The sequence below is a fragment of the Pistacia vera genome, unplaced genomic scaffold (genome assembly GCF_008641045.1).
Source record: "Pistacia vera cultivar Batoury unplaced genomic scaffold, PisVer_v2 Contig351, whole genome shotgun sequence".
Classification (NCBI taxonomy): Eukaryota; Viridiplantae; Streptophyta; class Magnoliopsida; order Sapindales; family Anacardiaceae; genus Pistacia; species Pistacia vera.
In genome coordinates, this window is record NW_022196170.1 from 1,267,013 (window position 1) to 1,339,101 (window position 72,089).

Consider the following 72,089-nt stretch of genomic DNA (forward strand, 5'->3'; position numbering starts at 1 on the left):
TAAGAGAAAAGACAAAATAAGGGTATATTAGATATTTTACTAAGATTATGTGGATGAATAACTTTTCACAAGGTGTCTATCAATTATAAGAATGTAAATATTGTATTCCAAAACTTATGGGGTGTCCAAATGAGACCTCTCTTTTTCTTTAGGTGAGCACATTAAGTTCTATAGTATTTCAACAAAAACCGCATAAGTCATGTTGGCACATCTTTGTGTTTCGTTCAATTCATGACACACATCACAAGAAGCAATTTACATGATTATCTCTCGATCTCAACATGTACAACAAATCATTCAAAGGACGATCAACCATTTAAAAGCATTAACTATAATGATGCATATTCAACGAGATTGATAAAAACCTCAATAATATAAATTAAGGATTCAAATACTCATGGAGAAGCTACATCGAAATCGTAGCGAAAAGGAAATTAGCTCATAATTGAACAAAACAAAAGCATAATTTCAAATTGTCAAAACACTGAATAGATAAATGGGAAGAAGGGACGAAAAGACTAGGAAGATGGCTGCTCCACGAATTCCTTCACCAACCTCTCATTTTTCTGGATATTGATTCTGTTAGACCGTCAACTTGTGTCATGATTTTCTCCTCGATTCCGGCTGATTTGGACAAATTATCGAAACCCTGATGAAATTATGGTCTCTGCATATATAGCCCATACGTAGACCAAGACTTTGAAGCTCAAACTTCACCTTACTCATCATTCAACCCTGCAGTCTCCTTGCGTCCCCGAGTATGTCAATAATCCTTGGATAAAGTTGGAAAATTAGAAAACAAACTATCAAATTCACATTTAAAAAAGAATAAATAATATGCTAATTTCTCTTAATGTTCTTTGAAAGAAGAAACTTTGAAGAAATATAGGAATATGAAACTATAAAGGCAGACAACCAAAAACTATTCAAACTCACCCATGTTGGATCGATGGTCCAGTTATTTTCAGTTACGACTCTCTTCTCGGCCAATCTCTCTCGGACTTCATCTACAAAATCTTTTCCCATATTCGTCAAAATGATTTCCTTCAAGGTTCTCACATTCTTCAACCCATCAATCTTCTTTAGCTTTTGGCAATATCTGATCTCTAACTGTTTCAGGACAGGCATGGCATTGTCATCGATAGTCCAATGTTTCAGCTCCTTTAGCACCCATAACTTCAAGACATGGAGTTTACGAAATGCATTTTTAGGACAAGTCAATCGTTCCCCTATGTAGGAATGAGCAAAAAGCCTGAGGGTGTTGAGGTCCTCCAGCTTCCCTAGAATTGGCATTGGATCATTCGATAGCTGAGACAATGACAAAGTAAGAATCTGGAGCTTTGGGGGGAATGGGCTTATGTCATATCTTCTTGGTAACATTCCGAGCAAATACAATTCTGTTAGGTTCTTGAACTCATCAATGGGAACCCGATTAAAGCCTGAAGGTTCACCAAAATTATTTATCAGTTGCAACTTCAAAGATTGAAGGCTGGTATGTTTACGGATCTGTTCGCTTATCCCCTCAAATGATGTTGTATGGCATGTCAGTCCCAGATTCTTAATAGAACTCAGGCTCTTCAACCAATCATTTTTACAGCAATTAATATTGCAGATAAATAGACCCCGCAAAGTCTGAAGGTTGGTTAAAGAATCCAGCATCCCTGTGGACGTCTTAAAATGAAGGTGGTTCATGTACAGATGCCTAAGTGTCTTTGACCTCCAGATGGACATTGGCAATTTGGTTATATTTGTGTGCTTCAAATCTAACGTCTCTAGGCAAGGAAGATCACCTATTGACTTGGGAATTGAGTCTAGAAAAGTCCATCTCAGACCTACATATCTTAAAAGCTTAAGTTTTCCTAGTGTTTCAGGTAGTACTGGTTTGTATACCTTTTCTAGATCAAGCACTCTGAGCAATCCAATGCCTTCTTTAGTGATTGTCTTGTTCAGAAAATTACCTAATTCCTCTGAAGGTTTATCACCCTTCCGGGTGTTGAAAGATATAAAGGAATGTAGATGTTTAACGCCTTCATCTGAAGAAGAGGGGTTGTTCTGAATATCTATATGTTCTGCAAACCTGCGGATGCATACCTTCCGTGAATTGGATGTAGAATTTGAATNTCCTTAACACAAAGGAAATTGGTTCACAATTGAACAAAGCAAAACCATAATTCCAAATTGACAAAACATTGAATAAACAAACGGGAAGAAGAGAAGTAAAGACTATGAAGATGGCTTCTCCACGAATTCCTTCACCTATCTTGTTTTTCTGGATCTTGATTCTGCTAGACCATCAACTTGTGTCATGATTTCCTCCCTTTGAATTAGCTTTCCAACGCCGCAACACTTAATGATTCTGATATCTGTAGCCCAAGTTGTCCCCAAAACACCGTGAGATGCTTTGATAATTCGAGGAAAAAAAAAAGGGAAAAAAAAACTTGCTTGGCCTTCAAGATTTTATGAATTTACATCACTCTCCTCCTTTTGCTTCAAAAATTTCCCTTTTTATCCTTGTTTGTTTCAAAACAAAAATAAATACAAAATAAACATAAAACATGAAAAATTACAATAAAATAACGCTAAACAAACCTAAATGAAGTTAGAAATATACATATACTTGAAGCTCATCAATATGCATTTTAGTTTTAACCCCAAAGAAAAAATTTCTAATTCTGTGTGATTTCGAAAAAAAAAAAAAAAAAGAAGTTAAAGTTTAAGAAAAAAAATTAATTTATATTTTCGCATACCATGTGCTTGATAAAATGACACAGTTTATAGTTTTGCAACATTATAAAATTATCGAAACCCTGATGAAATTAATGTCTCTGCATATATAGCCCATACATAGACCAAGATTTTGAAGCTCAAACTTCACCTTACTCATCCATCTTCACCCCTGCAGTCTCCTTGCGTCTCCAAGTATTTCAATAATCCTTGGATAAAAATAAGAAAATTAGAAAACAAACTATCAAAAAGAATAAATAATATGCTAATTTCTCTTAATGTTCTTTGAAAGAAATATAGGAATATGAAACTGTAACAGGCAGAAAGCCAAAAACTATACAAACTCACCCATGTTTGATCGATAGTTTCAGTTGCGACTTTCTTCTCGCCCAATCTCTTTCGGACTTCATCTACAAAATCTTTTTCCATATTCGTCAAAATGATTTCCTTCAAGGTCCTCACATTCTCCAATCCATCAATCTTTTTTAGCTTTTGGCAATATCTGATCTCTAACTGTTTCAGGACAGGCATGGCATTGTCGTTGATAGTCCAATGTTTCAGCTCCTTTAGCACCCATAATTTCAAGAAAAGGAGTTCAGGAAATGTATCTTTGGGACAAGTCAATCGTTCCCCTATGTAGGAATGAGCAAAAAGCCTGAGGGTTTTGAGGTGCTTCAGCTTCCCCAGCATTGGCATTGGATCATTCGATAGCTGAGACAATGACAAAGTAAGGATCTGGAGCTTTGGGGGGAATCGGCTTATGTCAAATCCTCTTGGTAACATTCCGAACAAATACAATTCTTTTAGGTTCTCGAACTCATCAATGGGAACCAAATTAAAGCCTGAAGGTTCACCAAAATTATTTATTAGTCGCAACTTCAAAGATTGAAGACTGGTATGCTTACAGATCTGTTTGGTTATCTTCTGAAATGATGTTGTATGGCATGTCAGTCCCAGATTCCTAATGCAACTCAGGTTCTCCAACCAATCATTTTTACAGCAATTAATATTGCAGATAAATAGACCCCGCAAAGTCTGAAGGTTGGTTAAAGAAACCAGCATTCTTGTGGACATCTTAAAATGAAGCTGGTTCAAGTACAGATGCCTAAGTGTCCTTGACCTCCAGATGGACATTGGCAATTTGGTTATATTAGTGTGCTTCAAATCTAAAGTCTCTAGGCAAGGAAGATCACCTATTGACTTGGGAATCGAATCTAGAAAAGTCCATCTCAGACCTACATATCTTAAAAGCTGAAGTTTTCCTAGTGTTTCAGGTAGGACTGGTTTGTATACCTTTTCTAGATCAAGCACTCTGAGCAATCCAATGCCTTCTTTAGTGATTGTATTGTTCAGAAAATTACCTAATTCCTCTGAAGGTCTATCATCCTTCCGGGTGTTGAAAGATATAAAGGAATGTAGATGTTTAACGCCTTCATCTGAAGAAGGGGGGTTGTTCTGAATATCTATGTGTTCTGCAAACCTGCGAATGCATACCTTCCGTGAATTGGATGTAGAATTTGATTTGTTGCTATTGACGTGGAAGGATCCCATGTCGTGAGAATTCTGACAGAAGGTATCATATAGACTACTAGTCACATTGCAAGTTTTAGGCTTCCCGTTTGATCTCCGCCTTACCACTTGAATAATTCTCATATTCTCCAGAACTTCAATATCTTTATTTACCAGCTCTTCAAGTTCTTCCTCTCCACTTGGTGTTACCAATCGCTCAGCAAGCCATAAATGAAACAATCTTCGCACGGGTACCTCATCTGATTTGGGAAAGAGACATAAATAATGAATGTATGCCCTGAAACGGGGAGATAGGATCTTATAGGCCAACTCCCAGATATATGAAGCTAATAGGTCTGGAGAAATAGATTGAGCTTCACCAAATCTTTCCTTCTTAAACACCCCTGACCATTCAGAGTTGCTGGGGTAGTTTCTAGTGGAAAACAGACCACACAGCACACATATTCCAAGCGGCAGACCACGACATATTTCCCCGACCTCGTCCTGCATATTTATTAAGTCTGAACTTTTGTATTTCCTCGCCATCTTTAAGAACAATTCCCGAATTTCATGTTTATCTAGTGAACGTAGCCGGAGAACAGTCGGACTGACACTCTTAGCTACAGTATCCTTACGTGTGATAAGGATTACCCTGCTACCACTCGATGATTTTGGTAAAAGAATCCTCCGAAAATCATACCAGGCACCAGGTAGATGGACATCATCCAAGACTATTAGGAATTTCTTCCCGGATAAGGTATCACTAAGCTTAGTTTCCAATTGGTAGGGGAGCAATTCTTCTTCATCCTTAGCCAGTTTTGTCACTTGTTTCAATATGCTAATCAACACATTTTTCATATCATAATAATGATCAGAAAGATAAACATTGACCCAAGCACGGAAACCAAAACTCTGCCGCATAAGTGAACTGTCATAAATGGTTTTCACTAGGGTTGTCTTGCCAGAGCCTGCAGCACCAACTACTACTACTACAACGACAGAATGCTTGTCACTAACAGTTAGTTTAGCCAACTCTAATATTTTATCCTTGAAAACAACAATATCTGTTTCCTCATCAAAAACTCCTTGCAACAACTGGTCGGGATCCTCATTGGAAAGTGGTTGCTCAGAGGTAACAATATCATCACCAACAACATTGATTTCGGCAGATGATACTTGGATATTACAGGAGCCGGATACAAACTCAGCTCCATTGCGCCTTGTATTTGTCTTCTCATCAAAAAATTTTTCCAAAGGGTGGTCGCGATCCTGACCTGAAACTTGTTGTTCAGTGGTAGCATTATCATCAAAAACAACATTGGTTGTGGCATATGATACTCGCATATCACCAGAGTTCAACGCAGGATTTCTTCCATAGAATATTATATTTGGATACCGTACTACATCGGCCGCTCGAAAACTGGAAATCACCCGGCTACCATGAGATGAGTTTGGAAAAGCATACTTGACAATCTCCCAAAGATCTGGTGTCCGGACATCAATCAATATTACAAGGTATCTCTTCCCAATTAACAAATTGCGGAGCTGTCGTTCATCAAACCTCTCCTGCATTTCCTCCCTGGGACCTGGAGTACCACGAACTTGTTTTATTATATCAATGAGCAGTTGACTTTTGTCAAACTCATGAGCAACAGCAACCCATGCACGGCGGTCAAAATGACCCTCGACCTCTACATGGTTGTAAATCTTCTGCAATTCAGTTGTCGTAGCAGAGCCTTCAACATCTATCACTGGAATAGGAAAAGGAGATGAGTAATCACTGAGAATAAGTTCAGCCAACATCTTTGCTCTACCCTCCAAGCCTGAATACCAGATCTGTTGTCACGAGCACTGTGGATTGCTTTACTCTGTTTAGCAGTCTTCGATGGTGGATGTCGAAGGATAGTCCACTCTTTTTCTAGATCACTCACTAATTTTTTCATTATCTGATTCATCGAAAGGGTTTGGATATGCACATACTTCAAACGGAAGTCAGCGAACACCAACCCGAGCTTCTGAAATTTTGTTCTAACGAGGAAGATGTCAATATTATCCTCTAAGCGGTAAATAGTCTGCAGTCGCTCTGGATTCAAACCACCTGGACTTCCATCTGGATCTACCAAATATTTCTCTACCTTTGTTAGTATATCGACTGACTATTTGACTTGATTAACCAATCTTGGGTCGGTGATTTGGTTCTTATCTATCAGATTTTCTAGTTTGGCTATCAGAAGCGTAATAATGACAGGTTCAGCAGCAATTAATTTCTCAACCTCGTCCATTGCTCCTTTGATCTGATGATTAAGAAGCCAAATTCACCAGTATAAAAGAGACATTAACAACATAAAGGAAGAAAACGAGGAAGATCGAGCAACAATAGAAGAAGAAAGCATGAAAACAAGGATGATGAAGAAGCAGGTGACTTTGAAGACTGACTGATAGTTGAAATCAGGGAAATGGACCTGATGAAGACGGGATTAACAAAATTTATTTCAATTTTCGTAAAAATTTAAAAAAAAAAAAAAAAGATAAAGGGTATTACAGTCTTTTCATAATTAAAGTTGAGATTGTCTGTATAATGTTGGGGGTATTTATTATTTTTTGAAACCTTTGGGTGTGCCTGATTATAAACAAAACCATGAGGGAGCAATAAGATCTCATTAATTTTGCTCTGCCCAAAAACTTTTATGACAATGACAAAATAATCACATCCACTATAATTCCATCCAAGCAAATTTGCTTAATTGCTTTGATACTATTTAAAGTATATTATTTGTTTCGTCTCCAAGCAATTCCAACCTTTTTTTTGTTTTTTTTAATTTTTGTAATTTCAAGGATTTGAAGTTATGCCTATTGTTCTTCATGTCTCAATGTTTATTTTTATGGAATATAGAAATTTTTTCATACTAATAATTATCTTTTGTTATATACATGGAAGGTAAAACTATTTGTACAAACTCTCATACTATTTATACAACAATAACACTACTCTTACAATACAAAGTAGATTTTACAAAGTGATGTGGCACTGCCATGTCATCTGACACGTCATCACTTGCCACATCATCCATTTCAATATATTGAATCTTCTCCTCCACGCTTCCTCTTTCGCGCTCTTCTCCATCACCGTTTTTGGCTGCTCTGCTAACTGCTCTTCACCATCTCCATCTCCATCTCCATCTCCATCACTCTTCTCCATCTTCATCGCTCTTCTCCATCTCCATCGATGTCTTCATCTTCACGCTCTTCTCCATCTCCTCTCTTCATCTTCATTGCTTTTCTCCATCTCCATTGCTGACTTCATCTTCGTGCTCTTCTCCATCTCTATTGCTCTCTTCATCTTCGCGCTCTTCTCCATCGCCGTGTTCTCTAGAAGCTGCTGAGAGGTAATCTTCATTTTCCTTCAATAAAATCTTTTAGACATTTTCTAGTTTGGAGCTAACTTATTTCTTAACTCAGAGGTTGGAACTTGGACGTTGATATGGAGAAAGATTCTTTGTTGCATTAAGGACGGTAAGTGGTCTTTTGCCCTTGGTTGAACTCGAATGTGGTCTATTAATTGGTATTGAAATAAGATTTTTCCAACATTTTCCACCAAGTCGTTGGTCCATTTTTCTGGGTTATTGCTTGTTTTGGTTGTTGTTGCGGCTGTTTATACTTGGTGTAGTGTTTTGGTTGTTTCCCTTCAATAGATACACCAGCGTGTTCCACTCTACATTGGAAGTCAGGAGGAAGTGGAGAAATTGGAGAAGTATTTAGCTTAACTGAAATGTAAAACAAAGGAGTAATTTTGTTCATGAAGATAATTCTTTCATGGAAGTTTCTCAAGAAATACACTAAATTGAAATAAAAAGAGAAGCAATTACTTTCCTTTACCTGTATGAATTACTTTTGTTTCGGGCAAAATATTGTCAGGTCTGCATGGGACTTCAGTTGTGTGTAAGATTCAATCTAGAAATTGGATCAAATTTTCAGAGGAAACAGATTATCAGAAATGGAAACGCATAATGATAAAGTAAAACATCTTTAGAGAGGTTAATTGTCTTCTTTTCATGTGGGAGAGAAGTGAAATTTCTTAGCCATTCTTCACGGTGACCAATCACACAATTTATGAAACTTGTATCAAACCAATGCCATAATCAGAACCTGTGCCTCAAATAGTCGTGAGATATTTACTTTTTTGGTAGATTCACCATAAAACAATTTTAATTGGAAGCCTGGATAAATAAATAACAAAGATTTTGTGCAAGAAGTTTCTACTTCATTATCAAATGTCATCAGTAACCTTCATAAAAAATTTACAATCACCACTGAATCAATATAGGCCATAATACAAGTGGACAAAGATAAGTATTTGATTAGCAAGCTGAAGGGTACTTTGCTTTGCCCAATCTTTCAACTAAAATTCTGTGGGAATGCTAAAGAGATGTTAAGTAACATGTAATAAAGAAATAGTAAATAGGCGGATGCTTAAGAATTAAGATCACAATCAAGCATCTTTGCTGTAAGTACTGTACTGGTACCGTGTCAGCATTCAGTCATCTTAATCTTAAAAAAGAATTAGTTTCTTGCTGAAAAAACTTTCTAATCCAAAGAACTCCTGCGACCTTTTGCTGCATTTCATAAGAAAAACATCAATTTTAGAACTCCGAACTAAATTTTGGTATACAGAACAATGAAGATACAAGTTTATCCCCAGTATAGAAAAGATAGGAAAGCAAAACTAAAAAGTAAGGAGCAATAAATTACCAGGACTTAAAATTCTTATGCATTTTGTTACTAATTTTACTGCTGTTAGGGTTTCAGAGCCTGCAAAATGCAAATTTACAAGATAAATACGACCACATGCAGCATCTTAGTCTCATGTTTCAGACACTACTCGAACATCAGTTAGTGGCCAACCGAAAGAAGTGTTTCTTTGGAAAACTCCAATTAGAATATTTGGGTCATTTCATCTCGGCACACGGTTTGGCTGTGGATCCCTCAAAAATTGAAAGTATTGTCAACTGGCCCCGTCCGAAGGATGTGAAAACACTTAGAGGGTTTCTTGGCCTGACAGGGTATTACAAACGCTTTGTAAAAGGGTATGGTAAGATAACACTACCCTTAACTAATTTTTTATGCAAGGATTCATTCATGTGGGGTGAGAAACCTCAGGAAGCATTTGAGGCATTGAAATCTGCCCTGACCAGTGTACCAGTGTTAGTAATGCCTGATTTTTCTAAACCATTTCTCATTGAAACTGATGCGTCAAGTTATGGTTTGGGAGCTGTATTAATGCAGGAAGGAAGGCCTCTTGCTTTTCTCAGTAAAGGTCTATCAGCAACATCGAAACTCAAGTCGGTTTATGAAAGAGAAATGATGGCTATCGTGATGGCGGTACAAAAATGGAGACATTATTTGCTTGGCCGACGTTTTGTCATCAGAACTGACCAGAAAAGCCTTCATTTTCTAACTGACCAAAAGTTGTTGAATGAGGAGCAGCAGAAATGGGTGTCAAAATTACTCGGGTTGCAATTTGAAAAACAGTACCGCCTGGGGCCAGAGAATAAGGCTGCGGATGCATTGTCCCAGCGCCCCGAGAATGTGGAGAATAACGCAATTTCAATGGGCTGTTTCGGCGGATTCGAAGAACTAGAAGAGGCAATCCAACAAGATGATAAGTTGTGGCAACTCACTCAGCAGCTCATGGTTAACCCTCATGGCCATCCTCATTTCAAACTCATGGGTAGACACCTTATGTACCAAAACAGGTTGGTTGTCCCGAAACAAGGCCCCCATATTCAAAAACTTTTGCATGAATTTCACTCATCCCCGATTGGAGGCCACTCTGGATTTTACAGAACATACAAGCGCCTGATGAATGTGTTTTATTGGGATGGAATGAAACGAGATATCCAAAATTATGTGAACTCTTGCAGTGTGTGTCAACAAAACAAATATGAAGCATTGCGACCAACAGGTCTATTGCAGCCACTTCCAATTCCAATCCAGGTTTGGGAAGATATTTCCATGGATTTTATAGTGGGGCTTCCGAAAGCACACAATGTGGATACTATCTTGGTAGTCGTTGACAGACTCACTAAATATAGCCATTTCCTCACACTCAAACACCCTTATACAGCCAAAGAGGTAGCAGCCGCATTCATCAAAGATGTAGTACGACTCCACGGCTTTCCAAGGACGATTGTTTCAGATCGTGATCGAGTATTCATGAGCCATTTTTGGGGAGAAATGTTTAAGCAGGCTGGCACTAAGCTTCACATGAGCTCGGCCTATCACCCGCAGACAGATGGTCAAACGGAAGTTGTTAACAGATGTTTGGAAACTTAACTTCGTTGTTTTGTAGGAAATCAGCCTCGGCAGTGGCCTCACTGGATTCCGTGGGCTGAATTCTGGTTTAATACTACTTACAGCAGTTCCACGGGTATGAGTCCTTTCAAGGCCTTGTACGGACGAGAACCTCCAACATTGTTGAAGTACGCAGACCACAGCTCACCAGTAGATGAAGTTAATTAGCAGCTTCAAAATCGCAACAGTATTCTCCTGGAACTTAAGGAGAATCTGCTTAAGGCTCAAAACCGCATGAAAAGTTCAGCAGATGCGAAGAGACGGGATGTTCAGTTTGAAGTGGATGAACTTGTATACCTTAAGCTTCAGCCCTACCGTCTGAAATCACTCGCTACCCGCTGCAACGAAAAGCTAAGTCCCCGGTTTTATGGACCGTTTCGAATCTTGGAAAAAATTGGATCAGCCGCCTACAGGTTAGAACTCCCCGCTGGTGCTTGTATCCATAATGTATTTCATGTGTCCCAACTCAAGAAAGCCAATTTTCCTCCATCGAACATTCAGCCTCTTCCGGACTCCTTAAATGAGGATCTGGTTTTAGTTGTCGAACCAGAAGAAGTGCTGAATACTCGCAAGCTAATCAATGGTCAAAGGGAAGTTCTAATTAAGTGGCAAGGGTTGCCCCACCATGAGAATACTTGGGAAGAGTATGACGGCCTGAATTCCCATTTTCCTTCCTTCCACCTTGAGGACAAGGTGGCTATTCTTCAGGAAGGTATTGATACAACACGTGAAGTGAGGGTTTATAATAAGAAGCGTGGGAAGAGGCACCAGGGAATCAATTGTGATAAAGGGAACAACTAAAGTGTGAGAGAAGCAAACAGATGGAATCAACAGGTGGCAACAGATAAGTGGCTGAAACTGAAATTCCGTTAGGGAAGGAGGTGAATAAAAGGGAGCAGCAGAGGTTGAAAAGGCATCAGAGAAGAATTGAGAAAAAGGGGAGGTAGCTGGCCCTCGAAGTCCAGCGTATTAGTTTCATTTATTTTCCTTGTTGTTTGTTAATTAAATTCTGGTATTGGGATGTATCCATACATGAATGCAACTCAAATTTTACCAGGAATTACATATTTGAGATTTTGAATGTTAGATTATTTACAATCCATGGTTGAGTAATTTGATGTTGGCCTGAGTGTGCTGGTCTATTGTAGGAAACATAAGGTTGGGAAGTAGGGGATTTTGGTGATGTCGCAGGAAACTTCCAGGGGTTTAGGCTGGGACAGGTGGTGATTAAGGGTTGGGACAGCAAAGGAATTCAGTTAGGGAGAGAGAGAGAGATGGAGGATAAAAGGAAAGGGAGACAGCAGATTACAGGGGGGAGAATTTAGGGAAAATTGGGAGGAGCTAACCCTCGAAGTTAGCAATTAGGGAGGAGCTGGCCCTCGAAGTCCAGCATATATGTTTTTCCATTAGTTTCCATTGTTTGTTAATTGAATTCTTGTAAATCTGACGTTGAGATATAGTCCATAGCTGAGTGTAATTCTGAACTTCTAAATGCAATATATACTCTGTTATTTTGGATGTTTACATGATATTTACAATGAACCGTTGATTACTTCTGGTGTTAGTATTTGTGTATGAGTGAGCAAGAGATCTGGGTAGGTTCGCATCAGAGTCACAATGAACTCGCTTAAGGTTCGAAGACTAGCTAATCTCCTGACTCCTTTTGGCATGCAACTTATTGAAGTTTCATCATTCACCAAATGTCTAAGGTTGATTAACTTTCCTATCCCTTGAGGTAAATTTTTGAGATTGGTACATAATTGGAGCTCTAAGGTTTGTAAATTATATAACTCGCACAATGTTTCAGGCAAATCTTTTATCTTTCTATTCTTGGACAAGTTAAGATACCTCAAATGTATAAACATTTTTATCCCTTTGGGAACTTCTTTAATTAAATCATACCAAGCATTATCATGGTTACTCAAATCTAATGTCCTTAGACATGTTAACCGATCAAATAACTTTCCCAGATCTACATCACTCATAAAACCACCTCTAGGCTCAACCACAAGGCTACGCAATTCTCTATCATTATAAACAGGGACTGGAAAAGAGCCCTCTCTTTCAAATATTATCATTAAATGTGGAACTTTTTCATAAGAAGACTCTGATTTAGACTTTGCAGAATCATTTACCTCCATGATAAAACATTCATTCTTTGCAATAAATTGAGCAAAATCATACACTATATCATGCATCTTGCAACTTATTATGCTCCCATTATAAGTGTTTCTTTGAAAATCTTGAAAAAATGAGAGCATCACTAAGTTTTCAAAGTATTCTTCTCCAATTAACTCCATATCTTCTCTTCCTTCTGCCTTAAGATAATTTTGGGACATCCATAACTTGATTAACCGACTTTTCTCTATCTCATAATTTTTTGGGAAAATGGCACAATATGAGAAGCATTTTCTTAGGATGATGGGCAAATCATAATAGCTTAACAATAGAGGTGGGAAAAGCCCTTTTTCTTCTGCAAGTTCCGATATCTCACCATGCAAAACGTTTTTCCAATCTTCAACATTTCTTTTAAGGCTCAAAAGGCTTCCTAAAATCTTTACAGCTATTGGCAAGCCGTTGCACTTGTCCACAATGTTTCTACCAATCTCTTCCAAATTTTCACATTGTTCTCTATTATGAAATGCAAGTTGACAGAATAATGACCAATAATCCTCCTTAGTTAGTGTTCTTAATGTGATTGTGAAGGTGGTTTCTATCTCCATTACAGCATTCTCCTCATGTGTCTTCCCTTTCTCCGCTACAGCATTCTCCTCACGTGTCTTCTCTTTCTTCTTTACAGCATTCTCCTCTAGTGCAGTCACTAAAATTCTACTTCCTTGGCAACCACACTTAAGATAATAATTCAACTGTTCCCATGATTTGAGATCTCCGATTTTTATGTTATCCAGGACAAGAAGAAATTTCTTCCCCCTAATAAATCGGCCAATATGCCGTAACACAGTTTCCAATTCGACCAGATCTGATGCATCAAATTCCCTTAGAGATTTAAGAATCGCTTTGGCAATCCAAATCTCTTCACAAGGATAAGAAGCAGACACCCATATTCTTTTGTTGAAATGAGTTTTCACCTCTGTATCATTGAATACTAGTCGAGCTAGACTCGTCTTTCCGATCCCTCCCGACCCAACTATGGAGATGACAGGGAGGCTCGGTCCTTGACTACTCTCACTCAACAATAATTCTAATAATTTATTATTTTCTGCAGCTCTTCCATAAACCTCTAACTGGTCAAGAAAAGAGGGACTCCTTTCTCGTTCCAGTTTCCCCTCAATTCCCTTCAACATGCTAAAATTAAACTTATGTTTCTCCTCAGTGATATATTCCAGCGTTTTATTCAGGCTTTTGATCTTGAAAGCTATATCACGACGCAAAACCAGATGTTTATAATGACACTGCAGATACGAAGGAATGAAGGAGCATACCTTTCTAATAATAGGCCTCAAATCATCCTCAGCTCCCTTCTTGACCGCCGTGTTCCACTCATCCAATGCGTCGTCAATGTCAGACAACGTATCTTTCACAGTAGTTATCGGAACTCGAGCAGCGCCATCATTCAGTTGCATGTTCAACGCATCATCAAGCACTAGTTGAAAGGGCAGGAACTTCTTGATGAACTTATCGACTTCTTTTTCAACAGCCGTGCCTCGACCTACCAGTACTCCCACTTCACGAAGGATTGAAGATAATTGATTCAAGTCCATCAAGCCACTCATTTCAGCCATAGTCAAAGAGGAAGATGGTAACAGTAACTGATTGCAGAAATATGAGAAACTGAGGTATTATTTGGTGTGAATAAATTTGTTGCAGGAATTGATCTTACATAGAGCTATTGGCAGTTTTCCTTTGGTTTCTTCCCTTCCTGAGGTTTAAGCCACTATCAATAATGTCCTAGAAGTATTTGAAATCATCAGCTACGTCCCCCCACATTTGGTAAACAATAATGATAGATATCCCAAAAGTTATTCCAAAATTCTTATCCTGTAGTGTTGAAGTGGTCATTTTTCAGTTAATCATATCACTTATATGTGAATTCCGCAATATATTTTAGGATTTGTAGCATAACTTATTCATAAAATCATGTTAATTCTGACCATTGTCAAAAGAAGGTAAGTGATTGTTTGTCCGAAGCTAAAGAGAGGCTACTAATGATTTCTCCTACCTTAAAAGTTCTAGTCAAATATATTTCTATGAAAAATTTAAGTTTGCAACTTTTAATTTACATTTAAAAAATTTAATACATAATTTAGTTTTATAACAAATATAAATTTATATGAAAAAATATTAAACTAGAAATAGGCGGTGGTTTTTTAGTCAATCATATATGAACACTAAATAAGATGACACATCACTTCAAATATGAAGTCGGGAATATATTTTTGGATTTGCAGCATTACTTATTCATAAAATCATCTATAACCTCCCCTCATCATGCTAATTTTGGCTATCGTCCAAAGAAGGTTTACTGATCATATTTCTTTAAACCTTAATGGGAGTTGGAAGATAATAACACTTTCTTTTTATCTCATAATCGCCATCATTATTTGTCCAACACAACCGTATCATAGAGTGTACAGTGTACTCTCAAACTTCTCAATGAATAAAATAGCAAAAAATGGAAATTTAAGTTCTTTTCCTTCATGTTTCCAAATTCTCTCTTATGAAATTAGTTCCAACAATGGAAATTTTCCATATATCTAATACATCAAACGTGCACTTAAAATTGGTTTCACTTCAAGTGCAGCCAAACAATTTGAATAAGTGCAAAATTACTAAGGTGATTGACAAAACTTCAAGGTGACGACCGAGTTTCCCATACATCATTCTACCAGTAAACAATCTGAATTCTAACTTCCTTCAGGTTGTGTTGCCAATATTGTTCATTGAAATTTCGCCAAGGAACTGTTTTTTCGATCTTGGCTGAGAGGGCCGGCAACAATCCGCATGAAAGCCTTAAGGATTTTTTTGACGATAAGCGGACGGAGCTGGACACCCATGTAGACTGGACCTCATTGCAAAAAGATCAGCAGGAACTCCTCTTGGTAATAGAAATAAGAAACGATCTGCAAGCTCAGGGTCCCAATTTGATCTATATTAAGCGAATACTTGGGCTCGAGTAACCTTTCGCCTTCTATTCCCACGTGTCAAGTTGAATAAATGAATGCATCCTCAACCAGAGAGATCAACCTGCGCTTTTTATTTTCCTTTTACGCTGCCGACGGTGCAGAACGCACTAATCCGCAACCAGCAATTTTTCCAAAACTGAACTAATTCAAGAAAATAAAAATTGGTTAGCATTGAAATTGCAACATTTAACTAATTTTTTCAAGGTATAAACAACAGATGTATATGTCAATAACATTTCAAAGTACCTTTATGAAGTCTTTGTTGGGCAGATTCTGGTCACAGATAATGTTTACGTTGTGAGTAACAGATTTAAATGTTTGCAGTAAATGAGGACCCAAACTTCTGTGCTTTCTTCAATCTGAACCTGACAGACTGTATTGGAAACACTTATCATTTACTTGGTATTGATGACAATGGTGGCTACCTTCAAATTTAATCTGATATTTGAAGAATCAGGAAGTCGTTTACCATACCAGTCCATCCTCCATATATGCCCTGACAGAGTAATAATTGCATAGCTTGAGAAAAAATTCAGGAAGGGGAGTATTGCTCCTGGAAAATTAGGAAGCCATGTTAATGATCCATAATTTTTGTAACCATTTGTAACAATATTGATCCATAATCTTTCAGGCTAATGAATTTGATCAAAATTCTTTCATATACCTTGGGATTTCATACTGTGGGTACTACCCCATTTTCCACTTACAAAGTCAATCCTCAACTGTGAATTTGAACAGTCACCATAAAGCAAAATGATATATAATAGAGAGAATCACTTCTCAGTTTCTAAGATTACAAATATATAGTTCATGCTCAGGAAAACAAACTTGGATGACTTGAAAAGCAGAGACATAATAAAAAGTGAAAAATGCAAACCTGTTAGCAGATGAGTTCTTTGCCAATAAACTGAAAAACCACTCACAATATATGATTGTTGCCTGCACGCTCCCTAATGTGTCAGCTTTTATGTTGGACCTGGGCATAAGAAAAAATGCATCCTGAATGATACCATCTTGCTTGATATTTGCATTCCCTTTATACAGCATATTGCTGAGTCAAAATTTGCAAATTTTTAAAATAAGTGAAGGCACATTGTGATCAACCATTTAACTGAAAATTCAATTATCTAGTTGTACCTTGAAGGAAGAAAACCAAACCGAGAAACTCACCAAAGGCAAAATGGTAATGTAAAATCTTCCTCTCTTTTCCAGCTAGTAACAGTTGTCCCTCTTGACTGCCAGAAACCACTACAGCCACTGCAACAAGCAATTCATGCGCCTCTGGAATCAAATATCTAACCCTGTAACAATAATTATAATCATTAACAAAAATAATAAAATGAAAAAATCGACAAAGAGAAGATTGCAGTTAACAGGAGAAGAACTTACTTGTGCAGTTACAACTGTAGCTGTCTGAAACTTTAACGGACATCTCCTTGGAAATCTCCTTGTACACTTTCAAAATTAATCATGATGTTAGGGATATGACTGATCTTGGGCCAGTCCACTCCCGTGCCCAGAGTGCAGCGTTTTTTTAGAATGGAACACCAATTGATGTTCAATTCTTCCAGTGTTACCATTCGAAAAATCTGATCTGACAGCGCGTTTAATTTGGGACAGTAGACAAAGGATAAGGAACGAAGGCACGGCATGATTGTTCCACAATCCCACACTTCAAATTCTTCCATGTTGACAAATTCGAGAGATTTCAATTTGGGGAAGGGAATAAATGAAGATGATGATGCGTTGTCACTTCCTATTCCCAAAAATTCGTTGCCCACTCTTTTCACACTCTCCATACTCCTTAGAGAGAGTGATTCAAGGGATGGAAGTTTCCCCAAAGGAGGCAAATGTGTAATGTTCATGCAATCATGGAGACTTAACATCCGCAACTTGGTTAATGACATAATCCAATTAGGGAACACATTACCTCTGTAGTATGTAATCTCTAACCTGTCTAAACTAAGAGGTGGTTGTAAGACATCAAGAACTAGTTCATCTTTATCCATCCTTTCCCCTTCTCTATCCACATTCACCCTCTCTTCTTCTGCATGCTTTTCAAAATTTAGATTCAAAAAGAGGAGGTTCTTATTCCGAAGTTCTGCTTCTTTGGCCACATCGACCTCAGACCCTCGAAGATGTGTCAAGTTTGCCAGAGATTTCAGGGCACATGCTTTGTCGCCATTGTCATCACCACTCACAACAAATTCACTTAATGTTCGAAGACAAATTAATCTCTCGATTCCTATTGGCATGCAAGTTAGTGAAGTCCCTTCATTTACTAAATGTCTCAAGTTGGTTAACTTTCCCAGCCCTTGAGGTAAGCTCTTGAGATCAGCACACCCACGAAGCTCTAAAGTCTGCAAATTATACAATTCACACAATACCTCTGGCAATTCTTTTATCTTTAGGGAGGACAAATTGAGGTATCTCAAATGTATCAATCTCCCAATCTCTTTTGGAATGTCTAAGACCATATTCTCATACCATATATTTCCACTCACATCTAATGCCCGTAAACGTGTCAATTCACCAAATAACCTTGGCATGATTTCATTCATCGACTGATAATTTGTAACTCCATATAGAATTAAGAGGCTACGCAAACTTTTCATACTACTACATATGGACAGAGGAAATGGAGCCTCTACCCCAAGAATTAATGTTGAATGATAAAACTTCCGGTCAGATAAATCTCTGTCTGGGCCTTCCAGAGCGTTGACTTCTAAGATTAAGAGCTCATTCTTTCGGATAAAACAAGCGAATTCATGCACTAAGTCATGCATCTTACAAAATAAAATATTACCATCACTATCTGTTTCAAAATCTTGGAACAACGATCGTGTTACTAAGTCATTGAAATATTCTTCACCAACTCTCTCCATGTCCATATTATTTTCTAACCCAAGAAAACCTTGAGCCATCCATAATTTGATCAATTGTTCTTTGTCTATACGGTAGCCTTCTGGGAATATGGCACAATATGAGAAACATTGTTGTACCGTTGAAGGCAGAAGCTGGTAACTCAAAAATAGAAGAGATAAAATATCATGTTCAGACCTGTTCAATTCCTCTAAGGCTCTTAGCCACTCCTCTCTATGTTTTTTTAAGCGCAAAAGACCTCCCATGCACCTTGCAGCAAGAGGTAGTCCACTACACTTGCCTACAATTTTTCTACCAATTTCTTCCAAATTTTCACACTCCTCGCGAGCTCTACCAGAAAAGGCAATTTTGCTAAATAATTCCCAACATTTCTCCTCCGATAATGGATTAATGGTGATAATGTCAATTGAATGCATCATACGTGCCACTGTCTCCTTACGTGTGGTAATCAATATTTTACTTCCATAGAGACCATTCTTCAGACAATGATAGAGTGGCTCCCATTTACGATAATCCTCTGTCCATACATTATCTAAGACAAGAAGAAATTTTTTTCCTACTATAGATTCACGAATGATATTTAAAAGAGAATCTAATTCCACAACTTTGGAGGGTGAACCCTTTAGACTTTCAACGATTGCTTTAGCAATCCTAAGCTCATCAAAAGGGTCGGATACAAACACCCATATTCTTTCATCAAAATTTTCTACAATCTGATTATCATTGTAGGCAATTCGAGCAAGAGTGGTTTTTCCAATTCCCCCCATACCTACGATTGAGATAATATGGAGGTTTCGTACCTGTTCACCCCCCTCAAGTAACTTACGTACTAGAGCATTCTTCTCGGCATCTCGACCATATATATCAGACACATCCATTGAGGAGACATTCTGTACTCCTTCAAAATTTTCACTAGTCAGGGTCGGACGAAAAAGAAAATTTTCTCTCTCTAGGGCGATAATATCTAGATTTTTAGTTATATCCTTGATCTTGATAGCAATTTGATGACGTAAATGGACTCGTTTGTAATTGAAGCAAGAGAAGGGAAAGAAAGGTACCTTCTTAGGAACAAGAACATTTTCATGAACTCCCTCGATTTTCAATTTCAACAAAGCAGTTTTCCACTCATCCAACACGTCTTCTAAGTCATAGCACGTGTCTTTGAGCTGGCCAAGCCAATCATTCACAGCTTCTTCCTTCAACCGTCTTTCCTCTGCTTCCAAGAGCACGGCTTGAACGGCTTCAAGATTGGTGCGCAGCATTTTAACTTCTTTGTCGACGCCCACTACTAGCTTCACATAATCTTGTTTCTCTTGCGTAATGATTGAAGCCAGTTGCTCCAATATACTGGAAACAGTTGCATACGCCATAAGAAGCAATCAGAAATAGTAATTGATCAACTGAGGTGCAGAAAGAGAAATGAATGGAGTTGTAAATCTTGCTTTCATGTTAGTCAACCCACGCCTGTATTGGAGGAAATTTAACCCCCCGGACCTCCCAAGTTTGTATTAAAAAAAATTACCTTCAAAATATTTTTTAATTTAGAAAAACTAACGTGGCATACTTAGGATTCATTACATATATTAAACAGGTTAAAGTGAAAGGATTTAAACATATGTGGGTAATATTATAATTAACAAAAGTTTGTTTAAATTTTAAAAATAAAAAATGGCCCCCACCCTTCAAAATCGCTTAATCAAGCCAAATACCCAAAAAACGACCGACGAACACCTTTGATTTCTCTGCCATTTTCGGCAACGAAAGTGCTATATTCTGGCAAATATTCGATCCTAAAGTTTCCTTATACAAAATCATGGTTGATATTCAGAAAGAGGAGGAAAACCCAACCTCGCTCCAAATCTTAGACTCCGGTGGCGGTGGTAGTTCAAACGCTGTCGAAGAAGACGCTTTGGTGGATCATCCGATGAGTGAAGGTGGTCCAGAGGCAGAGGAGATGACGGTGGCACAAGAACAAAGAGAAGAATCGAAAAACGGTTCTAAAAAGGAGGACATCGACGAGAATTTAGGCGAGGAGGAGGACGTCGGTGAAGAATTGGTACGTTTTTTATTTGTTTTTTTTGAATTGGATGAGAAATTTGATTGATTTGTGCGAATTAGGGGGAGATGTAGTCGGTTTTATTGTTATGGTGGTTATGGCGTTTTGTCGAGCAGTTGGCGGACATTAGGGGAGTGGCTTTGTTTGAGTTCCAAAGGATGTGAGAAGGCAAGGGAAGCCGTAGGGAGGTTGTTTGTGGGAGGTTGGTCGGCTGGGGATGGCAGGAGGTGGCGGAATAGGGGGACTGGAGGGCTACCCTGCATATCCTGCCATCCTTAGCCCTCCAACCTCATGGAACCTACCACAACAGCCTCTGTAGGGCTTGCATTTGCTTCCCCAGTCCTCTCGAGGCCAAAAACACCCGCTTCTCGATGCCCTCGAAGTCCATATCCCCCAAATTGGCAGCCATTGGTTGTTTTGGTTTCCTTTTTTTGCTGATATTTAGTTTATATCAATTGTACAGATTTTCTGCAGTATAAATTATAAAGATTATGGGTTGGAGGTTGTAAGCGATAAGATACTGTACTTCCCCATAAGGGTGACAGTTAGGTCGAGTTGGCAAGTTTTTATGAGAATAATGAAGATTTTACAGGAACAGAAGAAAGGTATATACCGATTCAAAGAGAGTTGTTTCAGTTATTTTGTGAACATCGGAGAAAATTGGAAAAAGGCGTTCTGGGGGCAAAGAGTGCATTATATGTTGCTGCACTCAGTTAAAAGCTAAAAAAAAAAAAAAAAAAAAATGTGGTTCGTGGTGGATGGAAAGCTACTACGTTTTGGGATGATGGAATATGCCCTGATGATAGGCTTAAGATGTGGGGCATTTCCAGATGCGACAGAGCAAGAGAGAATAAAGAAGAGTAGGGCAACTGATAACTTGGCTAAAAAGGTTTTGGGGGGGGGGGGGGGGGGGGGGGGGGGGGGGGGGGGGGGGGGGGGGGGGGGGGGGGGGGGGGGGGGGGGAAGGCGTCTATTACAGGATGCGATTTAGAGGAGAAGTTAGAAGAAGGTGGGTATACCTCTTCGGAGAGGTTCAAGATGTGCCTGATATGGTTCATGCATTCGATCCTAATGGCTTCTGACTTAACAAAAGCCGTTAATATGGATTGGGTGAAGTTTGCAAGCAACATAGACTTCTTTAATGCTTATCCGTGAGGACGGGTAATATTTCAACTAACCATGGACTCCCTGTAAGGAGAAGACATGGCATTAAAGCAGTGCCAATCTGTCGAGAAGAATAGACCGAGCACGTACAATTTGTTTGGCTCCCATGGGTAATGCAGGTAAATATTAATAGCTTTTTTTTTTTATATATATTTTGAATTATATGTGTTTTAATTATGATATGGACTGCTTTTTACAATGTAGGATTGGATGTATGAGACCGCCCCTGTCTTGGCTAAGGAAGGGGGGGGAGGGGGGGAGGATGAAAACTTCGGATGAGCGACTGCAATTTCCTAGGATGTTGCGGTGGCATATCGAGAAGTGTACCTATTGGGATTACGACAAAATAGAAATCGAAATTCAAGTGGCTCAGGTAAGATTAAAGGATTAATCTTTTGAATATGCACTTGCTTTTAAATGTGGCTTAAATTTGATTGATTTTCTTTCTTATTGTAGGGAGTCGCCCATCTTTTCCTCACTGCTACTAGGGGTGAAGAGGGAGAGGAGTATGTTACATCGTTCAAAGCACTGGAGGATGAAGCAGATGAAGGGATAGACCACCTAATGCTGGACCTAGAACGGGTCACGTATGTAAGTGCAGTTGCTGTGCCACTGCTAGAGAATGTTGTTGACACCGAGGATGATGAAGCTCCAATCAGTGGGAGGGAGGATGAAGAGGTTCGTACGCCTCCACCCAATTGGCAAACCGGTACAACAAGTACTGCTTTGCCAAGGCTTCAAGGTCGGGAGAATGAGGTGGTTGACCTCATAAACGGTTTGTTTGAAAGTTTTATAACAGCTGTTTATGAGAGGTTTGAGAAGATGGAAGAGCGGATGAGGGTGGAGGAGAAAGTCGATAGAGTGGTGGAGAAAGTTGGTAGGGTATTGAAAGTGGTTGAAGTGTAACCTGAGCATAAAAGAGAGAGCCGAAAGAGTAAGCACATAATTTCTCCTTACACGGCAGTAATGTATGGAAAGAAGAGGAAAACGAAGAAAAAAAATGAGGAAGTCTGTGAAAGTGGAGAAGCAAAAATAGAGGAGGTAAGGAGGAAGGCGGAGGAAGTGGGAAAGTGAAAATGGAGAAGGGTGAGGCAGGGTGCGAAGGAAGTGGGGAAATGAATACGAAGGAGTTAAAGATTAATTTGTATAGGCCAATAGATGAGGAAAAGAAAAAACTCTTCTATGACTATTGCAATGATTCTGGAAGTGATGGGCATGTGAAGTGCAGATCGGGGATTATCCCTGGGAGTGGTTTGAAAAGATGCTGACAATGGGCAGGTGGCTCGACGACTCGGTGAGTTATTTTCCCTTATTTTGGCTTATGTTTTCCATGAGGTATTGTATACTTATCATGTTGTTTTTTATTTGATGCAGCACATCGATGAGGTATTGGCACTTATGAGGCTATGATAAAGCAGTAATGGTGATATTTTGTATCTGCACTATGCCATCACTGATGTGGCCTTTGTCCAAACGCTAGTGACTACATATGACACTTTAATGACAAAGGCCAATGGTAGAGATGCAACAAGGGGAGGCAAGCGGAAAAGATTGGCCACAAATGACTTCGACGGTGTCCCTAATGATTTTCACTTTGATGACAGGATGATGCAGTATGTACGGGGGAAAGGCCTAAACATGGCAACAGTTGGGCAAACGTTAAAAGAGTATATTGCATCATGAACATCAAGGATATGCCTTGGATAACCGTCGCTGCACTACTAGAAGAGGGCTTGCTACAAATTCTTGACTACAATCCAAGTATTTGTCGAGAAAGGCAGTTGGAGATGCAGTTGCAGCCTCTGTGTATATTGTTCCTATGGCTGTTGCACAACAGCGGGATGTTTCAGCACTTGGGTGGTGAACTACTGACGGGAAAGTGGCCACTAAAGCGCCTTCCCGTCCCAACAACTGACTCAAGGTAAATTTAGTATAAAACTTACATAATACAATTGTTCTATAAACTGATTCTAATACTAATATCTTCCTCCTATTGTAGTGTTGATTGCAGGGCATATGCACTAAAATTTATTGCGTTCAACATGACCAACACCCCGATTGACAGCTTGAATGACTAAACATTAAGCAACTGTCGGGAGCACTAGGCTATTGAGTGTTTTCATGGGCATATGGATCCCTTTTGACTGACCAAACCCAATCCAAGTCATTGTTGATGCTGTCATCAAAAGGTATGGAAGTTGGACTTAGAATTTTGTACTTTATGTGATGCTGTCTTATTCGGTTGTCTTGACTAATTGGATTGTCTTGAATTGGATCAGCTAATGTTGTTAGGCGTCAGGCTGATACTTGGGTTGTGATGTTATGTATGCTTTGTGGCCAAGGCCAAGGCTGGATAATGTTAGAAGGGGTGCTGTAGAAGAAGACGAAGAAGCTGTTGCTGCTGAAGGTGTGCTGAATAATTTTTGAGGATGGGGAAGTGGCTGAAGAGATTTATGAAGATGGGGGATGAAGGCTACCGGCCCTGCTTCTGTTTTGGGTGTATATAAGACATTTATTTGTTGTATATAATGTTGTAATTTAATGTAATTGACACATTTCAAATTTGTACAAAAGCAATTTAGTATTTCTTTCCCTCTTTTGAGTTTGAATTTATTTAGTGTTCTTGTTACATAGCATTGATGTGTTGATGCAATTAGGTTGTCAAATTCAGGAGAAAAGCTGAAAAAAAAATATGTATTGCACATGATCGTTTAGCGATATATAAGCAACTACATATATCGCTTAAGCGACCAAGGGTTTTCTATACAGGATCACTTAAGCGAGAAAAAAAATCGCTTAAGTAATCGTGCATCTGGGAACATCTAGATTCTACCATGGACATGATCGCTTAAGCGACCAAGGGATTGTCTCGCTTAAGCGATTGTGCATCTGGGCAGATCTTGATTCTGCCTTGGACTTGATCACTTAAGTGATCTCAAATCACTTAAGCGACCAAAGATAAAAGTGAATAATCACTTAAGCGAGACAATAAATCGCTTAAGCGATCATGCGTCTAGGCAGATCTTGATTCTGCCGCTCGATCGCTTAAGCGATCCCAAATCACTTAAGTGACTAAGGGTAAAAGTAAAGAATCGCTTAAGCGAGACCATAAATCGCTTAAGCGATCGTGCATCTAGGCAGATATTGATTCTGCCTTGCGCATGATCGTTTAAGCGATCCATGATTGCTTAAACGACCAAGGGTAAACATGAAGTATTGGTTAAGTGATTTTGATTCTGCCTTGGACATGATTGCTTAAGCGACCAAGGGTAAAAGTGAAGCATCGCTTAAGTGACTTGATTCTGGCTTGTATGTGATCACTTAAGCGACTATACTAGATCGCTTAAGTGACTAAGGCTAAATATACAAGATCACTTAAGCGAGACATGGAATCTCTTAAGTGATCCAGTGTATTCAGATTATTTTTATTATGCCTTTCTCAAGATTGCTTAAGCGATTCACATCATCGCTTAAGCGATGAAAGCTTATAAACACTGGATCGCTTAAGCGATGATTAAATCGCCTAACCAATTCCTTTTTTTTTTTTTTTTTTGGAATAGGTTGTCAACCCCATATTAGGTGACGTTAATGTGAACTTCAGACATTCATAACATCACATAATCATTAACGTTAATGTTAAGTGACATCGGTTATTAACACTTATTAAGAAGGATTATTTGCAACCTAATTCCATCAACACATATTAAGGTTACAACCGTATGATATATGAATGAATCTTATAGCGCACTAGCATGACACGTTAGTAGTAACATTCCTCAATTTCATAAATATGGATGATATATTTGAGAATGATTTGATTGGAATAAACTTCAATTTTGACTGTACGATTAGTTTAGTGGACCATGATCTGTCTTGTGTCAATTGATTTGATTATTTATATCACTTATTGATTTTTTTTCAAAACTATATTTTAATTAAACTAATTTTTTTACGTCTGTACATAAACATGGAAAAGAAATATTAAAGTATAGAATGATTCTATATAATAGAAATTTTAATTTTTTTTTAAAGTACCAAGTAAATTACCCTTAATCGCTTAAGCGATATATGGTTTCGCTTAAGCGATCATGTCTATTTAGCCTTGGTCACTTAAGCGATAATAAATCGCTTATGTGATCTTGTCAAAGGTAGAATAAAGGTCATCCAACTATACTAGATCGCTTAAGCGATTTTAGGTCTCTCTTAAGCGATCCAGTATATTTAGCCTTAATCGCTTAAGCGATCACGTACAAGTCAGGATCAAGATCACTTAAGCGATGCTTCACTTTTAACCTTAGTCACTTAAGCGATCATGTCCAAGGAAGAATCAAGTCACCCCAGGTGCACGATCGTTTAAGCGATTTAAGGTCTCACTTAAGCGATTTTTCACTTTTACCCTTGGTCGCTTAAGCGATTCTTCACTTTTGGCCTTGGTTGCCTAAGCGATTCATGATCGCTTAAGCGACCAAGGCCATTTTACTTCTTATCTCGCCGATCTTTTGATATTGTGCACATTTGAGTGAGAAATTATATTCCGTATTGTGGGTGAGCTTTATATTCAATCATAATCATCCACGTTTGTGAAATGAGGTACATTTCTACTAAGTGCCACACTTGTGACTAATTCAGTAAATTGATTGATTGATTGACTTGATATGACAATTATGTTGATAATATTTATTTTGCCTGTCTTAATTCTTTGGGCAGCAATCAGTGCCGTACAGAGGTAATATGCGAAATTTTACTTTCTTAAAATGGATGAAAATGAAAAATAATTAATTTAATACATAATAAAGGATGATTTATTCAGGGTAACAATTAAATTTAAAACATAAAAAAATTGAAAACAACTCTTCAATGGTTGGCCTTGGCAACTCTCTCGATTTAATCCTTCTTCTTGATGACATAACTGGAAATACAGGGATATAAAATTAGTTTAATGCACCACAAAAGAGAAACATAATAACTTCATCAGATCGCTTAAGCAATCTGCAATAAGTGCCGTACAGAGGTAATATGCAAAATTTTACTTACTTAAACCGTTTTTAAAATGGATGAAAATGAAAAATAATTAATTTAATACATTATAAATGATGATTTATTCAAGGTAACAATTAAATTTAAAACATAAAAAAATTGAAAACAACAACTCTTCAATGGTTGGCCTTGGCAACTCTCTCGATTTAATCATTCTCCTTGATGACATAACTGGAAATACATGGATATAAAATTAGTTTAATGCACCACAAAAGAGAAACATAATAACTTCATCAGATCGCTTAAACGATCTGCTTGTCAAATCTGCATATAAGAAAAGATCGTTTAAGTAACTTGGTGGTCACCAGATCTGATCTGAGTAGCAGATCGCTTAAGTGACAAGTGTTCAGATCTAATCTGAGCAGCAGATCGTTTAAGCAATCTTAGGTTGCTTAAGCGATTTGATGTTCAGATCTACAAATAATAGCTGATCGCTTAACCGACCTAAGATCGCTTAAATGATCTACTACTTAGATCTGCAGATAACGGCCCGATTGCTTAGGCAATCTTATGTCGCTTAAGCGATCCAATCTTATCTGCAGATTGCTAGCTTTCTTGCTACTGATCAATTTGAACCTAATTTTCTGGATCTGCATGTGATTGATTCTAGCAACTGCTTCTCTTGTGGTCAGGTTCCATGTAAATTGAACACTTATTCATCCTCCGAGGAACCTCATAGGCTTCCCATTTTCTGTCTTCTTGAATGGCAGATGGATGATAATTGTTAGGAAACGACCAAACTCATGGCAGTAGAAAACAAAAATTTTAGAGCACAGATCGTTTCCCATTTAACCAAGATCAGGGTACAAATTATACAGTTTATATGTTAAATCAAAATTTGTAGTAATATGAATAATAAAAGTAAAGTTTAGAGTTCATACGCATGTTTGGAGGCTCCTTCAAACTTGTCTCTGGCTGGGTTCGCAATTGATTCAAAATAGAATCGAACCAGCGATAATCCACACAAAGATAACCTAAAGAGCTAAAGAGGGATTTGCTAGATCCTCTTTAGCTTCAAGAATCCAATCAAGAATCAAAGAAACTTTGATTTAATAAAGTAAGGGTGGTGTGAGATTTGGGAGAGGGCTGTGTGGGTTTTTCTTTTCTTTCAAAGAAAATGATTGAATGAATGAATCACTCATTTAATTCACAAAACATTCACTTATATAGTGCACATAAAACCCTATTCCATTAAGGAATAGGCTTGGGCTTCAACCCAAACAGCCCCTATATCTAAACAATCCCAATCATAATATTTTAATTATAATTATTATTATTTCCAATTAAACTCAATTAATGTATTTAGAGAAATACATTAACATTTAATAATAATACTAATCCATTTAAATATATGTGTACATATATTTAAATATAATCTCTCTTATTTAATTTAATATCAAATTAAATATAGGCAACAATAATTGTACTGTGAGATTACCAAAATACCCTTTCACCCTAAAAGATGAAAACGCCCCTTGCACAAACTGATTCCTAAGTTATCTTCGATGTGTATGACCTGTAGGCTCCTCATCATACCGGCAGTGTGTAGTATCGCGATTAATATTAATTAATCATCTCACAACATGCAGACCTAGATTGGCCCCTAGCAAGGCATTATGACCACCCGATAGATTCGAATTTAGCGAAACAGCTACCTATCAACGATATGATTACCGTGTAATCAAATCCTTTCATCATCTGTTATCTCATCGAGACTGAGGTACATAAATAGTGTCAACCTCAGTTACTCTTGATATATATGTATTCAGTTACTAGACCAATGATCAGAATAATGAATTAGATTGAGCAGCAACTCAATCCCACTATGATCACAGATTTACTGTCATTGTTATTAACTGAATTACTCCGTGAGATAACTTCTCCCATACCCAAGAGTGATGAATCCTCTGTCGATCCACCATAGTCTTGATACACTTCTCAATGCAGCCAATCACTATCGTATTGACAGCTCTAAATAGAACTACGTTGGGCTAGTGTCAAACTACACCAATCGGTGTACAAGGCGCTCCGATGATCTCAAGTCTAAGGATCACATGCACCATCATTCGTTAGATGATTTGTTCCATAGACACAGGGTTGCCATCTATATAGAATCCTCTGGTAGGCCAGTCTAGTGAACTTGCCTACAACGAGCACCCATGTGTTGCACCAGGTTGTCACCCAACAACCTTGACAAGTGAGATCTATCACTGCCTTTCGATAGTGTCGTTCAACACTATGATAGCCTTACTGTATTATCTTTGCCCTTAGTTAGAACAATATTGGGGCTACGGACGTTTCTAGAATGACCACTATATGTGCTCACAGGGTCTCACTATCAAGATTTGAAACACTTGATACCCTCGTCACGATTCTACCATTCTAAGGACATATATCAATACATACAACTATGGTTTACATGATATAGTAAATAATGCCTTTTTTTTTAATTATTATTAATAAACATTATTACAAAGAGTCAATTCCATAATAATTGATTGGCTTTAGGGAACCTCCTCCAACAATAATGTCAGCCAACTCTGGCGACACCACCTACTGCTCTTCTAGAGGAACTAGATATATCGTTTTCAAATAAGTTAGCATGTAGTGATTTGCCATATAGAGAGGGAAGCAAAGTTCCATGTAAATTCTTGAACCAAAATTCAGCTTTCATTGGTGTTTCAATGCTGCTAGTGCATGAGGATAAGGTAAATGTTGAATGTGAAGCACTTTACAGCTGCAAGTTTTACTAAGAAGGTTAACTAGGGCATTCGCACCATAGCCACACATGGTGAACTCTTAAGCATTAAGAGGATAGGCAAATAGTACATTTGACAGTTCCATACGTTCTTGCAATAATTTTTCAACTGACGGAACAAGGGTTGTGGTAAAATTATTTAACTCCGTTTGATGCTTATGGAACCACCATGACAATGTCCTCTGAATTGCATCAAAAGGGGCAACTATTAGAAACTCTCTTTCTATTAACAACTTCGAATTTATGGACTCGGCTATGTTCATGGTCATGACATCAAACCTTCTTCCAAGAAAGTAAGCTCTACTCCCATCACTCGAAACCAACATCATGCTCAAGATACATAGTAATTCTATCATCTTTGATTTGGTTTTGTCAGAAGTGCTCCTCGAACTCATCAACTCGATAAGCTTTTGCTACCATGTAGTATTTCTGAAGGAGGCCCGCACACTTAAACTTTTCTTTTATGGTCTCACCAAAGTGCCTCATACAGAATCTGTGATGTGCTTGAGGGTAAATAGTGGCAATCCCCTTCTTTATAGAGTTGTGCCTATCGGATATTATTCACAACTCGTCACTGTCAGGCACTATCGTACATAATTGCTGAAAAAACCAAGTCCACGACTTGTTGTTCTCAGAGTCACCCATACACCATGCAACGTAATATGTGTGATTCTTGTTGTTTTGTGCAGTGGCCACCAACAATGTACCTCTATACTTTCCTATCAAAAAGCAACCATCAATAGCCAACACCTTTCTCATGTTTACAAAACCCCTTATAGCAGCACCCGATGAGTGCGTGGAAGTGCACTCATACTTAGTGTTTTTAAGGGAATTTTGTGAGGGAATTAGAATTAATTGGTTAATTTTACTTAATTTCTATATCTCTTTTGTTTTCTAGAATCACGGGTATGTTTTGTGAATTTTTAGGTGTTTAGGTGTTGAAAAATGAGGATTTCAAGCATGGACATTGAAGATGAAAAAATCATAAGTGTGTAGGAACAAACAGTTTGAGAATCGGAGCTCAAACAAAGAAGTTATGAATTTTTGAAGATTGTTCACATGCCGCAGCATAAAATTGCAAAATGGACAGAAACTTCATGCTGCAATGCCAATAAATCATGTTGTGACACAAATGCGGGAAATTTATGTTCAAAAATTTTTCTGCCAGAACATGCTACACGAAAATGATCATAACTTGAGCTACACAACTCCGATGACCTAGTTTTGGTGGCATTTTAAAGCTAAGAGATAGAGCTACAACTTTTATGTTTAGATCATGGCTTTGTTCAACCTAGAATATGGTTAAAAATGGAGACAAAAGTTACATTAGTGCTTGGAGATGTGCAGATTTGTTATTATGCATTTTTAATTGAAATATAACTTTTTACCATAATACCCTCACAACTTTAATATTATAAATAGATGTCCTTAGCAATATTTTATGGGGAAAGGGTTTATAATATCAAATATTATTAGGAAGAGGCAAGGAGAGGAGATCTTACCTAGGGTTTCATCTTATTCTTCTTGTACTTCATGGTTTTCAAGATTTTGAGGTTTGATTTCCTTATGCTCATGTGTAACTATATACTTTTCTAAGGATCCAATGTAGCCTAATAAGAATGTTTTATGCCTTTATTAATTCTATTTGTCTTTCCAATCCGTTGCAATTCTAGTTTTATTCATTATCCTTTCTTCAATCTTTAATTGATGTTATTGTTTGATCACCTTTAATGTTAATTAGTTGATTGTGTGAGACAAGGTTAGACTACACACCCTAGCTAATCTTGAATAGCTTGTGTGAATGAATGATTAGTATTTTGTGCATACGCCCTGATAGAATGCTAATTGGTTCATGATTTCTTGAATGATTAGTATTTGTGCATACGCCCTGACATATGCACCTTTATTCATGATTTCGAGTGCTCTTGTGTTTAATGGGTTTTTAATCATTAGGCTAGACTATACGCCTTGGCTAGTCTCGTGTTAAAGATACTAGGTTAATCCCGAACGCCTTACGGTAATACCTTAATTATGTGAGTGCAAACCCTAGTTTGATAGTTGGCATGAAACTGGATTATTATGGTGAAATTGGATACCAAGGTTGTAGTTCATTGGTTATTAAATTAGTTTTTATTGGTGTTATTTTGGATCAGTCTGTAGTAGTTAATTTTTATTTTCTTTTTACATTTAGTTTTAATCACTAATTCTTTAATTTGCTTGAATTTATTTGTTTAATTAAGGCATAGTTATTAGGATTACTTGATAACTTACAAATCATTGTGGGATCAAACCTTGCTTTTGCACACTATACTGCAATAGCAATTCATGCACTTGCGAGGAAGTAAAATTGTTCATCAAGTTTTTGGCACCATTGCTGGCGATTTGATTTAAGTTACTCAGTTTTCTCTGATAATGTGTGCTTTAGTTTTTGTTATTTAATTTTTGTTTTATTTTTGTCTAGGTTTCCTTTTTGTTTTTGCTATCTTTTGTGTTTTTAGTTAGTGAATGCAAGGTCGCCAATCGTTGGACGAAGGATTATTTCCATACATCGATAAAGTAGACTTGATTGGTAGGACAAGGAAGGAACCAAAAATTCTGAAGAATCCCTAGAATCAAGTTTTGAATCTGAAGAGAAAATGGCTAACATATCTCGTGATAAGAGCTTGAAAGTATACATTTTATTAGTGATTCAATTGGATTATTTGTGGAAAAAGGTGTTTAATTGTTGGAATTTGAATTTATTATTTCATAAATACGTTTTACGGGATCACGGGTGTATTTTGAGTATTTTCAGGTTCAAACCGATATTTGAAGGAAAAAGAATGATGTCGATAGAATTCGTGACAAGTAGGAACAAACGGTGCAAGAATCGGAGTTGAAACGAGAAAGTTGTGACTCGTCGAAACTACAACGTAAAATCTGGAAATCCTTTAAGATGAGCATGCTTCGATGTTTTGATCATAACTTGAGCTGTGGTAATCGGAAATTGATGATTCCAGTGGCGTTGGAAAGCTTATTCAAAGAGCTACAAAGTTCATGTTGATGAATTTACCAAATTCTGAAGTTCACAGACTCTGGGGATAGAAAGAACGATCGCCACAGCGATCATTTCTCATCGCCGCAGCGATGGGTCTCGGGCCTATTTGGGTTATTGCATTCTCCTAATCCGAATTTGAGTGGGTTAAGGATTTTAATTCTTTTCCTAAGTAACTTGAAAACCCTAGACTATAAATAAGGATTTTTAATTAGTTTTAAGGGGGATTTTTGAAGAAGGAAAAAGGACGGCCACTACTTTGGAGATCGGAATTCTTGCGATTCTCGTTCACAAATTAGAGAAGTGTTTCTATTTTCCATTCTTTAACTCATGTTATTCAATATAATGGTTGTTTTCATTACTGTATTTATGAACTAATTCTCTTTCTAGGGCTAAAGATGTAGCCCAACTTATGAATATGTGTTGACTTTATTGTTGTTAATTCTTATTGAGCATTAATTCTAAGTTTTATTATTGTGTGTAATGCTTTCAATTCTTAAGGATCCGAGAGTTGAATGATATCATGGGTTGGGTTGAGATCGAGAGATGAAACCTAATTTGTCTAAGGTAATAAAACCATAGATTGAGCGAACGCTAGAGATAGGTTACCGCGATTTGTGAGGCTCCGGGAAATTCTATAGATCTTAATGATTTCTTAGCTCCTAAATCCATTTTAGAGATAACTTGGGTTGTTGCTTAAGGGTTAATTTGCTAATTGCTCGAGAGAGAGTTAGTGGAATATTAGGGGATTTGGCTTTTAGAATAGGCTTAATTAGGTTAACAACAAATATCAATACATAGGATTAAATTGGTGCGAAATCTATGCCCTAGGTTTAGTCATATTGATTTTTACTTCAAAGTGTTTACAAGTTCTACTTTTATTCAGTACTTAATTTTTAGTTGTTAGTTTATTTACTTTTTCATTAACTTCATTCATAAACTTCAGTTTAATCAAATAGCAATAGAATATAATAGTTTGGTACTTGGTAGGTAGTTCCCTTGGGATTCAACACTCGTTTACTCGAGTTTTACTACGTGCACGATTTCGTACACTTGCGAATAGCCTATCACCTCGTCCTATGAAAGAGTATGCACGTCCTACCATTGGAACATCATCGTCATGCATAGTTCTTAACGATGCAGCAAGAAATTATGAGCTTAAACATATTCACTTTCAAATGCTTCCATCTTTTCATGGAGTAGCTTCAGAGGATCCTTTAACTTTTATTCATGATTTTTATTCTACTGTTCAGACTTTTCCTTTGTAGGGTTTGATAGAAGATCAATTACGGATGAGGTGTTTTCCATACGCGTTAAAGGACGCAGCAAAGACATGGTATATGACTTTGGCTCCAGCTTCACTTACCACATGGGATGCAATTTACAATAAATTCATAGGTAAATTTTATTCTCATGCCAAGACTGCTGAATTGCAAGGTAAGATTGCTACTTTTACCCAAATGGAAGGTGAGCCATTCCATAAAACTTGGGAACGATTTAAATTGCTTTTGGTTCAATGTCCACATCATAGTTTTTCTTTAGAATTATTGAATCAATTTTTCTATGATGGACTGATACAGGCTTGTCAAGCCATAGTTGATAATGATGCAGGTGGTGCTATGGGGGAGAAGACTGCACAAGAGACTTATGATTTGTATGAAATGCTTGGTGCAAATTCAGAATAGAAAAGTATTAGAGGAAAATCAAGAGGGATATATGAAGTAAATACTAACACTGATTTGGCTATACAGGTTTCAGAATTGACCAAGCAAATGAAAACTATGTTCAACATGATGATGGGACAAGGACTAAGAAATTCCAATGAGGTATGTGCTATTTGTGGTATTGTTGATCATGCAACTAACATTTGTTCTTAAATTTTCCAGAGTTTGTTGAGCAAGCCAATATGACGAGTTCCTACAACCTAAGGCCCCATGATCCTTATTTGAATACTTATAACCTGGGATGGAGGACCCATCCCAATTTTTCTTGGAGTAACAATTAGCAACAAGCGAGCTCTAATAATCAACCGCAGAAGCCTTCATTGGAAGAGACATTGAATAATTTTATTCAAGTTTCTCAAAAGAACCAACAGAATTTTGAACAGAGATTTCAGCAGCAATAGGCATCATTTAATAAAGTTGAAGGTTCAAATAGGACAAGTAGCGGAGGCAGTGCAAGGCCATGTTCCTAGGAAAACCAAGCCAACTTGAACAAGCAAATGCAGTCATAGTACTACGAAGTGGTAAGATAATTAATAAAGAAATTAATTATGAGACTTCTGTGAATTTAAATGATGATGCAGGGGAAGATAGAGCTAAGGAGAAGCAACCAAGCGTAGCCATTCAAAATGAGGAGATTAGTCCCATCGTTGCGCCACCAAAGCCTTATGTTCCACCTATTCCTTTTCCGAGCCGATTGAAGAAAAGCAAATGGGATAAGTCATTCTCTGAAATTTATAATATCTTGTCTAAAGTTAATGGGAACTTACCCTTGCTTGACATGATTAGGAACTTACCTACCTATGCAAATTTTTTTCAAAGAGCTGACCACATGTAAGCGTAAGAATGAGCCTCATGAAGTAGTAATGATACCTGAAACAGTTAGCGCGGTGTTGCAGAGTAGATTACCACCCAAACTGAAAGATCTTGGGAGTTTTATTATCAACAATACTGTTGGTAATAAAAAGGAAAGGCGAGCTATGTTGGATTTGGGTGCAAGCATCAACCTCATGCCTTATTCGATTTATCAGCAATTGGGATTCGGAGAGCTAAAGCCTACAACAATGACTCTACAATTAGCTGTCCATTCAGTGAAATATCCAAGAGGTATTGTAGAGGACATTTTAATTCAAATTGATAAATTGATTGTTCCTGCAGATTTTGTGGTGTTAGATATGGAGACGCTGTCAAAGTTTGACAATGAATTGCCCATTTTGCTTGGAAATCCGTTCATGGCCACAACAAATACAATTATTGATGTGTAAAATGGAAAACTCAAAATGACGGTTCTTGATCAAACTGAGGAATTTTCAAATTTCAATTATTTGTATTCTCCTTCTAAAGCTAATGAGTGTTTTCTTGTTGATTTTATGGATCCAATTATTTTCTCTAGTATTTTGCAAGTTGAGACAAAAGATAAAGTAGAGTTGGTTTGGCTGCAGAGGATAATGAATTTGTTGATGAAGAAGCAAAAGAGTATTTAGAGGCCATAGATAGCACAATACCAAAGATGTCTGATGTTGAGTTGAGGAAGCCTCCTTGAACCAAAGACCGCATATTCCATCTAGCCTAGACGTTAAATGAAGCGCTTCTTGGGAGGTAACCCAAGCTTTTTCTTTGAACTTTGTCTTTAATTTAATTTATGGTTTTATTTTCTTTTGATTTCCAAGTGTTTTCGTTGTTTTGTTTTAGGTTATTTTGTTGTATTTTATGGTTTCGTTGTTTTGCAATAAAAGAGCTTCATGCCACAACATAAAATATTTATGATATGGCATAGCAAGGAAGAGGCATAAGGCAATTTAGGTAGAAACTTGATGCTACGGCATAATGAAAATGGCACCATGGCGCCACACAGGTTTTGATGATGTCTCTAAAAGGGGGGTAACTTTCTCTTTCCTTTTTGTTTTTCCTTTCTAATTGTTGCATTGAGGACAATGTAGGTTTTAGGTTGGGGGTGGGGAAGTTCCCTTTTTTTGAATTTTCTCAATTGAATTTTTATTTTTTTTAGATTTGGTGTGTTTTTATGTTATTTTTAATTGAGTGTGTTTCAGCTTTTCTGAATTAATTTATATGTCAATGATAATAACATGATTGCAATGACATGGGCATTTAGAACAAGTCAAATTTTACTTTAGTTTAGGAATAATTCTGAATGTTGGTTTTGCTTAAGTTTGAGACTCTCATGAATGTGGTTTGTAAGGTGGGTTAGTTTTAGCACTTAGGGATGTTTTGTGTGTGATTTTCCTATGGAATTTTTGAGATCCCCAAATTCTAGAACCTATTTGATGACCATTTGAGGCGAAATCCTAGACAACACATGACTGAAGAAATGACTTAGGCCATCTTTGGATCGTTTGTGCCTTTCAAGCCAACCCTATATTTTATTATCTCTTGTCAACCTTTTGTGCCGATATTGAATTTATATTAGCCTTGATTTTCTTTCATTTATCCCACAATAACATACCCTTTTAACCCTTAAACACACTACTCTACCCATGATTTTAAGAGGATTTAATCTGAATATTATTCAAAGTGAGAGTGTTTTTGTGTGGGTTAAAGTGTTTTCTCAAAAACAATTCTGGAGGGTATTCAAAAGAATAGGTTGGGGGTTGTGGTGTGTTGTGAATATCAAGGTAAAACGGGGAAGATTGTAATATCCATGCTTCCTAACTATAGTTTCATTAAAAAAAAAAAAAATCTAAAAAAAAATCTTTAAAAAAAGTAAGAAAAAAAAAATGAATCAAGGAAGTATGGAAAGTGTATAAATGCAAATGCGGTTGGGAAGACGGACATAACAAAGGCTTGGGAAATTTAGAGAGGATGTGATATGCTTTGAGCGATGTTGTTGCAAATACGTAAGATTAATCCTCTTATTTTGTTGATTCCTTTGCATTCTTTCATAGCCCAATACCTTAGCCTAAACATTACAAGCTCGCTCAGTAAAGTCCTAATGATCTAAAGTTATGTGATTGTTCTACATTAGAGGAAAGTGGTTTGAAAAGTAGGCCTATGGAGTTTGTATTTACAGAATTTCATTCATATTTCACAATTATTGGGATCAATTTTTTGTTTATGGATGTTGCATATGGAATTATCTCTGGTGTTAGGATTGACAGATTGTGGACTGATAGATGTTAGAGAGTTGAGAATGAAGGTGAGATTGATGTTTAGGATGTTCCTAGATTTGAGATAATGTTTGATTATTCTCTATGTTGTGTGTGTATGCGATTTTTGAGACACTTATATGAATTAGTTTGGAAACTTTTGTTTTGTTTTGATTTTATGTGTGAATGTTTGTGTGTTAGTTAGGATTTGTAGGATGTTTGTGGGCAACATCGTTGTAAACCCTCACGAGACTATAACTCGTCCACTAGGGAGACCTAGAGGTTTAAAGGTTTTTTTGCATACGCTAAATGCAATCGTGTCAACCTACGAAAATGGTTTAGGTTAGGTTAGTTAGAACTAGATTTTAGATCGTTGTGGTTGCTAGGGACTAGCAAGAAGCTGGTTAAAGGTTGTGATGAGTGCTTGGAAGTGCACAAATACTTAGTGATTTTAAGGGTATTTTGTGAGGGAATTAGGATTAATTGGTTAATTTTACTTAATTTTTGTATCTCTTTTGTTTTCTAGAATCACAGGTATGTTTTGTGAATTTTCAGGTGTTTAGTGTTGAAAAATGAGGATTTCAAGCATGGACATTGAAGATGAAAGAATCATTAGTGTGTAGGAACCAACAGTTTGAGAATCGGAGCTCAAACGAAGAAGTTATGGATTTTTGAAGATTGTTCACCGCAGTAGAACTATTCCCACACCATAGCATAAAATTGCAAAAGGGGCAGAAATTTAATGCTGCAGTGCCAATAAATCATGCCGCAGCGCAATGCAGGAAATTTTTGTTCGGAAATTTTTTCTGCCAGAACATGCTGTACGAAAATGATCATAACTTGACCTGCGCAACTTCGGTGACCTAGTTCTGGTGGCATTTTAAGCTAAGAGATAGAGCTACAACTTTTATGTTTTGATCATGGCCTAGTTTGACCTGGAATATGGTTAAAAATGGAGACCAAAGTTACATTAGTGCTTGGAGATGTGCAGATTTGTTATTATGCATTTTTAATTGAAGTATAACTTTTTACCATAATACCCTCACAACTTTAGTATTATAAATAGATGTCCTTTGCAATATTTTAAGGAGCGAGGGTTTATAATATCAAATATTATTAGGAAGAGGCAAGGAGAGGAGATCTTACCTAGGGTTTCATCTTCTTCTTCTTGTACTTCCTGGTTTCCAAGATTTTGAGGTTTGATTTCCTTATGCTCATGTGTAACTAAATACTTTTCTAGGGATCCAATGTAGCCTAATAAGAATGTTTTATGCCTTTATTAATTCTATTTGTCTTTCCAATCCATTGCAATTCGAGTTTTATTCATTATCCTTCCTTCAATCTTTAATTGATGTTATTGTTTGATCACCTTTAATGTTAATTAATTGATTGTGTGAGACAAGGTTAGACTACACACCCTAGCTAATCTTGAATAGCTCGTGTGAATAAATGATTAGTATTTTGTGCATATGCCCTGACAGAATGCTAATTGGTTCATGATTTCTTGAATGATTAGTATTTGTGCATACGCCCTGACATATGCATCTTTATTCATGATTTCGAGTGTTCTTGTGTTTAATGGGTTTTTAATCATTAGGCTAGACTATACGCCCTTGCTAGTCTCATGTTAAAGATACTAGGTTAATCCCGAATGCCTTACGGTAATACCTTAATTATGTGAGTGCGAACCCTAGAAATTGGATTGTGATAACAATAGTTTGATAGTTGGCATAAAACTGGATTATTATAGTGAAATTGGATACCTAGGTTGTAGTTCATTGGTTCTTAAATTAGTTTTTATTGGTGTTATTTTGGCTCAGTCAGTAGTAGTTAATTTTTATTTTCTTTTTACATTTAGTTTTAATCACTAGTTCCTTAATTTGCTTGAATTTATTTGTTTAATTAAGGCATAGTTATTAGGATTACTTGATAACTTACAAATCTCTGTGGGATTGACCCTTACTTTTGCACACTATACTGCGATAGCAATTCGTGCACTTGCAAGGAAGTAAAATTGTTCATCAACACCATAAGCAACAAAAAAAATATTTAAACTTCATATTCTTATTCCACTTCAAAGTCGTCTTGCTACCTTGGTTTGTCAACTTAAGCATATAACGGTACGCTTCTAACACTACATACTCGTGCTCTAGTGTGCCCCTCACAAAATCTTGTGCATGCTGTCTCCCTTTCTAGCATTTCCAGTAACTAATAGCGCATCCCAACTCTGTGCGGACAAGTCTATGAATGTCCTTATGAGATGGACCTTTCCCTTCAAAAAACTGACTTTTAACAAATTGTCCAATAACATCAGCGGAGGCTTGTCGATGCTTACCTAAAATATCTTCCAAACCACATGTGTGCTCACGAATATATGTGCTAACAATAAATTTTTTAGACTCCACCAACGTTCTACAATAAACCTGCCACTTGTACTTTCAGTCACGACATGCAACCGTCACTACCGATGAATTAGACTTTTTGGTGATGAACTCAAAATTACCTCTCACGGAAATAAGTTTCAGCCTCCTTACCACTTCCTCTTTGTTGTCAAATAAATACCCTATGCACAAGTCTGATCCATCAGCAAAAACATAAGCTGATTCTCTACTACCTGCAATTGCCGCCTTTGAACCTGCATTAAGGACCATAGTGTTCTCTTCCTCACAAACTACACCTTCTGCATAATTTGTATTTAAAGGAATCTCTACATCTATGGGAACATGTACGTGGTCCTCCTTCTCAACATTTTTATTCTGCCGCACATAACCAACCTCTTCTACAATGTCCTCCTCGCCACCCAATCGCCACCTACTCTTGATTTTTCAACTAAGAAATCAATGCCCTCGTAGTTCAAATTAAAACCAGCATTCTTTCCACCAACTTCCTCGTTATCCTCTTCCTTTGAACCAACTTCCAACGGTTTATCTACAAAAGAAACCCTCAAAATCAGCCTCGAACCATTATCGCCCACATCAATCATATATAGCTTCACACCCTTCATCCGGCTTTAATATAGCAAGAGGTACCTTATAATGTTCAGGAACTCTGCTTAAAACATACTTCACAACTATATCACTACATAAGCAACTCAAATCACCTCTTCTAATTATTTCATCAATCAACTCATCAAAACTAACCTCTGTGCTCATAGCAATTGGTATAACTTCTTTGCTCTTCCCAATCCACTTCCAACAACTTTCTTCCTCCACCCACTCACTAAAATATTCAACGCCCAAAACAACTTGTCCCATGTCTAATAATAGCCAAGTACCTATAATGCAAGAAAAAAAATATTATTAACTGATGTATTAAGGGTTGAAAGATTTTAAAAAGCATCTGTAAAGTCGCTTGAGCGATCTGGTGTATCGCTTAAGCGATTTGGTATATCACTTACTGGGTCGCTTAATCGATCTAGTATAAATAAGTCTGATCGCTTAAGCGATCTTCTGCCATTTACTTGATTGCTTAAGCGACCTGCTGCCATATACCAGACTTATAGTAGATTGCTTAAGTGATCTTCCGCTATATACCTGATTGCTTAAGCGATCCGCGATATGTTGTATTATACCAGACATACCAAATTGCTTAAGCGGTACTCCAGATCGCTTAAGCGATCCATCATATCCAGAACATATTTTCAGTCATCTCCACCTACAATCGGTGCTACCCCCCTCAGCTACCCACAATGCAAGAAAATATTCTACAAATTTCACTCCTTTCAACTTGCATTACATCAAACACAACCCAACAACATAAACAACTAAATCAAAATCAAAATCATATCCCAAACCCAATCCATCATTAAATCTTTGTAAATCGAAATATAAAATGGAAAGGGAGATGCTCATACATGGACGAAATGTCATAAGGAGGAGGAGGAGGATCTGTGGTGGAGAAGATGTTAACGACGGAGGAAGAAGATAGTGTTAATGGCAGGAAGAAGAAGATGTAGATGAAGAAGAAGATGCAGAGGAAGAAGAAGATGTAGACGAAGCTTAGAATAAACAGCAACCAGGGGAAGGATGCATTAATGGCGGGAGGAAGAAGAAGGATATGTTATGTTTGAGTTTGTTTACAAGAATTTCAGGTTTTTGGGGACATATTATAATTTTTAAAAGATTACACAATACTTCATTAATCCTAATTAAGTCATGATTAGTGTTTAATTGTTATTAGTTTGTCTTAATAAAAAATAAGGTCATTTAGTAAAAACTAAAAAACTACATGACCTTTTAATTAAATTCAAGGCCAATATGACCTTTTAATCATTTGCCCCTCTATATAGACATCATCAATACATCAACATTTTGATAAATAAATATATTTTCAAGATTTGGAAATGTTATTTCCAAAATAATATTTAAAGTTTATTTAAATATATCTCCGTAATTATAAATATATTTTTACAAAAAGAAGTTATCTTATAAAATTGCACAAAATGATTTTCTTATAAAATGCTTGAGTTTCCATGTAATTCTTTTTTAATTATCCTATTTTAGTTTCTTAAATTTCATAATTTATATTTTTATCAAATATAGTTTTTATATCTTTTGATTTAAGTTAACTCATTTATAATAATAATAACAATTATTCTGTAGTCAAGACATTTTGATTTAAATTTACCAGGACTTCATTTTAGTCGAATATAATGAATCCAACTGTGAATGTATATGATTATGATCAAATTTACATCAAAATGTCTTAACTAGAGACTTATTAACCTTATTTACCATTGGATTCATTATATTACACTAAAATAACGTTAACCAATCGATTGTGGTTCACATTTTTGCTTAACTAATGTAATACACAACATTATTAATTAAATCAAATGATGTTGCATTTAGACTTTTAAATGCTGTGTAGAGCGACATCCACATTTTCAAAATTTTTAATAAGGTTTTTAGGGTGTATTTGGAATTGCTGCTAGCCTCATCTTGGGATTATAACAATTGTTTTTAAAGAAAGACCCATAAAAACCGGAATATAGTAAACAAGTCGCTGTTAATTGCATGTCAGTGCCTTTGTCAGTTTTGTCTTTGTCACTAGTCTGCGTTCACATTGGAAAGCCAAAACCTTACCTAACCCTCTAAATTTGATTACTAGTAAAGGTGGAAAAGTAACCCGTCCGGCCCGGCCCAGCCCGGCCCGCGGCGGGTTACATGCTTTGGCGGGCTAGGCTCAACCCGCCCGCCAATAAAGACGGGCCAGGTTAGGCCCACCAATTTAGGGAGAGTGGCTGGCCCAGCCCGACCTGCCAGCNGGTGCCTTTGTCAGTTTGTCTTTGTCATTAGTCTGCGTTCACATTGGAAAGCCAAAACCTTACCTAACCCCCTAAATTTGATTACCAGTATAATCTTTGCCTAGAAATTGGTATAATAATTTGACTTCATCAAACATTAATAAGTTTACAAATCATAGCATACGTGAAAATTTTTTTGTGGGGGGCTGAATGTAACGTTCAATGAATAACGGGGTTAGAGGGCAGGTTACATATATGATGGGTCAAAGTGTAGTAATATTTAATTAGTCATGCAACCATCTTAAATTCATTAACGATTAAATTAATGGTAAGTTGAACATCAAATTGCTTTAAATTAAAAAGGCGATTATATTTCAGATGTATTTAATTGTGGTCAGTAACGAATAGGTTGAATACTTTAATTAATAAAATTACAAAGAATCCAACCCAACCCAGTTGAGTCCATGAAAACTCTATAAAGTTACAAGAGTGGTTGTATTCGCACCCTATTATTGACCTAAAGAAGCCCTAGCTTTTAATGATTTTTATTATTGCATATTTATCGTTATATCTTAGCATCAATTAGTTATCCTACTAATGCTTTTGATACCCCCCTTTAGAAACCCTAAATCTATTTATACTTGATGGACAATCAAGACCAATGTGTCCCATAAATAACGAGGGTTAAAAGGATTGGACCCATGCCTTGCATATTGTCGCATAAATAACAAGACCAATGTGTCCCATAAATTATCAAAGCTGTGTAATAGAGAATAATCTTAATGGATTACCAAAGGGGCTAAAGCCTACAAGGTATTCAAATAAGAGTATCTTATGTCATAAAGTCCCAAGAATTACAAGATATATGATGAAATTTCATAAAAGAGAAAAAAGAAAAGGTAAAGAAGATCCTCTATTCCTCTTTAGAGATTTATGTTGTAAATAACACATGAATAGATATGAATATCATCAAGTGGAGCTTTGAGCTTACCATTTTCAGGAAAGAGAACCCCCATTATTGAAATTGGCAAGTTTGTAAAAGATCTTAATCATACAATATCTTGCAGAAACCACTGAGTAGTAAGAATTCCTAGATTCATATCAGAAGGAACAGTTTATGAGTTTAAACCTCCAAACATAAAGAAGCATCTTTGGTCTCATTGGCAAAAGCTTTTAAATATGAGCCCTCATCCTAGAAAATTCTAGATCCACTAAACTATGTAATATTTTTTGTCTATGACTTCAAACGAAAAGCAGAGATGTAGTTTGATATTCTATAGAGTGGTGTTTATCAAATAAGAACAGAGAGCGAAATCACAAGAAAGATGAGCTGTAAAATCTACTTTTATCAGATTTGTTGAGCTGTAAAATCTTGTATATATTCCTGTCGGGATCAGTAATGAAGGAAGAAACGATTTCATCAGATTTGTTCATGGTATCAGAGACATGGGTGATGACGACAAGAAAGATGTAAGGACTTCTGGTTTAGATAAGAAAACACAGAACCTCTACTCACTGAACCCGAGTGATAATCCCGGAAACATAATCACTCAAGTTCAATTGAAGGGTGAGAATTATGATGAATGGGCACGGGCAGTACAAACCACTCTACGAGCCAAAAAGAAATATGGGTTTATCGATGGAACCATCAAGCAACCGGAAGATAATTAGTTGGAACTTGAAGATTGGTGGATAGTTAACTCTATGCTTGTGTCTTGGGTGTTCAATACCATTGAGCCTACACTTCGTTCGACGATATCTTATATGGAGAATGTGAAAGATTTGTGGGAGGATATTAGGCAGCGATTCTCCATTGGAAATGGTCCTCGAGTGCAGCAGTTAAGATCTGATCTAGCAACTTTTAAGCAAGATGGGCATGCTGTGATTATTTATTATGGAAGACTCAAAGCCTTGTGGGATGAATTGAACAACTATGATCAAATACCAGTATGTACTTGTACTGGGTGTAAATGCAATCTCACCGCTGAGCTCGAAAGGAAACTCGAAGAAGAGAGAGTTCATTAGTTTTTGATGGGTTTGGATGAAGAAGGATATGGAACAGTGCGTTCCAATATTTTGAGCACAGAACCATTGCCTAACCTGAATCGGGCATATGCCATGGTTATTCAACAGGAATGGGTGAGAACCATAACACGAACAAGAGAGGAAAGAAGCAGTCCCATGAGTTTTGCTGTTCGAACAGGTGGTCGTAATTCAAGGAGGACAAAGACAAATCTGTGATTTGTTCTAATTGCAATAGAGAGGGACATGATGCTGATAACTGTTTCCAGCTCATAGGATATCCTAAATGGCGGGGAAATAGACCATGCACAAGCGTCACTGGACGAGGTGGTGGACGAAAGCGTGGTACTGGCAGTAGTTGTAACAAGCCAAAAATACCGCAGGCAAATGCAACTCAAGCATCCGGTGTTGACGGTGGGCAAGGAGCAGGATCTGACGCTGATAGAAAAGGACTTAGTGGATTGAATGATGAACTGTGGGCCGCCTTGCTTGGGTTACTAAGCTCACATAAGAATAGTGGTAATGAGAGATTAACAGGTAAGGGAAGACTATTGTCTTGTATTATTGACTCAAGTGATAAGTGCTTGAAAATACACTTATACTTAGGGTTTGTAGGTATCATATGTTGGAAATTAGGATTAATTTGCTTGAATTAACTTAATTGTTTCATAAACGCACTTTTCAGGATCACGGGTATTTTTATTGTGATTTAAGGGAATAAGGCTAAAAAATAATATTCAGATGAGAGATGATGTTGGCGAGAGAATTTTTGATGACTAGAAACAAACGGATCGAGAATCGGAGTTGAATTGAAGAAGTTGCGGAAGTTGAAGTAAAGAGAAGATTCTAGATTACGTTCTAGCTTGAGCATGCCTTGGTATTTTGAGAATATCTTGAACTGTAGAACTCAGATTAAAAATATTATTGAACCATTGGAAAGGTGATTTAAAGGGCTACATTTTATATGTTTACCACTTTTCCAAATTTCATCGTTGTCAAGTTCAAAAATTTCCATCTTTGAAGAACAGTAGAATGATGCAGGAAGAAGACAGAGCTATTGTGCCACGGCACACTTTTTCCAGTAGCTACTGTGCTGCAGCACAGTGTCGTGGCACAGTCACGACAGCTAGGAACTTTTCCTCCATTTTTGACTAGGAAAATAGGGTTTTAAGAGTCCTAAACTAACTAGAATGAAGGAAAACAAAACCGTAACCCTTGTGGGATATAAATAGAAGTCTTTTACCATTATTTGGGGAATTCTTTTAGAGATAAAAAAGAGAGAACAAAGATTATTTAAGAACTGAAGAAAAAGGGAGATTAAAGAAGGCTTGGAGAAGAAGAATTGGAGGAGATCATCATCAACTTCATTAATCCAACCAAGTTTCACTAAGTTTTTCTTCTTCTTTGTTATTATTATTTGTTATGAATAATACAATGATGTTCTCATATTTATTCATGAAGAACTAATTCTTTTGTGTTTGAGGGTGATTTCAAAACCCTAGACATGTCTTGTGATTAATAAAATCTGCATCTTTTTATCTTTTGATCCCTCTTAGTTATGTGATTATTCCTTTGAAAATAGGGTTTAACTAGATTTTTCTAATTGTTTAAGTGGCCAATTAAATCGTTAGGATTAATCTATTAATGCCAATTTAGGTTGTTTAGTACGGAATAGCTTTATAAACCTAAATAACTAGTGGTAAAGTGTATGCCTGCATACATGGGGGGTAATCACTCAAGATAACTAAACCGACCATATGAGTTTAGCCTTGATTCAGTAGGTCTCTCGCAACTTAATGCTTTTATTACTTTGAATCGAGAGATCGTATCCTAGGTTATCTAATAAATAGGGAATTGGGTTATGACCGTGTCTAATCCAACGACTCAGTAAGGAGAGATAGAACTTATCAACATTTGGTATTTTCTGAGTTGATGTGATCAAGAGGGTAGGAAGTTAAAGAGTGTTTTTATTATATGTAATTCATGTCTAGTGGTGGCGAATAAACCTTCAATCCAGGTTTTCTTATTTATCTCTTTCGTGGTTGTCTGCTTGTTTTATTTTGTTTAATTTTAGTTTCATAGTTTTTGTTGAGTTTTTGTAATTCATGACAAACCCCGTTAGAAGTAGATAATTAATTAAGTTCACAAATCCTCTGCAGGAAAGACCCTTACTTGCTATTTGCTACTACACGACTTTCCATTAGAATTTAGTGAGGTAAAATTAGGTGTTGCATTTGCATGCATCATCAGGCGCCTCCCATCACATGACAGGAACTTATTCATGCCTGAATGAAGTGAGAGATATATTGCCATGTTCAGTCTGGTTGCCTAATGGAGAGGAGACCATAGCATTGAAAGAAGGAACTGTGTTTCTTGGAGAAGCACTGATATTGAGACATGTTCTTTTTGTGCCCAATTTAAAATGCAATTTGATTTCGGTGTCTCAACTTCTTGATGATTCAGATTTGGTTATGCAAATCACTAACAAAATTTGTGCTATATAGGACCGAACTTCAAGGAAGCTGATTGGAGCTGGTGAACGACGCGAAGGGGTTTATTTTTTCAAAGGAGTGGCTTCGGCGCATGCTTGCAAGACCAAGGGTGTTGGATCTTCTGAACTGTGGCACATGAGAATGGTACATCCATCTTTTAAGGTGTTAGAAATGATTTCTGAAGTTGGTAGTTTATGTAGAAATAATAATAAGGCATGTGATATTTGTTTTAGGGCGAAACAAACAAGAGAAACTTTTCTTTCTAGTGATAGTAAAGCCAAAGAATATTTTGAATTGATACATTGTGATTTATGGGGAGCCTATAGAGTCCCAGCTGCTTGTGGATCAATTTATTTCTTAACAATTATTGATGATTATTCTCATGCTGTATGGATATATTTGTTAAATAAAAAAATTGAAGTTGCTTGTGTTCTTAAAAGATTTATTGCAATGATTCAACGACAATTTAAGAAAGATGTGAAAATTGTTAGAAGTGACAATGGAAGTGAGTTCTTGTGTCTGCGAGAATATTTCGATGAGCATGGGATATTGCATCAAACATCTTGTGTAGGGACACCTCAACAAAGTGGGCGAGTGGAAAGAAAGCATCATCATATTCTTAATGTGGCAAGAGCATTGCGTTTTCAAGCAAGTCTACCGATTGAATTTTGGGGAGAATGTGTTCTTATAGCAGGATCTTTGATCAATAGAACACCTACTATGTTGTTAGATGGTAAGTCTCCTTACGAAGTTCTCTTTGGACAAGCGCCTTCCTATAAAAATATTCGAATTTTTGGATGCTTGTCATATGCACATAATTTAAACAAGGACAAAGATAAATTTGCAAGTAGAAGTTGAAAGTGTGTGTTTGTTGGATATCCATTTAGAAAGAAAGGCTGGAGATTATATAACTTGGAGAATCATGAGTATCTTGTTTCGAGAGATGTTGTGTTTGTTGAAACAGAATTTCCATATGCAAGTAAGAATATTTCATATAATGACGTAAAACAAAGTTGGAATCAAGAAGTTGACGTAGATGAGCAGCATGTACAAGATGCGAAGGAAGATGGTGAGGGGAATCATGATGGAGAAGAAGCACCTATAGTTGATACGAGTGCAATGGAAGGAAATATTGTGGAAGAGAATGAGAATGTCGAAGAACCACTTGGTAGGGGACAAAGAGTGAAGCAACCTTCTGTTCGTTTGAGGGACTATGTGACTAATACAATCAAAGTAAACCCTTCAGCGTGTTCATCACTTCAATCTAATTCCTTACCTTATCCTTTAGCACATTATGTGAATTAGGATAAGTTTTCTATCCAACATAGGTCCTTCTTGGCAGCAGTTTCTACAAGACATGAACCTGGTACCTATGCAGAAGCAGTCAAAGAGGAGAATTGGAGGGAAGCAATGAGAAAGGAGATACAAGCCTTAGGAGACAATGGTACATGGACTGTTGAAAACTTGCCACTAGGAAAGAAAGCGATTGGAAGCAAGTGGGTCTATAAGATAAAATATAACTCTAATGGAGGGATCGAAAGGTACAAGGCATGATTGGTGATACTTGGGAATAATCAAGTTGAAGGCATTGATTATCATGAAACATTTGCACCAATAGCAAAGATGGTAACTATACGCACTTTGCTCCCTGTTGCAGCTGCAAGAAAATGGGAACTTCATCAAATGGATGTTCAAAATGCTTTCTTGCATGGTGACCTAGATGAGGAGGTGTACAGGAGACCGCCTCCTGGTTTTGTTTCTCAGACACCAAGAAAAGTTGTAGACTTCGAAAGTCTTTATATGGGTTGCGACAAGCGCCTAGGTGTTGGTTTGCAAAATTGGCAGCTTCTCTGAGGGTTTATGGGTTTAAACAATCATGTTTAGATTATTCTCTGTTTACTTTTCGAGACAAATCTGTTCATTTGAATGTGCCTGTTTATGTTGATGATCTCATTATCTCGGGTAATGATGGAATGGCGATACAAAAGTTTAAGAATTATTTGAACCGGTGTTTTCATATGAAAAATCTGGGCAAGTTGAAATATTTCTTGGGCATTGAAGTGGCAAGAAATTCAAATGGCATCTTCTTGTGTCAACTCAAATACACATTGGATGTGATATCTGAAGTTGGATTGTTAGGAGCCAAGCTTGCTAGAACTCCTATTGAACAAAATCACAAGCTGGCAGTTACAAATAGCGCAGATGTGGATGACCCAGCGCAATATAGACGGCTTGTAGGATGGCTTATTTATTTGACAATCACACGCCTTGAGTTATCTTATTGTATGCATACTCTTGCACAATTTATGCAGCAGCCGAAGAGAAGCATTGGGAAGCAGCCTTAAGAGTGGTGCATTATTTGAAAGGCCATCTAGGTCAAGGAATTCTTTTGCGAGCTGATTGTGATTTGAAACTCTTTGCGTATTGTGACTCTGACTGGGCTAGTTGTCCTTTAACAAGATGCTCTTTGACAAGTTACTTTGTTCTTCTAGGAAATTCGCCCATATCATGGAAATCTAAGAAGCAGGCAATGGTATCTCGCTCCTTCCCTGAGGCTGAATACCGGTCTACGACCACTACGGCTTGTGAACTAAAATGGCTAAAAGGTTTATTGAGTTTTCTTGGAGTTCAGCACGATGGTTCAATGTTGTTGTACTGTGACAGTCAATCGGCTTTACACATGGCGACTAACCCAGTTTACCATGAGCGTACGAAACATATCGAAGTGGATTGTCATTTTATTCGTGATGAGATACACAGCCGAACCATTCAAGTGAAATATGTGCATACTTCTATGCAACCAGCTGACATTATGACTAAAGCTTTAGGAACCACTCAATTTGATTTTCTTCTTGGCAAGTTGGGCATTCAAAATCCTCATGCTCCAACTTGAGGGGGGTATTGGATGGTAGCATTATTTTCGAGCATTATTTTCGGCAACTGGTTTGACAAGTATGAATATTTTCTTTCTTATTTAGGCTTAATTTAGGAGCATTAGTTTTGGGAGTTATTTCCTTGTATAGATTTTTCTACTTTTATCAGATTTGTTGAGCTGTAAAATCTTGTATATATTCCTGTCGGGATAAGTAATGAAGGGAGAAACGATTTCATCAGATTTGTTCACTCTATGGCATTGGCACAACCAAATGCTGGATATGAACATGAAATTTTTAAAACAATGATAATTAAAGGAGAAAACATTTCAGCTTACAAAATTAGAAACGGAAATCAACAATGGATATATTTGAAACCATCTCTTTGAAATGAATAAATTAAGTAGTACTTTGAATTAGTTTTGTTGATTGTGTGTGAGATAAATTTTGTATTTTTTGTTTCATTTTTTCGGTTTTCATACAAACATACTAAACATGTTTTTATTTTTCGTGTTTTTTAATACTACTTTCAAACAAATACACCAATTGCATTTTCAAATCATTTTCAATATTCTTAAAAAAAACAAAAACAAAATACAAAATTCATAAAAGAAAAACTTTTAAGTTTTTTTAAAAAAAAAACACAAAAAATAGGTCACCTAAAGGCCTAAGTAAATCTTGCTTTCATGTTAGTTACACATTTCTTTTATAAAAAACGATTCATACGCCTATAGATGGCTCTGTCCGTGAATAAAATTCACTTGATTAGATAATTATTATAATGTATATATAATAATTATCTAACCAGAACATCCTGAATCAAATTTATCAAGGTCACGTATATATATCATTGGATCTAAGTTGTAAAATAAGGCTAATAGCCTCATCTTGGAATTGTAAACAATTGATTTTGAAATTGCCAAATTAGCCGTTGGTATTATTACTGAAAAAGATATTCGTAACTTTTCTGATTCTAGTGAAAAAGTAGCTAGAAATTTCACGTCTTTGAAAGCAAAAGTAAATAAGAAAAGATGAAATGTAATTAATTAAGAAAGAAAGCTCCAAACCCAGTTTGGTTTGTAGCATATCCACTATCTTGCCTTTGCATTATTCTATAATCCAAAATCATTAACACCTGATTTATGCAATTAGCTGACCTAAACAAATGCTTTCAACTTAGGTCTTTCTATAATAATTTATTTATACAATTAAATTTAAATTTTATATCAAACATTTTTTTTTTTCCCGCAGCCTACAATGGAAAAAGAAACTTTCATTATGGAAAATAAAACTGGCTGCAAGCAAAATCAAGATTTCTTTGGAATTAAAAGGTTTCATAACGGATAGAACACGCTTTAATTCTATTTAGAAGGGTATGGGTACAACCAGTGACAAACCTACTATAAAACCAGGAGGGGCATATAATCTTTAGCGGCGTTTGATTCAAGTTTGGTAAGGAGAAAATAATATTTAAAGTGTACTCAACAAGTTCAGAGAAGAAAGGAAAATTGGGTAAAACCCTAATTTACCCTTGATTTCTAATGCCCACTTCTCTTTTCTTCTCTTTGTTTCTAGTCGGAAGATCCCCACAAATTTCAGAAAATTTAGAAAGCATACGAATATTAATTCAATGACAAAGGCTAGAACATAAATATTCCATCCAGCAACTATTGATTACATTAATTATAAAGTTGGAAATTGAGTCGTTTCAACAAGAATAAATATCTATCCTCTCTTTTGTACTTTCTGCTTAATTTCTTCTCCTTGTTTCTAGTCAGAAGGTCCCCACAAATTGCAAAAAAAAAAAAAATGTGAAAGCATACGTATAATAATTCTATGACAGAGGCTAGAACATAAATATTCCATCCAACAACAATTAATTACATTAATTATAGTATAAAATATTAATTTATAGTGTTAATGATGTGATACTCCGTAATATTTTACAATTTTTTTTCGAGAAGAATTGCATATGAAGACTGAGAAGAAGGAGAAACAAAAGTGTTGAGTCCCGAGATGTTTAGGTACGAGGATAAACAGAGATTTTGGGCTTTTCGAAAAGAAAAATAATACAGTTATCAAAGAATGCGCATCGAATTCATGCACTAAATGACGTAACACAATCTTGATTGTCGATTAATTATGAATTTCTTTTTTTAAGAAAACAGGATGACACCAGGTTATTAGGTGCATGAATTCAGTGTCCATTCTTCGGTAACTGTAACACTACTCTTTGGAAAGATGGGTCACTTAATAGAGATGGCAATGGATCCGATATTTTCGGGTACCCGGCCCGGCCCGGCCCGGCCCGAAAGGGGCGGGCTTTACCCGAGGTTGGCGGGCTTGGGCTTGGGCCTAGGCTTGATTTTAAGGCCCGACCTCGGGTACGAGCCGGGCATGGGTACATCTTTAGACCTGGCCTGGCCCGGCCCGAAAATTTTAGTATTAGTTTTACTAATTTACCCTTATACTATATATTTAATTACATTATTATCCTATATATATCTATTTTTCCCAAACCCTAACCTCAATTTTTATCCCATATTGAAGGTTTATCATGTTAAAATTGCCTTTAAATGAGTTAGATGGGTTTGGTTCAACTTATAAAAGTGGATTTCACCATAACATATTATGCACAGCTGAAAAGTTAGTATAATCAAATATTATGGAGTTTTAATTGCTCAATTATTGCTTAAATTATTTGCGGAAATAACTTCAATTAATATTTAAAAACTATTTCTAAAATTAAAAATAAAAAAAATTGAAATTTATTAATATTTAAAAATAAACATTATTAAAAAAGGAGGGCTTGGGCCGGGCCTATGGTTATAAAAAACCCGTCGGGCCGGGCTTGGGCTTTGCCTATCATACCCATAGCGGGCTCGGGCCGGGCTTGGGCCTGTGTCATGAGGTCGGGCTTGGGCCTAGGCCAAGGGGTACCCGGTCCCGGCCCGGCCCATTGCCATCACTATCACTTAATCTCATAGTTCAAATTTTAGGTTGGATGTTGAATAGGGAAGAAAGAAGAAATGAAGTATAAGTTTCAAATGGTTACATAGCACATTAAAGGTTAAAACATTCATTAAATTACAAGATTTATCAAAGTCATAAAAAGGATATATTATGTTTCAAGTATTTTGATCGTATTTCAGATATATTTATAGGTATTTTAATAAATAGGTAGATCCATATATAAATGTTTGAGCAAGCCTAAGGAGATGGATGTCTAAAATAGAGTTTGTTTAGATGCAACAAACAAGTGACTTATCATTCACACAAATCAAGCCATATTCATAGGCTACCAAACATTAAATACTGAAACCAAGTCAAGCCCATTAACTTAAGCCCACTATTCTAAATAAAAGCTCATTAACTTGACCAGCCCAATTGGCAAAAGTGGGAAAAGCCATATTTTGATTAAATTTCTATCTTTTTTTCTATTTTTTAATCCGAATCCCATTTTGTTTCTTATACTTCTTGTAGTTGTCCCACATCATCAACTTGGTGGGTTGTTGTGGTATATATATGGTGGCGCTCTCTCATCTCTAAAGCTAGTTTTTGCGCATAAGTTTTATGAAACCCCATTTTATCATGGTATCAGACCCTACATGCTAGGAAGGCTCTAAATCCTATTTGTCCCACATCGCCGAGGAGGCTCCTAAACTTTTGTATGTTCTTTGTATACAAATTTTGATATTCATTGTATACAAATATGGCCAGACTGATGTGTTTTTATCAGAGGTGTATTTGCAAGATTTCAAACTTTCTAGATCACCGGTTGGACCATTGGTTTAATCAATTGATTGGTCAACTTGGGGCCTGGCCCCTTGGCCAGGTGACACTCCTGGTTGGTTTCAGAACACTAATTATTATTGAATAAATAAATTTCTTGGATCATAGACTAAAAGAAACATGATCATCAACATGGTTGGTTGGTTGGTAATACCAATTAGCTAGGAACTGGTTGCCCTTCTCTCTCTCTCTCTCTCTCTTTCTCTCTCTCTCTCTCTCTCTCTCTCTCTTTTTGACTTTTAACTCTAACCAGCTAGCTCCATTATATTCATAAGTAATCCATATGTGAGACTCAAATACCTGATCTCAAAGTTACTTTCATAGTTGGATTCTTTGAAAATGAATATAATCAATTAATCTGTATTGTTGCATTTTCTTACTTTTTGCTTTACTCTTTTGAGAGAGAGGCATTGTATTGTATGTATATAAGGATTTGAGTTTTCTCAAGAGATTTTAACTATCCTTTAATAATCTCCCTCCTAACGTTGAGATTTCTCTTTTATTTTTACCCGAAAACTTTAATTTAAGGTCAAATCATGTGAATTTTGTTTTCAATAACTAAGGTTTTCTACCCAACCATAACGAGACAAGCACTCCAAGACAAAAAGAATATTAGCTGTCAAAACCCAAACCGTCTAAAGGAGATCAAGAGTAAATTTGGTTCGCACACCTATCATAGCCTCATCAAATTTATGGATATAAATGAAGGCTCTTAGGGAATCAAAAGAAAGGAAGAAGTCCCACGCCTCAAGACAACTTGTAAAAACACTTATTACCTTGATAAAAAATGGGTACAAATAGGCAGCCAACACCCCCCCCCCCCCCCCCCCCCCCTTTCCTATCAACAAAAAGGGGGTTAGACACACTTGAATTTCACAAAGCAATAGCAATGCGCACATTATTAGAAAGAGAATGGCTTAACATTCTCTTAGAACACAACCACTTGTAACCACAGATCGTAGGTTGCACTACTTGTAAAGCTGAGTATCAATCAATAAGAACACTAAAAAATACAATCACACTGGATGTAGGAATCGTTTATAAGAATCCGAACCACTATAAAACTCTCTCTTGTCAACTTTCATTTGCACACTTGTATGTAATTATCATCACAATACCTTATTCACCTTTCATAATCAACTCACGTGTGATTTCTTAGCATCTTGCACGTGCGAAGTCGTTGGTGTCAAAATCACGCATCAACAATTTGGCGCTAGAAGTAGGGTAGAGTTCACATCAACTTCTATCCAGTAAAATCACATCCTCATCAACCGACCTAAGTCAGTTTCTTCTTCAAAGTCATTAACAATTCGATATGGCTTCTGGTTATGAAATTGAGTGTCCAAGCAGACTTGCTGTAAACAACAACGAGGAGACTCCTCAAAATAAAGGGGAAAAACCTCCCTAAGGAATTCACCACAATGTGGAAGGGAATATAACATCTACTTCAAAGACAGATCCTGCCCTAATCCACTACTTGGGAAACCTCAAATCCACTCTCCAAACAATATCTCAACGTTTGGATAGAATTGCACCATCAAAGATGCCTGTAGCTCACACAAAAAATTAGAGACGAGCGTATCCTCACATATCGCGTGCTTTAGCACAAACGAGTACATGCGGTGCTACTAATGGGCAAAATCACTCAAAAGGATGTTCGAACATTGCCCACAAACACAGAAATCAAATTCCTATTCTACGACTTCGTAATACTTCACGTCAAGAGTAGTCCCATAGCACCTCGCTCAGGCATACCCACAATAATTCAAGGTATGGAGACACCCATAATCGGCACGCTAGTTCTGAATATTGTCGAAACAGGGAAAAATCCCTAGGCCAATTATGTCCTTCACATGGTTCCGACCCAAACGTGTCAAAGCAAGCTGAAGGCTGCGGCCAAAGCATGGGAAGCACCCATTTATGGTCTTTCATTAATCACGACTGTAAGGCACGCACCTTGGTTGCAAAAAGTGATCCTGCATGACCTGCCTCAGCTAGATGATCTGTAGTGGGCATTGGATCAGATCTTGCTCAACAAAATGAGCAAGAAGCAGTCACGAAGGCATCTCCTTTTTCTTTGGAGGTTCTCAAAGCACTTCTCCCACCAAGAATCAGAATGCCAAATATGAAGGCATTTGATGGGAATGCTGATCCCTAAGATCACCTCTATGAATTTAAAGATCTCATGGAATTGCACCAAGTCTTAGACTTGGTAAAATGTCATTGCTTAGCAGTGACTCTAACTACTAGTGCAAAGTGCTAGTTCAGATCGCTTCTGACATGATCTGTCTGCATATGAGCTTTTTGTTCTTGAGACATTTCTAAGCAAACAAGAAATTCTCGATGCCACTCAGCTACTTGAGCAACATTTGGCAAGAGAAGAATGAGAGCCTCAGGTCTTCCATTGACATATTCGACATTGAACTGAACAAGGTGACTAACACCCCCGAAGAGTCAGTGCAAACTCTAATTGTTGCTGGAGTTCGCCCACAGACAGAATTGTGGAACAAGCTTCAATTTGAAGACAATGTCTCCCTTTCTCGTTTCTACAAGCTTGTAGAGAAATATCTGCAAATTGAAAACTCCGTGGCTGGTCTAAATCGCCACAACCTTTGGCCTTCAACCAATACACCCAATCGAAGGGAAGAGTTTCAGGGAGAATGAGAAGAAATGATCGTAGATGAGGCAACTACGATTAGAAGGACAGAAAGAAACCACATTCTGAACCCAAGACAATGTACACCCCAGTTCCCCACCGTGATAGCCGTGACATCTTCACTCCTTTAAAGGCATCCACAAAAGACATCTTGGCTGTGACAAGAGAAGCAAGGCTGATCACGTATCCAAAGCCCATGAAGGCACCTATTTCCAAAAGAAGTGACAAAAAATATTGTCGTTTCCATAGGGATATAGGTCATCACACTGATGAGTGATGCGCTCTAGAACAAGCAATTGCAAACCTCATTCAAGAAGGCTATTTAAAGGAGTTCATCAATGATCGAGCACCCGTAAGAGAAAAAGATCAAAACACTAGGGGAAGTGCACAAGTCGTAAAGGTTTCTACTTCGTTCGGACCATCATTGGGGGACCTCACATCGTAGAGACCTCTTGGCGTTCTCAATATTGATATGCTAGAGAGGCCAGATACGAGCCCTACAATGTTCTCAACCTAGAGTCGTGACCTCTCAAGCAACGAAGAGAAGAAGAAATAACCTCTTCTGAAAGAGACACGAGACTGGTGCATCATCCTCATAATGATGCATTAGTCATCACAGTTGAGATAGGAAGGTGTGAAGTTCACATAATGTTGGTAGACAATGGAAGTGCCGTCAACATCCTATTTTAATAAGTGATAACCTATTTTTCCCTATGATTTTGCATTGAATTTTGATAGGATTTAGGATACTTCTCATACAATTTGGGTCATAATTGTTACGTAATTCTACTAATTTTTCTTTGTAGGCCTAAATAATGATTTTGAGCAGTGTAACTTGAGTTTGGAAACTCGGAATGATCTAAATCTAGAAGCTTTGGAAAGCTAGGAAGCAGAGCTACAACTTTCACCTTTTCGTTTTCTCTAATTCTGACTGAACAAGGGTAAAAACTTGGCTTGAAGTCGTGAACACTACGTTGGGAACTGAAGAAAAATGTCTTTGGACGTGCTTCAGTGTTTTGGCCATAACTTGAGCTGTAGACATTGTATTGGGTTGATTCTTGAACTATTAGAAAGAGAAGTGAAATTTATACAATTCATATGTTTAACATTTTTCCAGATTTAGATCATATCATGTTCAAATTTCGCCCGAAAAATTCTCACCGTGGCAAAGAAAAATTTCACCGAGGTGAAAATGCATTAGGTGTGAAAAATAAAACAATGCGTTTTGGCTTGCTAAGGCTTTATACTTAAGTGAGAGAGGTATAAATTAGGATGAAAAGGAAGGGAAAAGGGTCCTGGTTCGTCATTTGGGAGGCAGCTCATGGAAGGAGAAGATTATTGAAGATTTGGGCTTCAAATTAGAGAAAATTTCTCTATCTTTTGCTTGTTTTTTAATGATGAACCTTGATTCAGTTTGTTGTTGTTATTTTATTTTGTTTTTGAGTATGAATTGAGTTGTTTAGCTAGGGTTTGATGTAACCTTGATACAATGATTCAAATTTATATGTTTTGATTTACTTTGAGTTTTAATTCCATGATTGAGTGTTTATGTCTTTGCTTAATGACTTTTGGATGCTTGATCACCATTCAAATGTATGTTGTTCACAATGAGACTGAGAAGTGATTTATGATTGTGCCTCTTGGGATAAATACCATAGATTGAGTGAAAACTAGAGATAGATAAACACGATCTATGAAATCTAGATAGAATTCCATAAAGCTTAAAAGACTTTGAACTATTAATCTTCATTTTGTTGGGTGTGGAAGCTTAATAGGGATAAGTAGGAAAATATAACCTGAGAAGGTATGTTTTACAACTTAGGGAATTCGATTTTCAATCAAGGAATTAGAACTTGGGTAATAGATTCTATTATTTGGGTTAGCATATCTAGGTGAAATCAACACCCTAGCATTTTTTAGCATCGTTTAATTAGTTAAGTTGTTGGGTTTTGCTTTAATTTCATTATTATTCATTTATATTTTGTTAATTTCTATTTAGTTGTTAATTTTCCATCAATCCAATTTATTGTTGCTTCAATTAGGACTTAAACTAGAGAAATCAGTATTTAGTAATGCTATCCTTGTGGGAACGATACTATATTTATCACTTTATTACTTTTTGCGACTAGTGCACTTACTGCATGCCTTCGAGGAGATGAAACTGGAAGATGCAGACCTGAAACGGGGAGCCAATCCTCTGTATGGCTTTATTGAGGACCATATAATTGCCCGAGGAATGATTACACTGCCTGTCACTTTGGGTGATCCATATGAAGTGACCAAATTGACAGAATTTCTACTTGTGAATTGTCCATTTGCTTTCAATGCCATTGTCGGACGACCACTCCTTTGAAACTTCAAGGCTGTCACTGCCATCTACCATCAAAAGATGAAGTTCCCCATTCCTTTTAGATATGGAGAATTTAGGGGATCACAGCATGAATCTCGTGATTGCTACAATCGAGCAGTGTAGCTTGCTACCAAGGGAAAGGAAAAACTGGCACAGGCAATGGTGATCAGTAAGATCAAGCTACAACCTGGCCTTGTGGAAGACAACATCGATCCTCACATACAAGAGGATAATTCCAACAGTGGGCTAGTGGAGACATTGATTGAGGTACTTGTAGACAAGTATGGGCCAACTCATATGATGAGAATCAGAATTAATCTTAACTCATTACAAATTTAACGAGTTTCCTCAGACAGATCATCGATGTATTTGCTTGGACACATGTTGACATGATCGGCATCAACCCAGAAATCATTTGTCATGCTCTCAACATCAATCCTGAAATCTGCCCAATTCGCCAAAAGAGAAAAGCCATGGACCCAAAGTGCTATATAGCTCTCAAAAGTGAGGTCAACAAACTCCTCTCGATCAGCTTCATTCGAGAGACTCACTATCATAGTTAGGTCACTAATCTAGTTTTGGTGAAGAAGCCTAATAGTAAATGGTGAACCTGTGTTGATTTCATTGATCTCAACAAGGCTTGTCCCAAGGATAGTTTTCCTTTAGCAAGAATGGATTAACTCATTGATGCCACGTCTAGGCACGAGCTGCTCAACTTCATGGATGCCTATTCAAGATACAATCAAATCCCAATGTTCACGTCTAACGAGGAGCACACCTTGTTCATCATAGGTTGTGGGTTATATTGCTACAAAGTAATGCCTTTTGGTTTGAAAGATGCTGGAGCAACTTACCCGTCTCTAGTTAACTGGATGTTTTTTGAGCAGATTGGGAAAATAATTGAGGTGTATGTGGATGACATGCTAGTCAAATCACATGCCGCTTCATATCACATCACACCCCTCTCATATATGTTCAACATCCTCCAAAAATACAAAATGAAACTTAACCTCTTAAGTGTTCATTCGGAGTAGCTTTAGGAAAGTTCTTGGAGTACATGGTTAACCAACGGGGAATAGAAGTAAACCTTGAGAAAATCCAGGCTCTCCTAGATATGAGCAGTCCCATGAAGCCCAAGCAAGTTCAAAGCTTGAATGGTAGGATCGCAATTCTTAGTCACTTCATATCAAGAGCCACAAATCGTTGTTTGTCATTTTTCAATGTGCTAAAAGAGCACCTCAGAAAACCACCTCTTATGTCCAAACCACTTTCCAAAGAGACTCTTTTGCTCTATTTGTTTGTCTCTCGACATGCGGTTAGTATCGCTCTAATACAAGAAGAAGGCAAAGTCTAATGGCATGTGTACTAGATTAGCAAATGGCTACTAGATGCAGAAACAAGGTATCCAGAAATGGAGCGATTAGCCTTGTCCTTGGTGATCACATCCTGAAAGCTGGGACCTTACTTCCATGCTCATACCATTCACATCATAACCAATTAATGACCTAGGCAGGTCCTTTAGAAGCTATAAGCCTCGAGTAAATTGCTTAAGTGGGCAATAGAATTGAGTAGTTTGACTTGCACTACAAGCCTAAAGCAGCTATCAAAGGGTAAGTTGTTACTGATTTCATCTCGGAGTCTCCTATTAGCCAGATTGAGAACTCGATCAGCTAGCTCAAGGCACAACCCAAGATACCATTCGAAATATGTCAAAATGGAGTCTACATGTTAGTGGATCTTCCAACAAAAAAAGTGTTAGAGCTGGTGTCCTACTTGTAAGTCTTGTCAGATTCAGATTTAAAGCCACCAATAATGAGGCAGAATATAAAGCATTGTTTGCTGGTCTATGACTAGCAAAAAAGATAGGATAAGAAATGATCAACATCAAAGTGACTCCCAACTGGTCGTCAACCAAATATTGGGAGAATATCAAGCCAAAGAAGAAAACATGATCATTTATTTGAAGAAAGCTAAGACTGCACTCGAGTCTTTAAAGCACTTCATAATCAAGCAAATCCCTAAAGATCAAAACTCTTTAGCGGATGCTTTGGCTAAAATTGCTTCATTGCTGGATTCTGATATTCTAGACAATATTCCAATCAAGTGCACTAAAGCTCTTAGCATTGCCTCATCTGATCCAACAGTGGCAACTACGGAGTCAAGAACTTGGGTAACTTATATTCTTCTGTACCTCAAAGAAGGAATTCTTCCTCGCAACAAGACAGACAAAGTCTGCTCGTTACACCCTAATCAAGGATAACCTTTACAAGCAAGGATTCAACATTCTTCTACTACGATGTGTAACAGATGAAGAAGTATATTGCATTATAAAGGAGGTGCATGAAGGGATCAGTGGCAACCATACTGCTACATGATCATTGGCCAATAAAACTACCAAACAAAGGTATTATTGGCCATATCTTCATGAAGACACTTATGCCTTCGTGAAGAAATGTGACAAATGCCAAAGGTTCATGAACATTTTGCGAGCTCCTTCCCACCAGTCAACAACGATGACTAGCCCTTAGTCATTTGCTATGTGGGGAATTGATCTCATCAGTCCTGTACCAACCGGAAAAGGTGGCGTCAAGTATGCGATGGTCGTAGTGGACTACTTCATGATAGGGGTGTTAAAAAAAATGCAAAAACCGAACCGAACCAAACTGAATTTTTGATTATCTGAAAAATCAGTTTAGTTTGGTTCAAGAAATCGAAAAACCAAATTTTTTATTTGGTTACCTGTTTGGGAGAATAGGGGAAATGTTAACCGAAAACGGTTTATTATAAAAATATCAAATTAAAATAATTAAAATCCTTAATTTCGTCACTTGTATTTGTATCAATTTTTAATTTATTGTTAGTTATGGTCAATGGATATGTATGAATGTTTAAGTTATTGGATTGCAAAAAAGAATATTACAATTATGCACTTTTATAGTTTAAATTAAGGGAAATTAAAAAAAAAAAGTTTAAGGGGAAAACCGATTCAAAACTGGTCAATAGGTTTTTACTAACCGGTTAACCGAAAAATTGGTTTTCCCCTTAACTGGTTCAGTTTTAGTTCAGGAAAATTCCTGAACCGAAAAACTGGTTCGATTCACAAAATTGGTTAACCGACTTTGAACACCCCTACTTCATGAAATGGGTTGAAGCTGAACCCTTAGCCACGATCACTACAAAAAAGCTCAAAGACTTCATCTTCAAGAGCATAATTTGCCTCATACTCTTATCTTAGACAATGGGAAATAGTTCAACAATGAGGATTTCAAGCAGTTTTACAAAAATCTGGAGGTTCAAAAGAAATTCTCCTCGGTAGCAAGACCATAAGCTAATGGAAAAATTGAAGTTGTCAACAAAATCATTAAACAAACCTTGAAGGCAAAACTTGGCGCATCAAAAAGCAATTGGGTTGACGATCTCTTAGAAGTTCTATAGGCATATAGAACTACTTTGAAGACCTCTACTGAAGAAACACCATTCTCGCTAGCATATACGTGCAAGGCTATGGTTCCTGTTGAGGTCAGGATAAGTTTACTTAGGAGGGAAACCTACAACAAAAAAGACAATGAAGCACTCGTACATGCAAGTCTGGATCTGGTCGAAGAACATTGCAACAAGTCCTAGTTGCGAATAACTTCCTATCAGCAATGAGCTGAGAAGTTCTTTGACTCTAGAATAATAAAGAAGGACTTCTAGGTTGGGGATAAGGTCCTATGAGAAGTCCTCATCAGTAATTGAAAGCGTAATAGGATTTGTTGGGACCTAACTGGGAAGGCCCATAGCGGATTGCTAGAACTATACGACTAAGAACGTATCATCTAGAGCAATTAAATGGTTCTAAAGTACTGCGAGCTTGGAATGATGAACATCTACGACCTTATTATCAGTAAATTTCAAGTTCAAATTTATTATTCTTTTCAATCTCATGTACATGTAATTTTTTATTAATATAAGATTACATTGAATAGATTATCATTGTTATTTCATTAGTCCCTTGTGATCTTAATCACTTGTCTTATAATGATGTAAAGTGTATGCGATCAAAAGAAATGTATTCATCAATAATATGCAACAAAGAAAGAAACAATCAAGAATACTTGCAATTGAAAATATTTTCATTAGAAGATATTTACAAGGAGTATTTACACTTGAAACAAGAAAAGTATAGAGAGAAAGAAGCTTTTTCTTTAAGAGCTTGGTTGGAGGGAATCACTCATCCTTGTCCTCAGGAGTTTTGGCGTTAGGAGCTTCAAGCTCATGATTCTCAGCCTCTTTTCAAGCAGCCTCTTTACGAGCTATCTTGTCAAGATCTTCATCCTCGGGGATGACCATCTCCTCATCCTTGATAGCAACTTCCTCCTTCCACCGTGCATCAATAACTTATTTGTATTCTTTAGGAAGGTAGGAGTAATCTGCTTCAGGGTTGTCTGAAAGTAGCTCTTTGATAGCTGCAAGTATCCACAGCCCTGCTTTCTTCTCTACTTCAAGACCAAAAAGTTGCAGCTTTCCTTTCAAGGAGGCGATCTCTTCACGGGTGGTCTCGAGCTTTTTAACTCTCCCCCTGGCAGCTCGCTCCATATCAGACCAAAGTTTGGCCTAGTCATTCACGGATGCCTTCTCGCACTCTCTACTCTTGTGAAGCTTCACCTCCCTTGTGCTCAGCTCCTTGGTGTGTGTTTTATGGAAGTTTAACCCTAAACCCTAAACCCTAAACCTTAAAACTCTGTGGAACGATTTGTGTTTTATAGAAGTTCACGGTTGCCGCAGCAAAAGAAAACTTTGCCGCTGTGACCATGTGTGCATGAACTTCGCCGAGGCGAAGAATTTCTTCATTGCGGCAAGAAACCTATTGTTCCATTTTTTTCTTTCCTGTTTTTTTTTTCACAAGGGCTAAATTGCAGTTTTTTGAACTTTTAAAGCCAATATTCATTATGCACATTTAAGGTGGTAACTTGATAATTCAACCGACCCAATTCAAAAATTGATTGTTTTTTAATGTATGCAATGATCTTGTTTGATAATTTCATGGTGCCCGATACCTGAGCCTTAGACCTATTGTTTATTGTTTATTGGGTTTGTTTGTAATTTTTATAAACAAATAGGACCTGCGTGTCCTGCCTCTCTCTCTTAAATCTCCATGTATTTCTTCCCTTCATCCCACTCCCCTTGTATGTAACGCGAGGTTTCTATTTTATTGATGTAAATTAGAATAGGATTTTTATTATAAAATACTTTGTAATGATCATGAAAAAGAAACGAAGGAGCTATGAAGAGGAATAACTTAAAGACCCAAGATTTACTTTCAAACCCTAGGTTAACCTACTGATTCCTCTAGGCTTGAGGAAATCGGTTTTAGTTGGCCATGTACCAACACGTTTTATTTTGTTTAGAATGCATGCTGAGGTTGAATGTTCAATAACATGCCAAACAATGGCATTCTAACGAAGATAATAATTTGGTGAGACATTAAATAAAAACCCTCAAATAAGATATATTAAGTCACGTATGCCTTCCATCACCATGGTTTTAATCAAACCACTATTAATAGAAAACTTGTTCGCCACAGCGAAGGGTACACTTCTACCAGTGGGAGGTTAAAATTCATTGGAGTTTTCCTAAATGATGATGGGTGGACTTAAAATGACAGTTTTGCTTGTTCGCCACAACGAAGGTTGATAAACACGTCACAGGCATAGTAAAGAAGTACACATGTTGAGTGTACGTGGCGACATATAGTGTCCACTCTACTGATACTGGGAATCACATTTGAGGACGATGGCTAGGCCGTTGGATTGTGTGATTGGCTTGTTGGCTTACTTCACATTTGAGGTTGGTAGTAGGAGCTATCAACTGGTATGGATTAAGTTTGTTGGCCTACCTAATCAACCCATTTTGGCTTGTTCGCCACAGTGAAGGTCTGAAATGGGCTAGATGGGATCTCAGTCCACTAGGAAAGCCAACAGGCTTTCCTAAGTTAATAGTGAGGGCTATTGGCTTGAGGAAAATAGTGGGAGTGTTTTTTAATAAAAGACCATATTAAGAAATAATAAACATTATATTGACTTTACTTTTCTGAATTGTAGATTCACTTAAAAATGAGCATTATGAACCTGCGACTGATAATCGAGAAAGAAAACAAGTTGGATGGATCCAATTTCTCAGACTGGTATCATAATCTTCAGATTATACTTAAGTCCAAAAAGAAATTGTATATCCTTGATAAGCCATACATGGCTGAGCTTGATCCTGATGCCACTCAGGAAGTAAAAGATACTTATCAAAAGTTCCTTGATGATGCTGATCGCGTTCAATGATTGATGTTAGCATCATGACACCAGTGCTACAAAAGCAACATGAGAATATGGACACTGCTGCCATTATTCTACACCTCAAGGAGCTTTATGAAAGGAATGCTCGACATGAGAGGTACAAGGTGTCAAAAGCACTATTTAGGATAGGCCTGACCGAGGGAGCCCAAGTTGGCCCTCATGTGCTCAAAATGATCCAGCAAATGGAGAGGCTTGAGACTTTGGGGTTTGAGTTGGATGCAGACTTACAAGTGGATATAATTCTGCAATCCTTGTCTGACTCTTACGCACCGTTCATAATGAACTTTAATATGAACGCTATGGTGAAAACCCTATCGGAGCTTTTGAACATGCTAAGGACTGCAAAGCAGGACTTGAAGAAGTCCAAGCCTATTTTACTGGTAACTGCTAGTAAAGGAAAGGGTAAGGGAAAGGGAAAGGCTAAGGCCAATTCCAAGCCCAAGCCCAAGCCTAAAGGATAGTATGCTCTCAAGCCTGTGGGTAGCGTTGGGAAAGGTAGGAAGGTAGTTTGCTTCTATTGTGGCAAGCTTGGCCACTAGAGGAAGCACTGCAAGGCTTTCCTCGCAAACAAGAAGAAGTCAGATGCTTCAACTTCAGGTATGTTTATGATTGAGATTAACTTCTCTCCTTTAACATCTTGGGTCATTGACATAGGATGTGGTACTCACATTTGTACTGATGTGCAAGGACTAAGGCAGAGTAGATTGCTCGCCAAGGGAGAAGTAGACCTACGAGTTGGAAATGGAGCACATGTGGCTACATTAGCTGTATGGACTTATTGTTTGTCTTTGCCTTCGGGCTTAATATTAGAACTCAAAGACTGTTATTTTGTACCCACGATTTCTAGAAACATTATTTCAGTATCCGCTTTGGATAATATAGGATATCGCTTTGAGATTTCTAATGGATTGTTGTCCTTTAGTTTGAATGGTCTATTTGTAATTGCAAGCTTATATAACAGATTATATGTTCTTGATTTAAACGATAAGTATATTCTCGATATTGAAACTAAGAAAGCTAAACATAGCGAACAAAACCATACATGCCTCTGGCATTGGAGATTGGGTCATGTTAATAATACTCGCATTGCAAAACTTCAAAGGGATGGAGTTTTGGACCCTTTTGACTTCCAGTCAATTAAGGTTTGCAAGTCATGTCTTTTAGGCAAGATGATCAAGTCACCTTTCACAGGACAAAGTGAAAGGGCTACTGAACTATTAGGCATCATCCATAGTGATGTATGTGGTCCACTAACAGTTGAAGCCAGAGGTGGATATTCCTATATCATCACATTTACTAATGATTTCAGTAGATATGGTTATGTCTACCTCATGAGACATAAATCTGAAGTCTTTGATAAGTTCAAAGAATTCAGGAATGAAGTACAGAATATGTTCGGCAAAAGTATTAAAGTTCTTCAGTCGAATCGAGGAGGTGAATACACACTGCCGATATGATGAGAAGTATATAGATTACACACTTAGAAGATAATTTAAGAATCAATTTGTGAGAAGGGTATTTTCATCTTTAGGACGAAAGGGTATTTTGATAATTTCACAGTGCAATTAAATTTGCTGAGGTTGTTGCCTGTACTTAATTTTAATATTAAAATTAAATTAGTGAGATTATATTTAAATATATCTCTATATATATTTAAATAAATTATAATTATTAATTAAATGTTAATACATTATTATATATTAATTTATTTTAATTATAATAATAATTGATTAATTAAAATACCATAAAGGGTGTGTTTGGTTGCAAGGGTGAACTAGGGTTGGAGCCTATAGCTGTTCTTAAGTGGAATATGGTTTTAATTGTTGCACTATATAAGTGCAACTTAAAATTAAAACATAAGAGAATTATTCATTCAATTAAAACCCTAGCCACCTTATCTCTCTCTCTCAAGAAGAAAACTTTTCTTGTTCTTCTTTCTTGATTCTTGAAGCCCTTGATTGTTCCAGTAAAATAATCGAGGGTTGTTCAAATTATCTTCGTGTGGACTTTCGTGAGTGCGATCCTACTTTGGATCAATTGACGAAAAACCACGTGAACTATAGACGGTGAACAGTAACCATGGACAGTGTTCCTGTCCAAAATCAGAGATATTCGAAGGAGCCTTCAAACGTACGTAAGTATTCTAATCCTTGAATGGATTTACTTTATATAGATTTTTGTTTATAAACATGTAAACGGTATAATCTATACTCAGATCTAGGCAAAGAAGGGTAATTGATTTACCGATTGAGTTTTTGTTTTCCGCTGCGTATGGTAGATCAATTACTTACAGTCTTTTGGATGAAAGGGTATTTTGGTAATCTCACACTGTAATTAGATTTGCTAGGGTTATTGCATGGATTTAATATTAAATCAAATCAGTGAGATTATATTTAAATATATGTACACATATATTTAATTGAATTATTATTATTATTAAATGTTAATATATTTTATATAAATATATTAATTGATTTTAATTATAATAATAATAATTAAAAATAAAATACAAATTGAGAGTGTTTAGATACAAGGTTAATGAGGGTTGAAGCCCATTCTTATCCCTAAGGGGATTAGGGTTTCACACAAGCACTATATAAATGCATGTGTGTTGAGAGAATGATAATTGATTCATTATTATTCAATCATTAAAAGAAAGAAAAAGGTTTCCGTTTCTCTCCTCTCTCTCACACGCCTCCCTTGGGGTTTTTGAATCAAAGACTCCCTTTGATTCAACTCGATTCTTGAAGCCAAAGAGGATCTAGCAAATCCCTCTTTGGTTCTTCAGATTATCTTCGTGTAAATCATCACTGGTTCGATTCTACTTTGAATCGGTAGCGAATCCGAGTCAGAGACAAAGTGAAGGAGCTTCCAAACGTGCATAAGATCTCTGATCTTTGTCTAGATCATTTATATTTTCTACGGATTTTTTATTTCACGTATTAACTGTATAATCTGTACTCTGATTTGGGTTTTTAGCGGAATCGATTTATCCTTAAAAAATTTTTTTTTCTGCTGCATTAGATAGATCGATTCCTAACAAACCTGAAATATCCCATTTAAAAACTTTGGGTTATGCTGTACAAGTTCCAATTGCACCCCCTCAACACACCAAAATGGGACCCGAACATCGTTTGGGAATATATTTTGGCTATGACTCACCATCCATCATCAGATATCTTGAGCCCCTGACGGGTGATATGTTTACTGCACGTTTTGTAGATTTCCATTTTGATGAGAAAATATTTCCTCCTTTAAGGGGAAAGGTAAAACCTCCTAGAGTAAGGCCTGAAATTTCTTGGAAAGTGAATTCTATGTCTCATTTAGATCCTTGCACATCTCAATCTGAAATTGAAGTGCAAAGAATAATACATTTGCAAAACATTGCCAACCAAATGCCTGATGCATTTACAGACACAACAAAAAGAATGAGATCATACATTCCAACTATGAATACACTAGCAAGGATTTATGTTACTAATGAACAGTCCATGCGAATAGCTATCGATTCATTAGTTACACACTAGAGTGTGGTAGGCCTGTTGGAGCCAAGGATATTGTTCCTAAGAAACGAAAGGCACAGAATCAAATAGGTGCCAATATTGACAATTCCACATATTCTAAACTAACTCTAGAAGAGTTAACAGTCCTTGAAAGGACTCAAGCCCCTGAAGAGGAAGAAATCCCTAAAGGAATACAAGAACATAGAAATAAAGAAATGTCTATAAACTATGCTCACTTTAGAGAAATGTGGAATCATGAGAGAACTATTGTTGATAACATATTCTCATACTAGTAGCTACTTAAATTATGAATGATGAGTTTAAGCCACGTTCTGTTGAAGAGTGTCAAAAGAGACATGATTGGCCAAAATGTAAGAGGTAATTCAAGCAAAATTTACCTCTCTAGCAAAACACAATGTATTTGGACCTGCAGTCCAAATGCTTGAAAACGTGAAATCCATAGAATACAAGTAGGTATTCACAAGGAAACGAAATGAGAAAAATGAGATTGCTGGGTATAAGGCTAGACTAGTGGTTCAAGGTTTCCTAAAGAGACTCGGAATTGACTTTGATGAGACGTATTCACTATTGATGGATGCGATCACATTTTGATACTTGATATGCATCTCATGGATGTTTTCACTGTGTATTCGTATGGTACACTGGATACTGATATCTATATGAAAATCCCTAAAGGATTTAAAGTGCCAAAAGCAAATAAAAGGAACATGTATTCAACAAAATTGAAAAGATCTTTATATGGGTTTAAACAATTAGGACGAATGTGATATAGTCATCTCAATGAATATCTAATAAAGGAGGATACATCAATGATCAAGTATGCTCGTGTGTCTTTATAAAAGGTCAGAATCAGGATTTGCAATTGTCGTAGTCTATGTCAATGACATGAACTTAATAGGGACTCTTGAAGAGGCCACAAAAGCTACTGAGTATTTAAAAAGAGAATTTGAAATGAAGGATTTGGGGAAAACAAAGTATTGTCTCAGCCCACAGATCGAGCATTGTTCAGATGAAATTTTACTCCATCAATCAAATTATACTAAAAAGATCCTTAAGTGATTTAATATGGATAAATCTCACCCCTTGGGTACTATACTGGTAGTTCGGTCTCTTGATCCTAAAGAGGATCCATTTTATCCTAAAGAAGACGATGAAAAGATATTTGGTCCTAAAGTACCATATCTAAATGTAATAAGTGCATTATTATATTTAGCACAATGTACGAGACTAGATATAGCATTTATAGTGAACCTGTTGGCAAGATTTAGCTTTGCACCAACTCCCTGACATTGGAATGGGATCAAACATGTCTTTCGTTCCTCAACAACAAGATATGTTTTCACTTATAGTGGTATTGCAATATCATGGCGCTCTACGAAACAAACATTGGTTGCCACTTCCTCCAATCATTTCGAGATTCTTGCGCTTCATGAAGCCAACCGAGAATGTTTATGCTCAAGATCTGTCATCCATCATGCTGAAAGTACATATAAATCACCACGTACCTCATATGCTCCGACAATTATAAATGAAGACAATGCAACATGTATTGCCCAAGTTAGGGGAGGATATATCAAAGGAGATAGAACCAAGCATATTTCACTAAAGTTCTTTTACACTCACGAACTCTAGCAAAATGGAGAGATTGATGTTAAACAAATACGCTTCAGTGATAATCTTGCAAATTTATTCAGTAAGGCCTTACTGACATCAACAATTGAAAAGTTATTTTATAACATCTGTATTCAATAGCTCAATAAGTTACTAAATTAATCTTGCCATTATGAGGGGGAGCATTGATTAGGGGGAGTTTTTTAGAAAAAGTTTGTTGTATTGTTTATTGTATTAGACATATGTGCATTGTACTCTTTTTTCCTTGATCAGGTTTTGTCCCACTGGGTTTTCTTGACAAGGTTTTTAATGAGGCAGTATGAAGCACATCCAATTTCACATTACAGTAAAGTTGGATTTCTTTACTTAAGTTTTTTTTCCCACTGGGTTTTTCTTTAGTAAGGTTAAATACAATTATCTCTAAGTGGTGGATGTCCAAGGGGGAGTGTTGCAAATGGCCATCCACTACCTTAACTTAAAGGCGGTGAATGGGGGAGGGGTGTTGGCTATAAAAACCTCCCCTCCCCTTCGTTTTTACCACAATAATTAATTGAGAAAGTGAAGAATTATTACATTCCCCTCTAATTCCACTCTTTTAAATTTCTATCCTTCTTAGTCTATTATACTTGCACCTTTAAAATTATAACAAAACACATATATCTGTATATTATTATATGGTTTGTCATTTGATTGGTCTTTATTAAATACAAGATTATATTATAACCAAATTAACAATGAAAAGTTGAAAGAAGATTAAGGCTAATGACAAGTCATTGTTAATTGCATGTTGGTGGCTTTGTCTTTGCTACAATTTACACCTGTCATTAGCATGCGTTCACATTGTAAAGCTAAAACCCGACCCTCTAAATTTGTTTACAAATAAACAAGTGAATTTTGTTAACTTAGTCTTTGATCTCTTGGAAGGGATTTTTTTGTCTCATGTACACTTTGGTGCTATCAGACTTGCTCTATCATACCATGGCAGAAAAAGAGTCCCAATCTTTGTCCGAATCACTTGTTGGACACCGGATTTGTCCAATATCAGTATGCTTGCATAGGAATGGCACAGACAACTTTGAACATTGGAACAATTATTATGACATTGTTTCCTAATTTCAATGTCTCTCTCTGATGTTCATTGCTCCAAAGCTCTTAAGGTTCAACTACAAATTGTCGGTGCAGATTTGAATCTAGGAAGTATTGCAGCTACTTTGCATTACCAGATGGTTTGGCAAATCCAAGACCATGCTCTTGATCTTGCTATTCCTACGACTATTGATGCATTGCTTCTTACTGTTGATTCCAATTTCTATGTGGGCGGAGGACTACCTCCCCTGAATTATTGGTTTCTCTAAGTTACTTATTGGTTCCAATTTTTGTGTGTGTGGAGGACTACCTCCCCTTGGATATTGGCTCATTTAAGTCATGGTTATGTTTTATGTTTAATTTTCTTAATTTGTTATGGGTCTTGAACTATTCTTGCTATCTTAGGTTGTATTACACATCTAAGAGGTTGAACTCACTCTTTGGATTCCTCTTCAGCTTTATCTATGTTTACTGCTCCAATAAATACTAGTTTATCTAGATCTTCTTATAAAGTAGATAGTTTGTATGAAATATCTTATATCCCAGAAAATAAAAAAATCCATGATATTATCCCTCCCATTGTAAATCCTTATACAGCCTTTTCCAAGTCTTCTTCTTCTTTGT

At 36.9% G+C, this 72,089-nt stretch overlaps 3 protein-coding genes and 1 long non-coding RNA gene across 4 annotated transcripts; all 4 read right to left on the bottom strand.

The window, feature by feature from the left end:
- Positions 1–2,127: 2,127 nt before the first annotated feature.
- LOC116139498 (probable disease resistance RPP8-like protein 2) lies at positions 2,128–6,036 on the bottom strand. Its single transcript, XM_031425158.1, has 3 exons — positions 3,073–6,036; positions 2,876–2,933; positions 2,128–2,363 (listed from the first exon to the last, which is right to left on the bottom strand). Exons 1-2 carry the CDS (start codon positions 6,034–6,036, stop codon positions 2,925–2,927), a joined length of 2,973 nt encoding a protein of 990 aa, XP_031281018.1. The 3' UTR covers positions 2,128–2,363; positions 2,876–2,924.
- Positions 6,037–12,116: 6,080 nt separating this feature from the next.
- On the bottom strand, positions 12,117–14,327 carry LOC116139499 (disease resistance protein RGA2-like). The gene has a single exon (XM_031425159.1). The coding sequence runs from the start codon at positions 14,325–14,327 to the stop codon at positions 12,117–12,119; it is 2,211 nt and encodes a 736-aa protein (XP_031281019.1).
- Positions 14,328–15,980: 1,653 nt separating this feature from the next.
- Positions 15,981–17,570, bottom strand: LOC116139439. The gene is made up of 4 exons (XR_004129460.1): positions 17,118–17,570; positions 16,866–17,029; positions 16,393–16,779; positions 15,981–16,281 (listed from the first exon to the last, which is right to left on the bottom strand). It is a non-coding gene; the product is annotated as an uncharacterized LOC116139439 (long non-coding RNA).
- Positions 17,571–17,589: 19 nt separating this feature from the next.
- LOC116139501 (putative disease resistance protein RGA3) lies at positions 17,590–19,981 on the bottom strand. The gene is made up of 2 exons (XM_031425160.1): positions 17,659–19,981; positions 17,590–17,606 (listed from the first exon to the last, which is right to left on the bottom strand). The coding sequence occupies exons 1-2, from the start codon at positions 19,979–19,981 to the stop codon at positions 17,590–17,592; spliced, it is 2,340 nt and encodes a 779-aa protein (XP_031281020.1).
- Positions 19,982–72,089: the final 52,108 nt, after the last annotated feature.

What these genes read in the sequence shown, in the direction of transcription:
- LOC116139498 (XM_031425158.1), bottom strand. Translation starts at nt 6,036, where the DNA reads ATGTTGGCTGAACTTATTCTCAGTGATTACTCATCTCCTTTTCCTATT.
- LOC116139499 (XM_031425159.1), bottom strand. Translation starts at nt 14,327, where the DNA reads ATGGCTGAAATGAGTGGCTTGATGGACTTGAATCAATTATCTTCAATC.
- LOC116139501 (XM_031425160.1), bottom strand. Translation starts at nt 19,981, where the DNA reads ATGGCGTATGCAACTGTTTCCAGTATATTGGAGCAACTGGCTTCAATC.